We start from the raw sequence: 72,089 nt of genomic DNA on the forward strand, positions 1-72,089 counted from the left end.
CACAGGCAGAAAAATTTTCTGTCTGATGTTGTAGTTAAGTATATCGAAGAGTAATATTCTCCTTGAACAAGATTTAAGTGGCAAGTTTGAATTCAGTTGATATCCTACCTTCCTCCAGGTTTGAGTCCCACTGCCTGCATTTCTACACAAATATGCACACAGCAGTCAATCTGCAAATGCACAATAAATTCACTGAGTCCTGACAACATTTGATTTATAAAGTTCAACTGTATTCTGTGTGCACAGTAAATATCTAATCCCTTCCCATAACTGAAGAGGAAACAACAAATAGGTAAGAGCAGACTGCCTTCCTGAAAGTAATTCATTCAGGCCACAGCTAGTTTTTGGCTGACATCTTTCTTGGCAACATATCAAACTTCAGCAAATGGAGGTAGATGGGTAACACTGGTGGCAGCTGCTAACCCTTTCCATCACTCCTCCGAGTAGCCATGCCCATTGTGCTCCACAGAAGATAATAACCAAAGACGAAACTACAGAGCAATCCAACTGTGTGGGCAGGTTGGATGAAAATGAAATGTAAAGGTGAAGCCCCATGATACAGGTGAAGCTTTTGCCTTTCTTTGGTTTTGCCTTTTTTAGCACTACTGACCAAGAATCATCTTCTGAGTTTATATTCATGCATTAGCTTTAGAGCAGAAACCTGATCCATAATGACAATTTGATAGCAACAAACACCAACAATTTACCATTTGTTATTGCTTAGAAGAGCTCTCCCTTGCTGCTGATCTGGGGAAGGGGGTAATTACTTCAGTACTACTGAAGAGATAAGGTCATTAGCACTATAATTTCTCAGTTCTATGCTATGAAATGCTTCCTATCACTCCAATCAAGCCTTCTTGAAAGGATACAGTCTTTCCCAGGTGGTAGGACAGCGCTGATCCACTTTAATCTGGCTGCATTTACATTGGTAATCCCTACAAACTATGTGGAAGTGTTTTAATGAAGAAAGTACAATTACGGCTCCCCATAGGTCAAAAAGGCCACATATCGGTGTTCAGCATTACTATTTGTTTGATCCTTTTCAAATCCAGTCAACATCATTGAAAAAAAATTATAGATATTTATGCTTTCAACAGTGAAAGGTCAAATTATATTTTTCTGCTTTTCATCTCTCAATATTAATGCATACTCATAAGGAATATATTTTATTTAAAAAAAAAAAAAAGCCTCAGCAGAAATTGAAACTTGCAGAGAAATTACTCTACAGATTCCTCCACCAAACCATATTAAAATAACTATTTTAACCTTTATAGAAACCACAAACCGTCAACAACTTCAGCAACAGTAAGCAAACTCTGTCAAAACAGCGTACATTAATCACTTTCTAAGCCACACATGCATATATATCCTAAGTCATCATTACTGAAAATCCTAGCAGTCCCTGTAAACATAAGAAATTCTTACTTCATTTTCTTGTTCATCCACTGAAAATTAGACCTATCAAATTCCATCCTCAGCAAAATATACCATGATTTAGAAAAATCAGCCATAAATGCTGTGCTGAGCAGAGTTATGAAAGAGATGTGTTAGGGAAATTGTGTCAGGTGAAAAAAGAATTCTACGGTTCGATGCAAAAGATGATCATTCTAAGGGAATATATAAGAAATCACTCTTTTTAGGCCATTTTCTTGTCTTGGTAACAGAAATATTTAACAGTGTATCACACCCTAAATTCAGAGCAGCCCTGCAGAGAAGAGCTTGGGGGTGTTGGTTGATGAAAAACTTTACATGAGCAGGCAGCACACGCTCACAGCCCAGAAAGCCAACCGTATCCTGGGCTGCATCAAAAGGAGTGTGACCAGCAGGTTGAAGGAGGTGATCCTGCCCCTCTACTCTGCTCTCGTGAGACCTCCCTTGGAGTATTGTGTACAGGTCTGGTGTTTTTAACATAGAAAGGACATGGAACAAGTCCAGAGGAGGGCCACGAGGATGATCAGGGGATTGGAGCACCTCCCATATGAGGACAGGCTGAAAAAATTGGGGCTGTTCAGCCTGGGGAAGAGAAGGCTGCGTGGAGACCTCATAGCAACCTTCCAGTATCTGAAGGGGGGGCTACAGGGATGCTGGGGAGGGACTCTTCATTAGGGACTGTAGTGACAGGACAAGGGGTAACAGGTTAAAACTTAAACAGGGGAAGTTTAGATTGGATATAAAGAGGAAATTCTTTCCTGTTAAGATGGTGAGGCACTGGAATGGGTTGCCCAAGGAGGTTGTAAATGCTCCATCCCTGGCAGTGTTCAAGGCCAGGTTGGACAAAGCCTTGGGTGAGATGGTTTAGTGTGAGGTGTCCCTGCCCATGGCAGGGGGGTTGGAACTAGATGATCTTAAGGTCTTTTCCAATCCTAACTATTCTATGTAAATGATACAACCACATACCTGAGAATTTTGCCAGATACAGGTTATGAGCATGGAGCACAGGAACTAGGCTCAGACAGCCTTCAGCATCCAGGGTAAGGCCTGCAAGTTGCAACTAAAAGATTTGTGGATGCCAGATTATTTCAAAAACATTCACTTTAACACTTTCCCATTAAACTGAACATGTAAAAAAAGGGGAGTATAGATGCATATTGTAGGGATTTTCTCTCTCTTTGTTCCTCAGTTCGGAAAAGGTATGAACAATATCAAGAGTGCTGGATGTACTAGTCAAATGTGGGGTGGAATGGCACAAGTATGCAGAGTGCTATTTTGGAATGAGTAACCAAATCTGTAGGTCTTCTACCTCCAGATTTTAAGCACCAGATATCAGCAATGGAGATTCCATTTTTCATAGAAAAGGGTTATTTGATTTAGTCAAGTGCAGGAATCCCTCCAAGACAGCCCAGCCATGACTGTTGCATCTTAAATCTTTTTTAAAGCTTTTAGTATAAGAAAGTAATGCACCATACTTGTTCACAGAAACTGTTGGCAAATCAATTCATTTTTTTCTTGGCACACCTCTGCAATTTCCACTTTAGAATTTTAAGTGTGGCTGGTTTTGTTGGTTTGTTTGGTTTTGTTTGTTTTTTGTTTGGTTGTTTTTGTTTGGTTGTTTTTTTTTTAATCTTTCAGACTCACATGGCATGGACTTTATTTATTCATATTCAGACGTATTTTTCTGCCATATATGACGGATCAGGAAGTGGGTCTGCTTAACATCACTCTATGCCTTCCAACTTGTGGGTGGGTTTGAGATCAGACAGCTTGGCAAAATCAAGTCAGTCATGGCTGCATCAGAAATCTAAAGGAATAAAATGAAGGCCTGTTTGGAAACTGTTTATATACTTAGGAATAACTATATATATGTGTTCAACAAGACAAATCAGCATCCTGATTTTGGGGAGACAAAGTAGATAAGAAAGCATCACTGAAGCAGCTCTAGTATGCGTTCAAACATACATGGTGCATGTACACGCTTGTGATAGAGAAGTAATGGCCATTTATCACCAATTGCCATACAGTTAAAAATTACAAGGTGATGGTAGAAGGACACAGACATACAAAATTCTTTCCTGGGTCACTGCACCGTTTTTTGTATCAGGACACTAGGGAAATTGCAATTACAGTCAGAGTACTGAATTACTCAGAGTACTGAACTGTAGCATGTACTTGGAAGAGAAATTACATACTTAATGTTGACCAAATCACTGAAAAGTAGGATATGATCAGTAATCAATTTAATAACAATCATCTCCCTCTCCAGTAGCACATAACTGAAGTACTGTGCTTGTCAACATCAAGCAGAAAACTTAATGAGGAGGTTCAAACTTGCTTTCTGTGCGATAACACCTATTTTTCAAGTAACATAGGTGTTATAATGGAATTACCAACCATTCTATGATTCTGTGAAATGCATTAGCCATCCCAGAAAGCAATGCAAAACAGCCAATAAAAAGGATTTTTTTTCAATCTGTGTCATCATTTATGCCTAAGTCAGAGACAGGATTTCAGACAGCTAACTCATTAATACAGAGCTCACAAAGATCAATGACAACAGATCAGCAGTATCATATGGTTTATTTAGACTCTTTCTTGGGACACTGGTTTGGTTGTTGGGATCCTTGTACATCAACCTGTTGATTTCTGCACAGCATGTCCATTCTGTGTAAAAAGAATATGAAAACAAGTTTGGCATTAGAATCCTTAATCATATGAAACTCAGAACTAAGGCAAAAGGTAAACAACATCTTTGGAAACAGAAAAAAAAAAAAAAAGAGAAAATTATGCCCAGCTATATCAAGAAACCAATGATGTTGCTTACACGGGGACATTACGCTTTCAGAACAGACTAATGCACACCTCTGGAAAACAGTTTTGCAGGAACAAAGAGTCTAAGATCCGGCGAAGGACGGAGAGCCTTCATTCCTCCTGCCTTTTTGATTTTTAGAAGTTAAATGTCAGGAGTTTCTAATTGTAGTACATCAACAGCATGGCAATGAAAGTAAATACATTCTTTATTTGACTTCTAAGAAAAGGTTTAATAAATCTCAAATTGGCCTGACCACCAGTCCCTAATGATACCTCACAGCAAAACATCTATACAGTTCTAAATGTCATGTAATGGCCAACAGTATTTCAAGAGCTACCTAACAACTGGTCAAACTCTTGTCTGAGCCTAATGAATTCATCACCTGTCCAAATACTAAATGCATGTGTGAATTGGTTTCTGTACTAAGTTTAACGAGAAAACACACTACTCACCCTTATGAGTTATTATGCTTGACACCAGCATCACAAAAAAAAATCATGGGAAAAGGGCTAATTTTTAAGAAACACTCTGACTCTCAAATTAAGGCCACAACAACAGTTTGTAAGTGTCTTTAACAGTGGCAACCTTCATCTCTATACTGTAACTGTAAAGTTCATACCTGGAGTTGTTCCGCATTCAGGAGTTACGTCCCCATTGCTTACATATTGTTACAGAGGAATACCCTTAATGCACATGCACGAACACTCAGAATAGTTAAACTACAACTGCATCTTCTCTTTGCTCTGTTGTCACATGCATCTTTGAAATAACATAGAAACCATGAACAGAGGTCCATACCAACACACTCAAAATATTTCTAACATTTCATTGGTCCACCAGGAAACGGCAGAAGTTCACTATGAAGAGGTGCTCACATGCACTGATAAGTAAGTTTAGGTAACTAAGTGTACTTAGCATGCCAGTGGAAGTGATTAGAAATACAGCAGTATTGATATGTACAGAAAAACATTTGAAAATTAAAACTGTGCTATTTCACTGCAGAGGAATAGCAGGCATCACAGACAGCCAGTGTGACTCAAATGATTACACATAATATTTATATGACTTTTAGAATTTTAAAGAATTACTTTGAAAAGAAAAATAAATGACACAAGTAATTAAAAAATAAGTAAAGAAAAACTGCAGCTGAGTATCATGAAAAATTACTTGACAGTAAGTGCTGCAAAGCAGTACAAAAGCATACCAAGGGAAGTCGTGGAATCTGCATCATTTGAGATATTTAAAAACCAAGCTGGACAAAATGTTGGAAAATATTATGTAGGGAATAGTTCTGAATTTTTAAGGAGACAGACTGGATGACCTAAGAACTCTTTTTCCATCTGTAATGTCTATTATTCCGTAATTGTCTCATGTCCTCAATCCACACATTGAGCAATCTTCACATTGCTCTAGTGCCAAATGGTTTGGTTCCAAAGCTCCCACTCTTTCTTTACTCATCATTTAAGACTAGCAGAGCAAATCCTACTTAGGAATGAAAATGTTCATAGCAAGATCAACAACAAGGAAAAGAAATAATTCTGAGGCCCAACCATGTAATTTCTTTCACACCAGTGGTTCTCAAGCTGTGCTAGTCTGTACCATTCATAAAAGGGTACTATTAGTAGAATGCAAACAGCTTCAAAATGTTATGCAGCTCACCTCAGTGCTTCTGATGAATTGTATTCGTGAAATCAGCATTTGTTAAATCCTGTTGTAAAATATGCACATATCAGAAACTCAAGAAAAATAATTCCATAAAATCTCAACCCAGTTTTCTAAAGCTGTATATTGTGAGAGCTTTTTTCAGCTACAACAATAATCTAAGCAGTATCTAACTATGTCTTACTCTCACCACTCAATTCAATTCTAGGCTGTTTACAAGTCTTATTTAAATACTGTAAGAAGCAGCAGGGAAAAGGGAGTACAGTCATTATCACAGAATTTTCCCCTGAAGTTCTTTTCTATAGCTCCATAAACCACAGTATTACTTAAATTTAGAAAAATCAGAAAAAGCATTCTTTGCTCAGGGACAGCTATTGTGTTTTTATAATGGAGAAAAAACATCAGGTTCCACAATTACAAGTAAATGTTCTTCTGAGCACAAGTTTGATAAAGTTGGAAAAAGACTTTCAGACATTTCTATCCTGCACATGAACCTTTACAACTTTGAAAAAAGGAGCAGAGTTGTCAGATCACAGTCACATCTTCATGAATACCTGAAAGATTCTGGGGTTTGCCTTTTCATTTAGCCAGAGGTGTACTTTAAATGTTTGTGTTTAAGGGCCCTGTTATTCCCATGATTGCTCTATTTTATTGTTCATTAAAAGGAACATGCCATATTAAGAATATCTAAAATATTTACTTGTTTTGAACTACATCTAATTTAATAATTTAAAATCTATAGATTTTGAGCTGATTGCTTTCAATTTCCTAAATATAAAAGCTTTACTTTGAAAAGTTTTCAAAATATTGAATTAAGTACTGTCAAATCAAGTAATGATTTTATTGTCTGTAGAGCAGGTAAAATTTCAAAAATAATATTTTACTCTTTAGAGCAATGTTAACATTTTTTTTTAATTTTTTTTCCACTTTGCTTGCTTTTATATTCACAGAGGGAGAATTAACCTGTTAGCATAGGCCAACTTAGATCCTTTCCTGGCATAGTGCACAGAAGTCTTCATGTGGCACATGTACTTCCAACTTCTTTACACATAATATAATTTATTTCCCTGTATAGCCATGGTCTTTCTTGTATCTGAACTAAATTCCACATTTTTAGAACAGGGATATTTTTATGCATCTCAAAACACTGTTTTCACTGTAAGTATAAGGTAATGTTAAATATTCCTATCATACAGTGCAAAGCACCAAAAAAATTTCTGATCAGTATTGCTCATTTAACTAAATACCTAAAATATTCAACTTAATTACATATATATATCATGTATATCTAACAGAAATTGCTAAAGGTATTTCCTATTTCCATTTGAAAGCTTAAAAAAAAATGTTTTGAAAATATATCTAAAATATGAGACCTGTGAGAAGTGAAAAAATCCAGAACAAGACCTCAAGTTAATATTATTTACAAAAGAGGTACACGATGATGTTATCTTTACTGTCATGTTTGAACTAGAGAGAGAGAGAGAGAGAGACATCAGAACTCCTAAATAAATCTTATGATTGTCCTAAAAACAACATGGGTAGAAAATCTGCATGAAAACAATGAGAAGTTTACGAAACAAAATTGCTATAAAAATATCAAACAAACTAAAACCAAACAAAAATTAAAATCCAAAATGTACTGGCTTAATTTATCTTTTCTATATTACCACTTTTGAAGAGTAAAAGAAAGCAAAGCATTTGACACAGTCTCCCACAGCATCCTCACGGCTAAAATGAGGAAGTGTGGACTGGATGATCAGGTAGTGAGGTGGACTGCGAACTGGCTGAAGGAGAGAAGCCAGAGAGTTGTAGTCTATGGGGCTGAGTCTAGTTGGAGGCCTGTGACTAGTGGAGTGCCTCAAGGGTCAGTACTGGGACCGGTATTATTTAATATATTCATCAATGATTTAGATGAGGGAATTGAGTGTACTATCAGCAAGTTTGCTGATGACACTAAGCTGGGAGGAGTGGCTGATACGCCAGAAGGCTGTGCTGCCATCCAGCGAGACCTGGATAGGCTGGAGAGTTGGGCAGGGAGTAACTTGATGAAATATAACAAGGGAAAGTGTAGAGTCCTGCATCTGGGCAGGAACAACCCCAGGTTCCAGTATAGGTTGGGGAATGACCTGTTAGAAAGCAGTGTAGGGGAGAGGGACCTGGGGGTCCTAGTGGACAACAGGATGACCATGAGCCAACACTGTGCCCTTGTGGCTAAGAAGGCCAATGGCATCCTGGGGTGTATTAGAAGGGCGGTGGTTAGTAGGTCGAGAGAGGTCCTCCTTCCCCTCTACTCTGCCCTGGTGAGACCGCATCTGGAATATTGTGTCCAGTTCTGGGCCCCTCAGTTCAAGAAGGACAGGGAGCTGCTGGAGAGAGTCCAGCGCAGGGCAACAAAGATGATTAAGGGAGTGGAACATCTCCCTTATGAGGAAAGACTGAGGGAGCTGGGTCTCTATAGTTTGGAGAAGAGGAGACTGAGGGGTGACCTTATCAGTGTCTATAAATATATAAAGGGGGAGTGTCACGAGGACGGAGCCAGGCTCTACTCAGTGGCAAACAATGATAGGACAAGGGGTAATGGGTACAAACTGGAACACAAGAGGTTCCACTTAAACTTGAGAAGAAACTTCTTCTCAGTGAGGGTGACGGAACACTGGAACAGGCTGCCCAGGGAGGTTGTGGAGTCTCCTTCCCTGGAGACATTCAAAACCCGCCTGGACGCATTCCTGTGTAACATTATCTAGGTGTTCCTGCTCCAGCAGGGGGATTGGACTAGATGATCTTTCGAGGTCCCTTCCAATCTCTAACATACTGTGATACTGTGATACTGTGAAAATAATTGCGATGTTGCTTTTTAACAGTACTTATTCCCAGTTATTGCATGCTGCTAGTTATGTTCTCTAGAAATCATTCTGACAGAAGCACCATGTAATATGGTAATGATGGCTTGCAAAAGATGAGTAAAACAAGAAAATACATATTTAACTTCTTACAACATATGGCAACATGTAGCGGAAAGTCTGTGGCTCTGCATAAATAAGATTAAGTACTTGTTGACAACTGCTTATTTTTAGCATATTAGGAAGAACAACAAATGTCATTTTAAACATAGAAATTATAATAAATATACTAGTCATGCCTGGTTTTAACACTAAAAAAGAAAAATATCATGCTGTATAGTCCCTTATTCTCCACTCTTGATTTTGTTTCATAGAGACAATCTCTGATGATACCTCATTGTTACATCCTGAATTACAAGTATAAATCACAGAAATAATGTGTCCATATAAGAAGATGAATATACGTATGTTACTTATATAAGTTAACTAATTAAAATTCAAAATATATTTAAAGTTTAAATTAGATTTTTAACTTTGAGTATTTAAGCTATCTGTTCTTTAAAAGGAGGAACCTAAGAAAAGATTTTGGGGTTGTGGCTTTTTTTCAACATTTTTTACAAGTTATATTTTCCAGACTTCAGGTTTAAACAGGTGAACTGTTTGTTTATGTGGTTCACTATCTTCCCAAATCCATCGCCAACATTCTCTCTTCCCCAACATTACAACACCTTAGTGGCAAAAAACATAAACAACTGATAGATGTGCATCTTGTCACTATGTGGAGAAAGTATTAAGCAGCCCTGAAGGCAAGCACTGGATATCACTAAGTAAACTGTGCTAAAACAATTACCAACAAAATTAAAAATAAGTAAAAAGAAATATCTTTTGACATCAGAATATGACTCATTTCACAAATCTAACTTTAAACTTACACAGATCAACACATGCATCAACACTAGCTTTAGTGCAGTTCCAGCTCTCCCCATCCACTGACAAACCTGTGTCCTATAGCTCTAGAAAATGGGTCCAGGGTAGAAACATCAGACATGCCCAAGCTTAGAGCTAAAAACTAACAAACGGTATGACATATGGATAGCATATTCTATCTAGTAATTCATAAGCATGATAAAATTTGTTTCAGATGAAGAACAATTTGCCTGATCATGATATTTCAATTACTTTTTAGGCTCCTGAATTTTTAGCTCTTAATTTTGAAAGTTTCATCTGTGGAAATCGCATTACAATTAAATGTAGAGGTATGCAAACACCAGTCAAGAACTTTGTCGTGGTTTAAACCCTAGCCAGACAGCTTGTTCACTCACTCCCAGTGAGTGGTGCCGGGCTGAGAGCAATCAAGGCCTGCCCCCCCCACCCTGGGGCTCTCCCCTTCCCTGCTCCCGGAGGAACAGGGAGGAGAATCGAAAGTGCAACTCCTACGGGTTGAAACAAGAACAGTCCAGCAACCAATGTACAACACAAATCACCACCGCTACCACCAATGACAACAATGATAAGAGAAAATAACAAGGGAAGAGAATATAATATCACCGGCCAAGAAACGAGTCTGACCCAGAAGCCCGTGTCCTTCGGGTGACGTGCTGTGGTATGGAATACCTCTTTGGCTAGCCTGAGTCAGGTGCCCCGTCTCTGCTTCCTCCTGGCTTCCCCTCCTCCCTGGCAGAGCATGAGCCTCACAAAGTCCTTGGTCAGGGTAAACATCACTTAGCAACAACCGAAAACATCAGTATCATCAGCACTGTTCCCAGGCTGGAAGTCAAAACACAGCACCAGCTACCATGAAGGAGAAAAATGACTGCTACTGCTGAACCCAGGACAAACTTTATATATATATATTTTTTTTTTTAGAGGACTGTTCTAAACCCACCCATTATCCCATATTAACATTTTGCTTTATGCTTATGTATACATGATTGAGAAGCTTCAAGACTTGGCCAACTATCAACTCCCACTGCCTTCAAGAGGAGGAAGTGGCTGTTTGAGAAGATGCTCCTTCTTGCAACTAACAGTTGCTTCCTCTTCAAGGGCTTGGATGGCTGCCTCTAATCTCTACTGCCTTCCTCACTGGTTTCCATTTCAGGAGAATGAAATGCCTACCAAAGAGGACAGGACCATTTCTCTCTTTCTCAGCATAGAAGAATGACACAGGAAGATGAAACTGTTCAATGACGCCAGTACTTAGCACCAATGTTATTAGAGAAAGACATACTAAAGGGGCTGAAGAGATACTGAAGTTCATCTTACATTCATGCTCATCTTACAATAGTGATCAAACCTTTTTCCTCTAAAAAGATAAAACAGGTATGGTTAACAGTTCCAGTACTCTATACATCTTCCACCTGTACACAAGCCAAAATATGAGAGGCAGAGTCATAAGTACTAACGCTGGCAAGATTTTTAGCTGAATATTCTTTTTTTTGTTGACTTGACCAGCAGTAATTAAAACTAATTTGTCTGTCAGAGACAATATAGGCACAAAGGATACTATATGAAGCAGATGAATAAAATCCTTTCAGAAACTAAGGAACTCTAGTGAAAATCAAGAATTCCCTAGGAAAATTTTAATGCAGTTGCTCCAAAATAAATAAAAATGCATTTACATTTGACATTTCTTCTTTACACAAACAGGAGAAATTCCTCAAAAATAAAATCTGTCCAAGAAAACCAACTGCAAATTCAAGGACACACAGATGCCATGCAACGCAGTGTCAATGTTAGAGACAACTGAGCTAGAACTAAATCACCTAGCATATTTACATAGCATATTAGAACACTGTACAGAAACACTAGTTTCATTCCAAATAATAAACAAACTTCATTAGTAGCATGCTGCTCATAGGTTAATTACATTTTTATTGCAAGGTGCAGATACATTTTTAAAATTCCCTCTCACTTTCTATTTTCAATGTGAACATCTTCCATTAGCTGAGTTCCGTACCTTTGGCACATCATTCTGAATAGATGTCTAATGAATTAATGATAAATCTTCTGTCACAGTTTCATTCATGTTCAGGTCTACTGTGTTCTTCCTATACCTTCCTTGCTAATCCCGTACTTTGCTCTTTCTCACATGGGTAAGAGTTCAAATTGTGTATTTATGGAACCTAAGGCTATGAAAAATGTTATGATCATCCATGCTGATGTCATGAATACGGCAGACAACAGAACTGTACAATTCCAAATTAAATGTATAAACTCCTGCCAAAGCAACAGTTTATTACATTAAATAACCTCCAATTCCAATTGAAAAGACTCCAGAATCTAAAGAGTCCAGCATATTCCCATACTATTTGTTCCACTGGCTAACTACCCTGACTACATTAAATCTTATCTAACTCTGCCTAACTTCACCTACCATGCATCAAACTGCTTAGCTTTTTACCAGATGTGAGAACCTGCTATCAGAAATCTCTAGGTTTGCTATAAGTTTTAATTAACTCTTTTCTTAACCAACTTCTATAAATCAGCTTTCTAGTTTCTCTCAGTCATGGTGGGCTGAGGAAGATAATATTAACCCAATTTAGAATGTATTTTGGAGAATTAGTAAACACAAAGCTTACGGAGAAACTTATAGGCAAAAAATATACACTGAACACAGGAGGAGACAGAATAACAAGCAACCATAAAGCTGGAAAAATTATCTTGCCTTAGTTATATAGTCTGCTTTCAAAAACATACCATCAGACTAAGGAACTTCACCACTGGATTTGTTTAAAACATTCAGCTGTTTGAAACAAAACTCTGATAGCAAAACTGAACAGAACTGAAATAGTCTTATTTGCACATGAATTGAAAATAAAAGAAAAATTAAGCCCATTACATTAAGAAGGGATCACCTCATTCAAAATTTTGTTTACCATGAGTTAAAACACTAATGTGCTCTTCATCTTTCAAAATTATTTCACGACATTTTTTTACAAATTTTCATAATAAACGTGCTCATGTAAGTTAATATGTATTGAAATAAAACCAACTAAACAGACTCAAAATGTTTGAAATACTGCCTCAAGGAACTCCTGAGGAAAAGGGCAAGCTTTCTTTCTTTTATTAGAAGTTTAGACTGAACTACAGGTTAAAGGTTCTGTAACATACTAACAACACGGCTTCCTTTAGAGTATAGCTTTTGGAAGCTTACCAAGACAAATTTTAACTCCTTGTACAATTCTAACCCTGTTTGCTACGCAAACATCTTTGCCTCATTCATCTCCTTCCATAAACGCATAACTGCCACAAAGACAGGAAGTAAAATTATTTTTCTAACGCACAGTGAAAATACAGTATTTATAATTTTCTATAGCTCCATCCTTTTGCCCACATGAACAGGATTTCACCTCCTTCGCAAAACAACAACATAAAGTAAACAATGGATTCAATAAATTACCCACAAGTGAGCTAAAAGAATAGCATGTTTGACCAAACCAGTTTTCACATAAAACTGATACTTATATAGTTATGCTTGAAGATCTCTGTAAAAATGCTGAAGCTTTATGATGAGCAACAGAAAGACATACTTTCAAGAAAGGATGGAACCAGGAAATTATTTTACAGAACAAGAAGAAAAAGGCTAAAAATATAAAAGCAAAGTGACCTAAACAGTTGTAACCAATGTAAAAATGAGACACTCCATTCAGAGAGAGCAAGGACATTTCCTGAAGTGTTACATTAGTCAGAATACAGTAGGCCATTTGAGAGAAGTCTGAATGAACAGAAAGCTGGAATTTTAACAAGAAAATTCACGTTGACCAGCTCTTCATATTCCTAGGGACTGTAAACCAGATGTAAGTTTCAAATTTTCTATTTTTTTTTTCCCAGCAAGTCCAGTTAATTGCTTAATTAGGAATTATAACAGCTGTACGGTAAGATAGAAAACTACTAATTAAAAATATAAGACAGACAGGACCTCTAATGTAATTTCTGTGCTGGTCTTTCCTATCTAATAACACTCTTAAAGGAACATTCTTATTAGATGCCTACATAAGACTAAAGTTCACTGAAAATATTCTTCCTTCCATCTCACTCATCCCATGAAACATAATGCAAATATCTTGCCTTCTACAAAAAAAACAAACCAAAGCCACCAAAAACCAAACAGCAGAGGAAATGCCCTCCCTTTATCTCCAAAGTTTTGTAGGGAAACAAAAGGTACACATATGTTACCTGTTTATTTATTCATCTTCTTTTTCTTGGCTACAAATATGCATGTTTTATAGGCTTTAAGTAGCAGGAGCTGCACTAGACCTGCATTGGAGGAGGTCATGAACTGCCATATGCCAGTCAAATTTTGCTACAGCCTTTCCCAAATGAGATAAAAATGGTGGGAAAACCTTCTGTCTACCAAAGAAGCACATAACATTCCTGCTCAGACATATTTAAGGCAGACAAAGGCAGGTGCAGGGGCTGGAAACACACTTGGTGGGGATGGGGCACTCCAACCCAAAAGGCAGCACGGACATGCCCAAGGGGCTGTGACAGTGGGCAAACCACAGCAGGGCAGCAAAACAACCTCAATTGGACTGGGGGAACAGGGGCTCAGATGTTTATGTAAGTGTGTGTCTAATTGCTTGTCATTTTCTTCTTGTCAACACTCAGAACAGCGATCAGAGATTCACATCAGTTCACAATAAATTATCTCAAGTAAATTTCCCCAAATCTAGATTGTTTTACTATTACTACCTTAAATTTTAATCCAGTGACATAGTTCTACCAGTGGCTGAGTTTCCAAAGGTGTTACAGCTGTTGTACCCAGTAAATGAGGAGGGCCAGGAGAAAGAAAGGTTGGAATAATCTCTAGTAATTCCCTGCTGATGGTGGAACAGGGAGACTTTGGATGTTACTTACTTTGACAACAGCCACCAGGCCGTGCAATACATGCACTCTTTTGAGTAAGCACAAGCTTTATTTGGAATAAGCCAGAGCACATGATGCTTTTTGCCTAGGTAACAGAAGCAAAAGGAAACTGAAGGTACTACAAGCATATGTTTTTGTCATGGTTTAAGCCCAGACGGCAACACAGAACCACACAGCCACTTGCTCACTCCTTCTCTTCCTCCCCCCAGTCCCAGAGGGATGGGTAGGAGAATTGGAAGAATGTGACTTCCACGGATGGAGATAAGAACAGCCCAGTAACTAAGGTATAACACAAACCACTACTGCTACCACCAATAATAATAATGATAAGGAAAATAACAAGGGAAGAGAATACAACTGCTCACCACCTGCCAACCGATATCCAGCCCAACTTGAGTAGTGATCTAACCCTTCCAGGTAACTGCCCCCAGTTTATATACCGGACATAACGTGCTGTGGTATGGAATACCTCTGGCTAGTTTGGGTCAGGTGTCCTGTCTCTGCTTCCTCTCGACTTCCTCTCCTCCCTGGCAGAGCACGAGACTCAGAAAGTCCTTGGTCAGAGTAAACATTACTTAGCAACAACTACAAACATCAGTGTTATCAGCACTGTTCCCAGGCTGAAAGTCAAAAACCCAGTAGCACCAGCTAACAAGAAAAAGAACTGCTACTGGTGAACCCAGGACAGTTTTCAAAAGGACATGAGAAAGAAATGTGAAAAATTGCAGTGGGATTCAAAAAGATATCAGAGACCAAATGTATAAGGATATAAGAGGTGCTGCTTAGAATGCCCTAGAGATTGGAGGATACTACTAAGAGATGTCAAAGAAAGAGGAAGGTAACAAAACCCTGCAATTTAAAGAGACAGGATGTCGGTGATGTACAACACAAAAAAAAGTCAAAACAAAACAAACAAAACCAGAAACAAACATGAAAACCCCCGACAGAACTCAAAAGAAAACATACTTCATTATTCTCACTAAGTAAAGTATTGCACTATTCTAACAATAGAGCATTAACATGGAAAATGAGAGATTATCTTCTCAACATGAAGAATTACTCTTTAATTTCATGGTGCTCTAGCCATCAAGGATGGGCAAAGAATGGGGTAGCACTCACTCTCCTGCAGCTGCCACTGTAGGCAGTCAGGAATGTAGGGCACCTGGGACCAAGTATATCACCATGAGAAGCTTGCCTTCACATCCTTGTTCCCAAGAGCACTCAGTTTCTCTGCAAGACCCACTCCTACACTCTTTCAGATTTCACTGTAAAATGACAGAAAGTTATCTTTGATGCCAATTAGGGCAGCTTCCTTAATCATTCACTAATTATTTTTTTATAACAATTTTAATACTACTTATCATTCTGCCCTTACCATTGGCAAGACGGTCCCTATAAAACTGTGCTACATTTGTCACTTCTATTGGAGAGGAAAAAAAAAAAAAAAAGGAAGTATTTTACCAATAGAATATTTTAACAAACTAATTAGTATGAACTTGAAAGCTATTAACTTATTGAAAAAGCTATTAACATGCTTTCATTACGCTATCTGCCAAATTAAATATCTGAGACTCTAGAATCAGGTCTTCATTCTGAGCAGAAATGTCTCTGCTAACGACTTTTTTTTTTTTTAATTGGAAAAAATAAGGTAACTTTACAAATGTGTACGTTTCCCTTGCACCTACTTATAAGTGGTGTTTATTGTACAGCTAATGTTTAAAGACATCACACTGTGCTGAATTCTAAACCACAGCATTTCAACTCTGCAAGTGACAAATCCTTACTTGTCTGGCATGTTCTTATGCTTGTCCCAGACTGCACTTTTTATTTTTGTTATACCAAAGAAAGAAGTACACATATAGATGTCAAGAGAAATGCTGCATACACTTCAAAAGTGAAGTACACAGGAAATGCTTTCTCCTTATTAAAAGTGAGGAAATGTTTTGCTTAAAAGCATAAACCTCATCACAATTTAACAGAAAGTTCATCCCATATGCCTTATTTCAAACCTATCTCAACACTGTGCTTTCATGAACCCTGCAGAAATTCTCGACCATTGGCCAAGTTGTGTATCTCTGCAAACAGTATTTTTCATATGCTCAGCAGAAAGTTCATCTGAAAAGCAAAAGTCTCCTTAAAAAATCATCTCTACTGAGTATTCTCCAAGCTGGAGATGAAGGAGCTAATCCAGCCCTTTGTAATTGCCTCTGTTCCAGGCTGTTACAAAGCCAAAGACACAGACAGCAAGGGAACATTTCCTTCTGTGTCTTTTGTTCCTTCACTAATTGAGAACTGAGACTTCACAGAAGAGAAACATAAAAAGGGAAGAAAAACTAAAGACAATTAAGTAGATTAGACAGACAACAGCTACTGGAACAATGATACAAAGGGTCACAAAAAAAACCCCAAACCAATCAACAAACAAGCCAACAAAAAAAAAAAAGACCAAAACCAAACAAACAAAAAAGAAACAAAAAAACCAAACAAACCCAAAATAAAACAAAAAAAACCTAACCAAACACCAAACCCAACAAACAGCAGGATTGAAACTAAAATGAGACCATTTTTTAGACCTGTATTTGCTCACAAATGGCAAAGAGCAAAGTCAAGACAGAAAGTAAGGTGAAGATATGGGTTAAGCAACATGAGGAAAGATGCCCAGGAAAGAAAAGTTGTATTAAACAAAATGGACACACCAGATGTGGTCAGCTGAGAGGCGGTAGATACAATTCTGTACCAATACATCCTGCTTAGAAACTAGAACTCAGTCTGAGTTTACAATCTCAAGTTTTCAGTGTTCAGTGAAGCACATGCTCTAACAAACTCTAGAATTTGGCCCCCCTGTCGATGATGATCATTAGTACTCTCTCAAATTAAGTAGCAGATTGTTCGTATCATCACAATGAACTACGTGAACATCAATATAATTCCATACCATGAAGGTGGGGTTTTTTTTAGTTGACTTTACTTAAAACCTTAACAGTTTATATTGATAAAACTACAATTTTTCTGAGTGACAATTTTCTAACTGGATAATATTATTTCTGAAATTACTTTTATGCCTTCCTTCATGTCATAAATCACTGGTGGAGAAGCACTGGTATTACACCTAAAACTGACAAGAGTTGAGGTGACACTGCCAATAACAAGATAAATATTTTTTTAAAGATCTTTTTCGTGCTTTGCAGGAAATATCACCACCACTGTTGCAAGCCAATAAATATTCCTGCTGTTGGATAAAACATATACTGAATTTATCCACCAAAAGAAAAATAAAATCTTACTGAGTAAACCTGAGATACCAAGATCTCTCTGATCATACATAACGAAGTGAAAAGAATAATCTATTTAATTCCCTTAGGAAATACAAAGCCATTTAAGAAACATATCCTTCACAATAAGCCAATTAAAAAATAAATGTTAAAGTAATCATTGTATTTGCCATGTTTTTCCAGTCTAGATAATCAAAGAGAGACCTGTTTTGCTAAATGTGGTCCAACTTTTTTATTCAATATTTTTATATTATTTTTCATTGGGAAGATCATGAAAGAACATACCTTCTGTCTCAGTCGCATGCAACATGAAACTGAAGCTTACAGAGAAGTTTAGATTTTAATGTTTATTTTTGAACTAACATCAAATATTATGTAGACATACTATAGTGTCCCAGACCTACACAAAGTAGGGGGTGCTGTGCTTTGAGAATTAGTGTAGTTAGTGTAAATAGTGCTGCAAAGATCTAAAGGATGCCAAGAATTTGAAGTAGAAATCATAAAATGAGAAGGATACTTACCAAATGATCATCTTCCCTAAAGAAAATGAGAGATACCCAAATAAGAACTGTGTACCTTCCTTATCTAGCTATGGTTCTGAAGAAGAATCTTAGGTCTCAGAACAGAAAAATACTGACTGCAAAGCACAGAAAGCAAAGCTGTTGCATTAATAGGTACCATTTTAAACAGTTACTTTTCAGATTAAAACTGTATTTTGGAGTGATACAAAGAACTGCAGAGCTGAAAAGAGGGATTATAAAACAAAAAGGGTAATCTTCAGTTTAAGAAATATTTCTATTGCTCTCCAAGATTTATTTCATCCACCATACAAGATGTGTCAAGAGTTATGCTGATCCTTCACTGGGAGCTAAGCATCCCAATAGTTTTTACATTACCATGCACCACAATAGCAGTCCTTGACACTGCTTATAAGTGTCATACAGAGCCTTCATTAATTGTCGTTATCTTTAAGATATAAAAGAAATCCTCTCTTTTTGAATGTTATTACACAAAAAGTGCACGTGTTACCTATATACAGCAAGTGCAAAAATGTTTTGCACTGTAATAATTTAGAATATATGGGATAGAAATTGTACTATTGTTAAACTGTCAGTCAAAAATCTTGTTATACAAGGATAGAACATCACATCCATCTACAACAGCCTTTTCTGTCAGTCAAATGTGTTGTTCTATACAAATCTAGCATCAAATTGATTTCTAAATTGGCAGAGGCTGTAAAACATTATTCTAATGTGATACCAATGTGATCTAAGTTGATGGTGATATCGGAATACAACACAGGTTTCCTCTCAAATCCAGTTCTCCTTGTGCTTTTAGGCATCTGCATAACATAGATGATTCTGCATATATAAGTACATGAACAGTCAAATGAAATTTAGCTTTCACTACATGCCAAAGAAAGAAATATTTGGCAATAATCTCCAGTAATCTGAAATAAGCCATAATTTGAGAATTTTGTACCAGGGTGATGAAATAATTATGTACCCTACAACCCCCCTAAAATAGTCCTCTTTATCCACCACATACTCTCATTCAGAACCAGATTAGTCCTTTTATCCTAGCTACAAGTAACTGTGGCTTATGAAAACTGAGCTAAAAAGCAGCTGAATTCCTACAGCATTTTTCTGATATTAGCCACAAAATGAAGTGAATGGGACAAAGTATTCACTCATAAAAGAATGCAGTTGGACTCTGTTTCTTGTCCCACTGCAAAGCTGAATAAAAATAACATGGACAGTTGAAATTTAAATTTGATTATTGAAAGAAACCCCACAAACAAACAAAAGACCAACCCAGAACAATAACCAAAACAGTAAGTCAAGACAAGCTCTGGCCCTTTTTAGCACATTCCCATACACACATTGACATCTGCAATTTTTGCATTAACACATTAATTTTTGTACCTGGGTTCAATGCATGTTAGAGAAAGAATATCAAATCAATCTCTTGGAAGACCACTAATAAATTTAACCACCCATTTTCTTCCATCCTTGGAAGTGTGAAAGCACAGTTAATAAAAGTACAGGTTACCAAAAGCAATGTTAGGCTTCCATGTAATATTTTTTTATTTTTTCTTTAGTCATTTCATATAGGAATCATAAATCTAGAGTGATTTATTAGCAGACTTACAATTATTTGGGCATATGCAATGCAGCAGAATTTTTCATGGGTATAATCAGTGATTTTTAATATACTTGGCATACACAACTTTACAGAATACTACCTAATGATTGACAAGATCCTAAAATCCTCAAGAGCTCTGGGGGCAAGTTCAAACAAATTGCTATTGAGATGATATCACCAATCTCTTTTCCACTTGGGGCAAGTTCAAACGAATTGCTATTGAGATGGTATCATCAGTCTGTTTTCCACTTGAAGTGTTTCAGTAACACCTACAGTCAAAGAAAAGGGGGGCAATGACTAAATCATACCAGTTTTCAGAAAACTAAAGCTTGTAACTAAAGCTTGTAACTGTTAATGAAGATATGTGACTATGAAACAGAGAGGCTAAAATGCAAGCTCATGCTTTATTTTACCAATCCAGCTACCTTTATACACAACTGAAGTAAACAGCTGGCAAACCTCAGGATATGAGAGTTAGAAGTAGATTATGTACAGAATTACCAACCAGTAATTTTCAAAATCTGGCTATAACTTGAAAAAGATCCCAATACCTTGTTTTTGTTCTCAGCTTCAACACTTTAACTTCACAGTAAGCCACCTAATTTTAATAAGACTCAGATAAAATGTAACTATTATTTCTGACTCCATTAAAACCTAACTATTATCTCTCAAAATCTCTTATAAGGACTATTTCACTATGTTAAAAGTATGGATACTTGATATAAAAGGAATTTGTAAGGCAATCAAGAGTTTACAGATAAAAATTAAACAGGCAATTAATGCAATTCCAACATTTACTGCAATATTTACTTACGCAGTATGTCAGAGACTAAAAATTAGGCATCTTGCATACCTCTATCTTTTCCACTCTGAGAAAACTCAGCACAGTGTGTTGTATGTATTCAACTGTCCAGGCTTATAACATTCCATGCATCCAAACATTTCATGCTAATTGTTTCTGTTTCTGTGCTTTTTAATTTAAGATAGGGATAAAAACTACTCAATCTCAAGTACCATTTCAAATATTTGAATTGATACTTGAAAGCTGGTCTACAATAAAAAGTGTCAGCAAAGTAACTACACAAATTATAGATCATGTGGTGACCGAGGTTGGAACAGAACTCTGGAGATTGTCTCATCCAACCCCTGATTCAAAGCAGATTGTTAAAGAGTTGTATCCAGTTGAGTTTTAACTATTTCCATGGACAGAAACTCCACAACCAATCTGGATAACCTGCTACAGTATTCAATCACCCTTAAAATATGGCAGATAGAATAAATTACTCTCTGTCAACTATTATACTGTCAAAAATAATATAAACATAGTTATGCTGGAAAAAAGAAAATCTAAATTCTTCTGAAGCAAAACTGAATTGCAGAACTGAATTTATATGACAATTTATATAATATGACTTAATTTGACAAAATAAATAAAAAAATAAAAAAAATGGGAAGGTTACCACATAACATGGTAAAACCTTCTTTTCCTCCAGAATGTAAGTATTAAGATTCATTCTGTTTCTAAGTTTATTTTTTCAAAGAAGACTATATCGTGGTTGATTTTCAAACGTCATGGAATACAGTACACTAATTTTCACAGTGACAATCAAATTTAATAATTATTTTGATTGATAAAAATGTATAATGTCTATAAAGTGTAAACCGCCTAGCGTACAATTCTTCCACAAAAAAAAAAATACCAGAATTTTCAGTACCCGTGCACTGCCTTATGCACCATAAACTATGGAATAGAATCAGTTCTTTCAACAGATGTGCATCTCCACCAGAGCTTCGGCTGGCTGTACCCGGTAGGCACTATGATTTTTTTCTCTTCTTGTGCTGTCATGATTATGCCAGCATACAGCTGGATGTAACAATCTTAACATTTCAAAGTGGAGAACAGATATTAATTTATGTCTACAACACTAAGAAACAAGCAGATATTTTACACACCAAGAAATCAAAGAAAGGTGAAGTGCTTTGTCTAAAGGCACTTGGAAGAAATGAGTAACAAAGCCATAATTAAAATTCAACATCAAGCTTCATGTTAATCCTCTAGACCTAACTGCCTTTTTCAAAGTGCATGATTTGGAACATCAAAAATAAGAACCAATTCAGTGTTTTTTCTCAATACATGCTTTAATGATAAAATAAAATACCACTTTCAGCTTCTTCTTCTGTATTGGCATGGACAATCATCTTTCTCAGGAATCAAACTCATGAAATTGTTCTGGAATTAAAAAAGGACAAACTAAAAAGGAAGATAACTGATAGTTAAAATTTAAATTCCACACTTGATTTGGCCTCTGCCACTGTGTACTGAGGGACTCACAGGAAAACACATATACGTGCCAGGTATGTTAGCATGCCAATTTATACTAGACCAATTTAATTAGTTTGCTTTCAATGCAAAGGTGCAGCACCTCAGCAATTATGAAATCGTTAATACAACAGAGCATAACAGCACCTTTAGAGATCTTGTCTAACCTCTAGGCACACATATAACCCCCATTAAGGCTAATGGGAGTCACATGTGTGCATCCAAGGGAGAAGAGACCCATTAAAACTGATACAACATATCCATTAATCTTCAGGTCACTCTTAAGGTCAAACATTATAAAAATGTTTATGAACAGTACTTGCTAGGTATGCACAGCGGCTACTTCGGGTTTAGGATAGACCTGTGAGCAGTTAAGGCCATGGAAAATGCCTGCTTTAAAAGCATCACCACATTTCAAGTAGTGGTATGGAAATTTGAGAGTGCTTTTCTGTAGTCAGAGAGGACATTTTTCTATCATCTCCTGAAAGAATTAGAAGGATAGAGATGATCAGAAAGGTTAGACACAAATGAAAACCTTGGACAAAGGTATACTCTAGCTTTTAATTTTTCTTCCATCCCCCACTCTTCATATTACAGTCCCTTAGCTGCAGTTTTCAGCTTCAAGAATATTAACTGCAGTGACTAAATTCCTCATCTGTGCAGTCTGCTACAAAGACACTACAAATAAGATTTTGATTATTGAATCATCAGCGAACCACAACAATCCAAGCACTGCTTCCAGGGAGGAAGGGGCATTAAATTTTTCCAAAGAGAAAGGTAGCCCTGCTTTGCAAGTCATTTCATTCTGCATTTCTAAAAACTCCTTTTTTTCACCACTGTAGTATAGTTTAAACAAGCATGCTCTTTTCCATCTTAGAAAAAGTTGAGGCTATCCAGTCTGTAAAAGTGATCTGATCAGCAATGAATTTGTCATCTTTGTTCACACTGAGTCCTGAAGGACAAAGAGCTTTCTCAGCGGCATGGGGTCCAGATGATCTCCTCATAAACACAGCAAAAGGAACAGCAAGAGGAAATGGGTCAGATGAGTACACAAGCAAGGACAAACTTCAGATACTAACTACCCCTATTTGTTTACCGTTTCTTTCAGGTACTGGAATGAATGAGGAAAGGCAGCTTCATCATGAGTTACTCACAAACTATTCTGAAACTCATGTTCAGAAATCCTGTCAAAACTTATTCTGCATGTGAGACTTGTTCAGCACTCCCCAGTTACACTTCCTGTTACAGGGTTTGTAAGTATTCCAAGCATTGACAACTTAGCATCTCAAGCTTTTGTTCAGAGCCCTCATGTGACAGATGGTCAGCTGCATCTGGAGCATCAGGCCAAAACACAGGCAAGAGGCTGGGGAGCAAACTCTAACCTAGGAAGTGTGGCTCCAGAGACAGTCACAACAGTATCAACCTCAGAAAAGAAGCAACACATTGCTTCAGTCTTCAGTTACTGGCCCTCTATTGCCTTTCTCTCTATGCTCATGTCACATAGGTTCTCACTTCCCAAGGTTTTTAAATGCTGATAAAGCTCTTCACAGTGTCCTGCACAAGGAAGTGTTTTTGTTTCTAATTCAAACATGAAATGATAATAAATAACAGAAAATGAATTCCATGATTCAATTAAATTGCACCTCAGCAGAAATAAATTATCATGTGGTTTTGCTTCAAAGCAAAAATCACTGCAAATAACAGAGGTACATGGTAGGCTATCTAAACATTTGAGTGTGACAGTCTCTCCTTGATTAGTGGTCATAACCTTTCCACTACAATGTCTTTCTGTGAATCAGAAGAGCCATCCTAGCTCAAAAGGTAAACTTGTTTTGCTTAAAATGAAGTTTCCATATAAAAGATGTAATCCCCATTTTGTGGAATCAGCTATATGAATTAGACTTATCCACTTCAAACAGCTCTAAAAGAGGAATTACTCATTGTTAACAGTTAGGCACTGTTTTGAAGATGCTTTGCCATTGTGGAAAATTACACATAAATATTCAACAAAACTGTTCTTTCAAGATCATAACATTCACAAAGGGCTCCATCCTGTTTTGTGACACCACAAGTAGTCCAGAGTGGTAGCTAATTTCCTGGGTCTGAGTCACAAAAAAAGTAGCATAAAATCCACCAATACATGCCCATGGAATCCCCCCACTCCACCAGCCTCCTTAGCATAATTAATCTCAGCAAGGTATACTTAGAATTAGGACCCTTAATGTCATATGTAAACCTGTATTCACAAACAAAGAGTAAACATAGTTACTGTTTGGAAATAAATCACTAGCTGAGCATCTTTTATATTTAATTAACAATGTAGATGCCTCTCAATCTGTTCATACAGTAAAATCTTAGAAAGTTACCTTTATTTGCTTCCTAGAACTATAATAACCAGCTTTCCAATGCAACCTTCCTCAACTGCATAATACATTCAAATAATACCTCCTGAGACACCTAAACACTCCCAGACCCGTGAGGGAGAACTTGGCTGTCACTAACGCCAGGCACCAAACGATCAACCACGCCTCAAACAGCGCTGAAGCTGCTGGAGAAATACGGGCCTGCAGTACTTACAGTCTATTCAGTTTCTCCTCTCACAGCCCTACGAACCCTGTCAGGAAACGCTACTGAAACCCCTCACTGCCCTAGGCTATCCTCAACCCCAGGCTGCTCGGCCTCGCCGCCCCGTACCACCCTCGGTGACCGCCCCATCCCGAGTCGGAAGTCCCTCCACCGCCGGACAGCCGGCCGGCCGGGCCGAGCAGAGCAGAAGCCGCTGCTAGCGCTTGCCGAGCTGAAGCACTCGCACTAGCGAAACTGCAGCTCCACTTTTATCGGGACTCCGAACCGCTCTCAGAGACCGAAAAGCACCCAGAAACCACCCGCACCCCACTAAACCCCTCGGCCTGAGCCCGCTCGCCACACTCAGCCCCGAGTCAACGCCCCCTCCTGTCTCTCCCATTGGCTCCTCACCAGCGCCGCTGACTGGCTTTACTGCCCGTCAATCAAAGAGCCCCACGGTTCACCCGGGCACGGACCCGGTGCAGGGAGTTCTTCTGGCGCGTCATCGCTGGCTCCCAGAGTACTTCCTGCAGAGCCGGTCTAGGCGGTTACCTGTGCTAACAGTTGCTTATGCTGCAGCCTCTCTAGGGAGCAGGAGGTGGCTCTATGACCTGGCAAGGTCTGCTGGCGGGATAGTGCCAGTAGGCTGGCGATCGCAGCCGAGGGGCTTTTGGGTGGGTTCTCGAGGCTGCCCGAAGAGGCGCCCTCCGTGCAGGCCTTCACTAGGAGGCTCGAAGCGGGAACTGTCGTACCCGTTACCTCTGCAGAGGCCTGGCGGCCTGGCCCCGGTGGCGGCGCAGGTCAGTCGGTGCACGGGGCGGGAGGAGGTGCGGTTGCTGCTGGCCTGCCCGGCCAGACAGCTGCCGCTGTGCTGCTGGAACTGCGGCCCTCGGCGGAGTCCGGCCAGGCAGCTCCTGCGGACTCGAGTCGGTCTGCTGTGGCGCGGCGGCGTGCCTGCAGGGCCGGCAGGCTGCTCTCCCTGAGTCGGCTCTGGGCGCTGGTACTGGCCCTGCTCACAAACAGTTTTGTTGCGCCCCACGCCTTCCCTGAGCGTCTCGGTTCCTTAAGTCCCTCTGAAGTCCCGCTGAGTGCTTCAGCACGCCAAGAGACTGCAGGACTGCAGCTAGGGCCAGGGGTAAGGTAAGGGAGGATGTCAGCTACACCAGCCAGGTGAAGTGCTTCGCAGACAGGATAGGGCATAATGTGCTAGTAAGTTTTAATCTGAACTGTTACTCTGATGGCAGTTGGGAGAGTGAGCCGTTTACGGGCTTCCAAAGGTTTTTCCTATGACTGGCTGCTGTAGCTGACAGTTTCCTATAGGTACAGCCTGATACAGGTGACAGCACCTCCTGTCTGTTTTCGTTAATCCACTTCTGTGTAGTTTATGAGTGTATCAAACCATTTGCTACAAAACTAATCTAGTTCTAGTCTGAATGGCCAACGTGTTTTGGCAGAGGGGTGAATTCTGCTTATGATATAGTCCATAATGAAAACCACAGCACTGTGTATTGCTATTGATCCCTACATGTATGCATGTATATCTTGTATCATCTTTCATGTATCGGTAAAAGATAAGTATTTGCCTATGTCATATATGAAGTATAGCCATATTGTAGTAAAATCTGATGTCAATATATTTAGCCATTTGTTTGATTTTACTGGAAGTTAGCAGTTTCTTGTGTAATTTATTTTAAGCTATCATGAATATTCAGTTCAGCAACAGTTTTCACTTTAAGACTGACACTATTGTTATTCTTTATGAAGATCTATTTTATCGGTGCTTTCTTCTACAAAACTTCTTTTGCTTCTGTTTCAACTCATCAGCAGTTTGCTTTTCACTTCCTGGATGTCCATCCTCCTTCCAATGTTTTACTATCCTATACACAGCAGTAATGTTTTGAAGTAATTTTTCATCTTTTGGATAAATCAGATATTACTTTTATTACTAAAAATTGTCAGAAGTTGGCCTGTGCAAACATTCTTCAGAAAGGAGCATTATTATTTTTATTTTTAAAAGTGTTAATATTTTAATAGCTTATCGCTTGCAATATATTACCATGATGCTTTTTTTTTTTTCATATTGTTAAGTAGCTGATAGAGTCAGTGAACTGGAAAGTGGAACACATTTAGCACTATTGTTTATGAAGGCTTTGCAGTCATCTTAAGCTTACATCCTCTTTCTTGCCTACCAACCTAGATTGTATTGTGGGAGGTTGAAGGACATTGGCTGTTTGGGCATTTTTATAATTGATAATAAATGAAATAATAAATGACAATGTTTATATATTAACGCCCAACCCCCAATGTTATATGAATATATATTTGCAGATTTTGAAGTAAGAACTGAGTGTGTTTATTGAATGCAGAATTGTGGAATGGTTTGGGTTGGAAGGGAACCTTAAAGCTTATCTAGTTCCAACTCCCCTGCCATAGACAGGGACACCTTCTACTAGACTGGGTTGCTCAAAGCCCCATCCAGTCTGGCCTTGAAAACTGCCAGGGATGAGCAGCCATAACTTCTCTGTGCAACTTGTTCCAATGCCTCACCACCCTCACAGTAAAGAACTTCTTCCTAATAGCTAATATAAATCTGCCATCTTTCAGTTTAAAGCTTGGGGCGAAGGCAGCTGAAATTACTTTGCTTCAAGTTTTGCCTCTGTAAGTCCTTTTAACTTCTAGGCCTGCCTCTGTTCAAACTTCTGTTTGTTTGTTGAGATCAACCTTTTCACCAATTAAGTCAGTTCCCATGGAAGCTTTAGTGAAACTTTTCATGTTGGTATAACTGAGTAAATAATTAAAATTGGGCATTTCTAATACTGATGAACTTATGTGTATTCGAGTCAGGTGATGCTTAAGTCTGTCATAGTTACCCTTGGAACTCTTGGAACAGCAGTACAAGCATATAAAATATCATCCTCTGAATTTGTTTTTAAAAAGTTTAGTTTATAAGGCAATGGACCTTCAGATCTGTTATGAATCCATCCACTGATTAAAAGGCTGGAGTGGTGTGCTTCATGGTATGGTTCATGTTAGTGGATTGTTAAGGACTAAGCTAGATAAATGAAATGTCTGATTTGTTCAAGGAAGGTGTTTAGATTTGGGAGGGAGGTTTAATTCTGTGTGTTTTCCTATTAGATTCCTTTATTATTCCTCACACCCCAAGACTGTAGGTATAATTTTATTTTTTTTTAGAGCAGTAGTGACTCACAGGTTTTGATACTGTGATTCATGGCATGTAGGAAGTAAATGTTCTTGTAATGAAGTAAATAAAACTCAAAACTTCCAGACAGGTATTGATAGTATATAAAGACCTTCATAGAATAGAATGGGAAAGGAATTTCTGTACTGTGATAGTTTTGGACACTGTAACTAATCCGAGGACCTCCATTTATGCTTTGACATCAAATGCTCTGATCCAAGTCAAGAAAGACATTTGATCTTCTCCTCTGTTTAATCTTACATATTCCTTTAAAGTGGCTGTCCTGAAAATTGCTAAAGACTGCTACCCAGAGAATATTTGGGGTGGAAGGAAACAAGTTTACAGCTACATACTGTCAATACAAAAAATATATTGTAACATAAATGACTCAAGATGGAAATAATCAAGGGATAAAGAGCAATGTCTAAGTCCAGTATATATACTGTATATTACGTATACAGTAATGAAGCATATATTTCAAAAGAAAAAAAAACAACACAGAAAACACATTAAATTAGTTTTAAAAAAGAAGGGAGAGTATGGAAATATCTTTTCATATGTTTAAAACAATTGGAAAGTAATTTCAAAGCTTTGAGGTTTAGAGAGTGTGTGGGGAAAGGAAGTAGTTTTAACAGATTTCTGAAGGAACCCTAGCAGCAAATTAAACAGTAGACAAATCACTCAACAATTTGCTGTTATAAGTACCTTATTACTATTAACCTTGTGCTTTATTTCTGTATTGGTTATAATGGCCTACTTTGGGGGGGGGGGGGGGAAGGCAAACTCAGAAATCCCAGAGCACTGTTGCACTTGCAGTTGCTATGTTTATTCAGTAAGAACAGGAATCAAGAAGATCTAACAAAAAGAGAAAAAAAAATTATGTCCAGCTAATGCTAACTGATAAGATTTAGGCATAAATATAACTATTAAATTAGCTTGTAAGTGTGCTCTAACAATAATAAGAAAAATAAGATAATATGAAAAAAATAAGCTTTTGAATTGAAAGGTGACACTGTATTTTATAAGAAATGTTCTTCATATCTTGCCAATAAGCTCATTCTGGATAAGCATCAGTCTAACTAAAGAATAAGGTATATTTGTTATACCTAATATATAGATTATTTTTAATACACGACTTTCTAAAACTTTTTAGATATTTAATGTTTTTTGGGCAGAGGGTTTTTTTTTTTAAGACTTTCTAGGTAATATTTTATTAAAAAAGAAGTTCAGCATGTTGGTTACAGTTTAGCTCACATCTCCTTTAAGCTGTATGGTCCCTGGCAGAAACTAACATAATCTATTTCTGATTTAGTCAGTTACTGATATTAGTACCTGCCTTCTCTGAGAGCCTGGCTTAAGTATTAGAAAGCAAGATCATTGCTTTGGACATCACGAGATCAGACTCTGGCCTCTGCATGGTTCTGCTTGGAAGAGTTCCACAGGATAAGTCTCTTAGGACATTCTCATAGAGAAGCTGATGAAGTATGGCCTGGGTGAGCTAACACTGAGGTCAGTATGAAACTAGCCGGGCCCAGGAGCGGTGATCAGTGGTGCAAAGTCTAGTGATAGGCTAGTAGGTAGCAGTGCACTCCAGGGGTCAGGACTGAGTTGAATGCTGCTTAATATCTTCGTTAATGTCATGGTTTAAGCCCAGATGGCAACCCAGAAACCACGCAGCCCTTCTCTCACTTCCCCGCTTCTTTCCCCAGCTCCCAGAGGGATGGGGAGGAGAATCAAAAGAATGTAACTCCCACGGGTTGAGATAAGAACAGTCCAGTAACTAAGGTATAACACAGATCCCTACTGCTGCCACCAATAATAATGATAAGGGAAATAACAAGGGAAGAGAACCACTTGCTGACTGATACCCAGCCCAACCTGAGCAGTGATCTAGCCCTTCCAGGTAACCGCCCCCAGTTTCTATAGTGGGCATGATGTGCTGTGGTATGAAATACCTCTTTGGTTAGTTTGGGCCAGGTGTCCTGTCTCTGCTTCGTCCCGGCTTCCCCTCCTCCTTGGCAGAGCACGAGACTCAGAAAGTCCTTGGTCAGACTAAACATTACAGAGCAGCAACTAAAAACATTGGTGTTATCCGTGCTGTTCCCAGGCTGAAAGTCAAAAACGCAGCACTGTACCAGCTACTAAAGGAGAAAAAATGACTGCTACTGCTGAATCCAGGACAGTTAATTATCTGGGTGAGGGGGCAGAGTGAAATCTGGGCAAGTTTGCTGATGGGATTAAACTGGGAGGAGTGACTGATAAGTCAGTGTCGTGCTGCCATCCAGAGGGACCTCAACAGGCTGGATAAATAGTCTGTCAGGAGCTTCCTGAAGTTCCAAGAAGGGAAAGTAAAAACTTTTGCACCTGGGGAGGATCAGCCCTGTGCCCTGGTATCTGCTGGGTGGCAGTGGTCTGTAAAGTAGTTGTTGGAGAAACATTGGAGAAAAGGCTTTGGGGGCCCTTGTGGACACCAACTTGAAAATGAGCCAGCAGTGTGTCCTTGTAGCAGAGTAGGCTAACTGTAACCTGCGCTGCATTAGGAGGAATGTTGCCAGCAGGTCAAGGGAGGTTGTTAAGAATCCTCGTGCTTTATCCAGCAGTGCTGAGGCCATGTCTGGAGTACTGTGTTCAGTTCTGTGCTCCACAGTATACATGAGGACTGGAAAGCCTGGCACAGGGCCACAAAGTTGATTAAGGAATTGGAGCGTGACTCCTGTGAGAGAAAGCTGTGAAAGCTGGGACTGTTCAGCCTGGAGAAGCAAAGGCTGAGGGTGGAGGGGTGTCTTATTAATGTATATGAATACCTGCAAGGGGGGTGCAGAGAGGATGGAGCTGGGCTCTTTCCAGTCCTGTGCAAAGAGGATGGAGGTGGGCTCTTTTCGATGCTGCACAGTGACACCACCAGAGGCAATGGGCACATGCTGAAACACAGGAAGCTCTGAACATCAGGAAACAAGTTTTCACTGAGAGGATGACCAAGCACGGGCATGGATTGACCAAAGATGCTGTGGAGTTTCTGTCCTTGGAGATATTCAAAAGCCATCTGGAATGCTTCTGGGCACTTGGCTTCAGATGGCCCTTCTTGAGCAGGGGGGATTGTACTTCAGGAGCTTACAGTAACACACTGATTCCTTTCTACTTGTCTCTGTTATCACATTTATAAGAATAAAAAGGGGGGTTGGGTGACAGTCAGCTCTGGAGTTTTCTCTTTTTTTGTTTTCCTTAGCTTGCAGTAAATACACAAGCAGTATTTGGTAACCTGCCAGTGGACTTCATGCACATACTTTAGGAAATTCAGACAGTGAAGCTGCTCTGTACTACTTCAGAGTGACTTCAAAAAAAGACCCCTTCGCTGGCAAGCTTCAAGAGAAGCATGTTTTTCTCTAAATCACAACCAACTCCATTCTATAAATATTGTGAAGTGTCTGTTGGTCCTTCAGATTGTATAGAGATATATATATCCTCTACGTGTATTAGTTCTATACATATGTTTAGTGTATACTAAGCTGAACAACTTATACAAAATATGAAAAAGATGTGTTTGCGCTTGCATATAACTTGTGCATTAGAAGATGATGATTTTTTCAATTAAAATCAGTCTTTTGCTAGAGTACCCTAATGTAAATTTCTCTAGCAAGGTCTGATTTCCAGATGTTAACTTTCCAGGAGCAACATCTGACTTCACACAATTTTTTAGAGCATACAGAGTGAATTTAAATTTCCAACATGCATGATGCCAAGTTCTGTATGACTAAAAATGGTAATAGACTCAAACTCACTGTATTGCTGCTGCAGTCAATGATGACAGCCCTTACAATTTATTACATCTCTTGGACTAAAGTAGAGGGCTACTTCAGTATGGTGTTTTCAAGCAGGATGCTTATGTTTAGGGGTTCAGGTTTGGGTTTGGTTTGTTTTTGGTTGGTTGGTTTTGTGGGGGAGCAGAAGGTAGTTTTATTTGGTGTTTTTGTTGTGTGGGGTTTTTTTGTTTGTTGGTTGGGGGTCTTTTTTTTGGGGGGGAGTATTATTGTAGGTTTGGGTCTTTTTTTTTTTTTTTTTGAGACCTGATTAGAATATATACATTTTCCTACAGTGAAGGAAGAGAAAGCGTGTGATGCTACAACTCTTCTTAACTAGCTAGTTTGCTCTCAACACCAGCTACTCCACAACACTTCCTCTATTTAAGTAATAAAGTTAAAAGCAGCAGATTTAAAGAACGTGCGTTGTGCTAAAAAGTTGCAGGCTCAGGAGTCGGCTTGTGCTGCTTATGGACAAAGAAGGTAGCAGGTTCTGTCCTGTAGCTTCTCAGACGACCTAAATGGTTCTTGCAGCCATGCATCTGATCTGCATTTACAAGCATTTTCAGTTCATATCCAAACTTTACAAAAAATCTTCAGCAGGAGAACAGGAAGGGTGCTATCTCTTTGTAACATTTTTCTCTCAGAAATACTGGTAGTGGGTTTCGGGGATTAGGAGATGTTTGTTTAGAGGTAGAATGCAGGAAGTTTGGAAGTCAGATTACTTCAGGACTTTTGAAAAAGAAAACTAAATGCAGGTTTTTCAGAGAAAGAGTAAAAATTCTGAGAAAAAAAAAGCCCAACTTTGAGGACAAACCCATCGTGTGGGAAGAGGGAGGAATTATGGCAGTTGTGCAGCTCTGGAATTGAGGTTGACTATGACTGGATCTGAGCACTTCCTCCTTTACCTGCGAAGACCTATGTAATTTTTTGGCCTTCAGAAATAAGCTGAATCACTCCTAATATTAATTGCATTTGTATCAGCTTCCTGGGAACAATCTTTCTAAAAATACTCTCTGCCACTGCTGTTCTCCACTATGCCTATTTTTGCTGATACTGGAAGTGGATTGGAAAAGAAAGGAAATAATTCAAATTTAAATTTTAAGAGGACTTGAAAAATACATTAAATAATAGTATTATTAAAAAATAATATTGTTAATTCTATAAGCAGAGGAGCTGACAAAAGATATCAGAGAAGGGGGCTGGCAAGGGGAAAGGAACTTTTCCTGCAAAAGAAATTAATAAAGGGCCATAACACTGTGGGGCATAACTAAATTATGAAGGGGAATTGATGTTGGAATCGCAGAGGGATTGTAGAAACTGAACAGTCTACAGCTAAGGCTGCCTAGTAAGGAAATTATTATCCCTTTTCTAAACTGTTACTTGTAATACGTGTGTGCAGCTGTGCCAGTGGATTGTAAAATGCTAATGAAGTTATAGGATTGAAGGGAGTGTGGTGAAAGCCTAACAGTCTTTCCTTGTGTGTTTAAAGTTACCATAATTACCAAGTAATAAAACTGTTAAGATTTGGGGACACTGAGCGCATCTAATTTTCCCAGGATCCCTATTAGTCACTGTGTATGCCAAATATTTCAAAGTACAATCATATAAGGCTGCTGCTAGAGGATGTAGGAAGGCAGCTAGGAGGACTAAGGCATCCTTAGAATTAAACCTGGCGAGAAGGGTCAAGGACAGCAAAAAGAGCTTTTTCAAATACATGGCAGACAAAATTAACACCAGAGGCAATGTAGGCCCACTGATGAACGGGATGGGTGCCCTGGTGACAGAAGATACAGAGATGGCAGAGTTACTGAATGCCTTCTTTGTCTCTGTCTACTCTGCTGCAGGCAGTCCTGAAGAGCCCTGTACCCCTGAGACCTTAGATGAAGTCAGGTCAACGGAGCGGTTTGCCTTAGTCGATGAAGAATGGGTTAGAGACCAGTTGAGGAATCTGGACATCCATAAATCCATGGGTCCAGATGGGATGCACCCGCGGGTGCTGAGGGAACTGGCAGAAGTCATTGCTAGACCACTCTCCATCATCTTTACCAAGTCTTGGGAAATGGGAGAGGTGCCTGAGGACTGGAGGAAAGCAAATGTCACTCCGGTCTTCAAAAAGGGCAAGAAGGAGGACCCGGGTAACTACAGACCGGTCAGCCTCACCTCGATCCCTGGGAAAGTGATGGAACACCTTATCCTTGGTGCCATCTTAAGGCATATCAAGGATAAGAGGGTTATGAGGGGCAGTCAACATGGCTTCACCAAGGGGAAATCATGTTTGACCAATCTCTTAGCCTTTTATGAGGAAATAACACGGTGGATGGATGATGGCAGAGCGGTGGATGTGGTCTACCTTGACTTCAGCAAAGCATTTGACACAGTCTCCCATAGCATCCTCACAGCTAAATTGGGGAAGTGTGGACTGGATGATCAGGTAGTGAGGTGGACTGCGAACTGGCTGAAGGAGAGAAGCCAGAGAGTTGCAGTCTATGGGGCTGAGTCTAGTTGGAGGCCTGTATCTAGTGGAGTGCCTCAAGGGTCAGTACTGGGACCGGTATTATTTAATATATTCATCAATGATTTAGACGAGGGAATTGAGTGTACTATCAGCAAGTTTGCTGATGACACTAAGCTGGGAGGAGTGGCTGACACGCCAGAAGGCTGTGCTGCCATCCAGCGAGACCTGGACAGGCTGGAGAGTTGGGCAGGGAATAACTTGATGAAATATAACAAGGGAAAGTGTAGAGTCCTGCATCTGGGCAGGAACAACCCCAGGTTCCAGTATAGGTTAGGAAACGACCTGTTAGAGAGCAGTGTAGGGGAGAGGGACCTGGGGGTCCTAGTGGACGACAGGATGACCATGAGCCAACACTGTGCCCTTGTGGCTAAGAAGGCCAATGGCATCCTGGGGTGTATTAGAAGGGGGGTGGTTAGTAGGTCGAGAGAGGTCCTCCTTCCCCTCTACTCTGCCCTGGTGAGACCGCATCTGGAATATTGTGTCCAGTTCTGGGCCTCTCAGTTCAAGAAGGACAGGGAGCTGCTGGAGAGAGTCCAGCGCAGGGCAACGAAGATGATTAAGGGAGTGGAGCATCTCCCTTATGAGGAAAGACTGAGGGAGCTGGGTCTCTATAGTTTGGAGAAGAGGAGACTGAGGGGTGACCTTATTAGTGTCTATAAATATATAAAGGGGGAATGTCACAAGGATGGAGCCAGGCTCTACTCAATGGCAAACAATGATAGGACAAGGGGTAATGGGTACAAACTGGAACACAAGAGGTTCCACTTAAACTTGAGAAGAAACTTCTTCTCAGTGAGGGTGACGGAACACTGGAACAGGCTGCCCAGGGAGGTTATGGAGTCTCCTTCCCTGGAGACATTCAAAACTCGCCTGGACACATTCCTGTGTAACATTATCTAGGTGTTCCTGCTCCAGCAGGGGGATTGGACTAGATGATCTTTCGAGGTCCCTTCCAATCTCTAGCATACTGTGATACTGTGATATCAAAAAGGTAATAGTGGAGAGGAATCACATAGCATTACTTATTTAAACAAAGTAGCCTCACACTTGCCAGTCTGCATGAGTCCTACATCAGACTTGATCAAAGAATTCTTTTTTTTTCTTTTCAGTTTTTAAAGTTAGCCAAAAGTTTCATTATTTGTATTTACAGTGTTATGGTGATACTATCTTTGCACATTCAGCATGTTGGGTTTGAAGACCATAAGAACAATTCTAGTCAAATGAAGAGCTTGGGTTTCTATCTTTCTATTGACTGGTGATGGATGCAAGAGTGTGATGCTGAGATTCAAAGGAAGCTAGTTTCATGACTTCCTGCTTTCACTGGCCCTGATGCTCCTCGTAATGGTTCTACATGCATCTTACCTGATGTTTTGCTGACCTGTTTGTGTACTAAATCAACAGAAAAGCAAATTTAAACAGGCTTATTTCCTGCCAGTTCAAAATGCAAGAACAGTCCAGTAGAAGGTCAAATGAATTTTGGTGCTAGTCTGTGTGAAAAGGTGGCAATACATAGTTGAAGGAAGATGGTAGGGAATGACATTTATTGTCAGAAATTACATCAGCTCATATTCATATAGAACACAAGCTGAATAAATGAAACGTATGTCAGGTAAAGTACTGTTCTTTACCCTTCCACCAGTTGAGAGTTCTTAATTTTAATTAGATCAAATTATTCATAAGTTTGGCCATATAATACAGGGTCCAAACTTAAAAATCATAGTGAACAGGCTTATCTTTTTATTGATATGGGGCCTTCTTGGCTGTAACATATAGCTACATACAGCCTGTAACAGCGTTGCTTTTACATACGGTTCTCATTTTGGTACAGATGTGGACAGAAGTTAAGAGTTATTTGTGCATTCAGGACAGATTTTAACTTTCTCATCTAATAAGAATTTTTAAGAAAAGGTTAAAAGACATTATGTTGCTGCGGTGCACTATTTGGATCGCCATTGTTAACATTTGCATATTGCTGAATATTCATGACTGTGCAGTTCTTATGCATATATATGTAAACAGAAAGGTGGAATAAAATCTGGGCAGTGTCTCTTGTTTGCAAATGATCAGCTTAAGGTGTTTAATGCAAAATTTCAGAGTTCTGTCATCTGTGGTAAATTGTACCAGAGTACATGGAACAAGCATTGGTTCTGAATCCCTTCTACGTATCTTCCCAATCTTCTTCCGGTAATCTCCACACCAGTCTAGTGATCTGTTCATATGGATCAGACAGGTGGGAGAAGAACAGAAACACAGAGCTGCGAAATGGGAATTTAAGTTAGTTTACTTCTCCCTCCCCCGTTTCCCTTTTGGTAGTGTTGAATGGAAGAAAGATAGGAGCATGGGAAAGATGCATAAAATAGCAGTTGACCCAGTGCTTGATAAATAAGGCTATGAAAGACAGAGTGCCCTTACTACAGTGAAAAACAGATATTACCTATGTCACAAGGTATAAGGCCAACTTTTCAGGTAAAAGTAACCAGCAATTGAAGAGCTAAGGCTTTAATTGTCCACAGGGCCCATAACCATGCATTCATGTCCTGTCTTTGAACTGTTCTGAAACTGAGATGCATACCTATGCCACCATGTGATGTTTCACCTGCTTTACACACAGGATGGCACATCTACTAAGCTTTACATCCTTTTCACTTTTACACATGTAATGCAATATAACTTTGTTATCCATCCATGTATCAATTTCATATCCTCCTCATAACCAAAATCTCTTCAAATGCAGGGGTCTCCCTGGCATCTGCTTATGTGATCATCAACAGTTGAGACCTCCATTTGTAGCATAAAGGATCCTTATCTTTCCCATGCTCTTACACATCCTGGTACTGGTTTAGTCAGAAATATTTTCCCTTCCTTCCAAGGGGCTGTGCCCTCCTAGTTACCCATCACAATTGCAACTCTGTTAAACAGCAGAGTCCTGCACCATTTTGATTCGGCAACAGTAAATGTAAGGCACTTCTCCAGGTACTTAGCTCTAAAGAAAAAGAGTTTACATTGGGTCTTATAGATGTTAGAGCCTATATATATATATATGTTGACTCTTCATCTTAGTGTTTAAGGGATTTTTTTGAACCATGGCTTTTGGAAAGTCTTAAGTTACAATACAGTTTTTGTTTTGCTTTTGTTTTTTTTAAGGTTTGGGATTCTTTTATCATTGATTTAATTAAAAGGAACAGCAGTTGTATTTCATTTAGTACAGCAGAGAATGGGAATTTACAAGCAGAACTGACATCTATAGCACTGAATTTGAAATTTGATGTACTAAGGAGAGGGGTGTCAAAAAGGAAATGAGAGGAAAAAGAGGAATGGGATGTGGGATGAAGAATAATAGTGATTCAATGTAGAAATTGTTACATGTTACATGCTATTCTTCCTATCTGTTCTAATAAATGAAAATTAGGGCCATACTTAAAAGGTTGGTAGAATGACATTATCTGGATTTTACGCTACAAGGAATGCAAATGTACTTTGAGCTTTTGTCGCCTTAAATTTAACATCACAAAATTTTAAAATGTAGCACTTTAAATATTAGTTATGCAGTAATGAATCTGTCAGATCTCATTGTTTGCATTTGATAATCTGTTTTTTAAGAGTGCTGACGGATCACAAATTTTTCTGAAGTCAGTGGTTGCTCTCAGCATTCAGCATATCTTTACCAGTGGCCAGTAATAGTCTTGGTTGCTAGCATTCATCGAGAGAATATATTACACTGATGCATGATTTTCATTTTCTGTCAAATACTGACAGAAATGACTGATGTACATCCTCTAACAGTGCAGCACTTTCCTACTGCTCTTTATTACTGTTGTATCAATTCTGGCTCTTCTGAGCTGGTTTTGATTTTGTAACTTGAAGCCCTAATATTTTGACTCTGGCAGGTAGTTTATGGAAGATAAATCAATGAGCTATCCTTACTTTTTCTTGCTCTCTCCAGGCATTCAGCCGTAGCTAACCTCTTGTATATCATTTTATAAAATCTAATCTTAATGGGTTAAAGTTGGAAAGCAATTGGTGATTTGAATGTGTCTTTGTCTTGTACTAGGTCTTTGGACAATAAATGTAATTATAGCATTTAGGATTCTGGAATTTTTGCTTACTTAGCCTCTGTAGTGAAAATCTTAAATCTGTTGATTCATTACACAGTAATTCGATGTTTTCCTTTGTTTTTAGAAATAGTCCTACCTTCCAGGAATATAAAAAATAAATAATATTTTATGTGATTGCAGTGTATTGCTGGTTTTTCAATTAGTGTTAGTAGTTATTCCAAATCAGTTTATGGTCTTTACAAAATGATAGGTATTTAGCTGAAATATATAGAAATCCAGACAGTAATCTTTTGTAAGGTTATCTGAGGTAAAGATATAATGATAAGTTAATTTTACAGTGATTATGGACAACACAGTCGGGGCTCCCAGTTAGACTTTGATCTCAGGATCTTTTTCTCTAAACTTGATGAGCAAGCAAGGGATGAGAATTAATGTTAAGACATGAGGCTTTGAGCAGCTGGTTTCCATTTTCTGTGGTTTATTATAACAGTTTATGTAAAGAAAAATTTCAAAATTAACTAGATACATACAACTTGATTTTTATCTTTAAAGTTTGTTTTCAAGTTGACATCTGAAATATTCTCTGCTATTGAGAGGAACTGAAAAAAACAGTTAAATGGAACAGACTTTCACAAAAAAACCTCTCCAAAACAAAATGCAAAAAACAACTTGAAAAAAAAACACCTCTCAAAAAAAAAAAAAAGCAAAACAAACAAAACCAAACAAACAAAACCAAAACCCAACCGCTCTTCCGTGTACTTGTGATGGATGAAAAGATACCCTAACTTTATGAACGCAAAAGGAGGAATAGTAGCTTTGAGGGCATGGCTTGCTTGCTTTCTCTCATGCACCCGGCATGGCAACATATATGCAATACCAAAAGCATTGCAACTTTCAGAGAAAAGAGGACGTGTGTGTTAGTGATACCCTCTCCAGAGAGGGTGTGATTCCTAGCATACCCACCACATGCTGCTTCCCCCTGCCTGGACCATAGATATAAATACTGGGACTTGGCAGAATCTAGTCTATTAAAAAGGCTAAAAAAAACAAACAACAACAACAACAAAAAAGGTTGTCTTTAATATATGTCCTGTTGTTTTTTTGTTTTGAGTTAGTTTGTAATGACAAACTAAATAATGAATGCTAAAGAGACTTTATGTATCTCAGTAATTCTTTAGTGGCCTGAAAATCAAGAGTTGTCCAGGCAAAAATAATGCAGCATGATTAGCGATGAATGTAAATGAATAGCATAGGAACGTAAGAATAGAATTAGTGACTCTGAAGAATAAGGTAAGTTTCAATTTACAAAGCACAAAAAAAGAATCAATGAAAGGGTCCAAAAATCTAAGTAAGAGGAGGCATAAAGGGAGAGGTCTATTACCTAGATCTATTACTAAATAAGAAAGGAGAACAAGTAACAGATTTTCAAAGGCTGATTCTTTACTTCATACTTTATAAAAGAGATATATTGTGACCTGCTAGTTTCATAAAATGAATCTTAGGCAGGAAATAAGAGTGGAACCAAAGCACAGAAAAAATAGCCTAAGGAATCTTAATATAAATGTGCTCAAATGGCAAATTCTAATAAAATTCATCCTAGAATGACTGAGGAATTAGGCACTGCTGGTTTTATTTATTTATTTAATGTCCCAGAGGGTGAAAATAGACAGCAAAATGGGTTTGTGTGTGTGTGTGCGCGTGTGTTTCTATCTCTGTTCTTGTGTTAAGAGAATTCTTGAAGATGTCAGTTTCAATTCCAAATACTCAGGAGTAAATAGTTTAGCAATTAATTTGTATCTAAAAATGTGCAGAAGAGAGATTGTAAGACAGTATAGTTTGATGTCACCTGTTCATAAGAAACCTCAGCCTGTTTCTTCTCTTAGAAAGAATGACAAGCTTAGTAAGTAAAAGGAAAACTTTAGTTACAATACAGCTTGATTTTAGTAAAGATTTTACCCGCCATAAGCAAGCTAGGGAAATGTAATATCCATACTGTCTCTATTAAATGCTGATACTATCAGCATCAAGTTGAAAAATTGCTGTTACAGAGTAATTATCTGTAGTGCCCTGTCAAGATGAAAAGGCATTAACGAGTTGGATGATTGAAGAGAACACACACTTAACAAAAGTTACTGATGATGCTAAATTTTTTTGTTTTTTATTCTTTGTTTTGAACAGAAGATCTGAATCTAGAATACTTTTGATGAATTTGGAGAGAAAGTCTGAAATCAATAAGATTAAAGCAATGCAGGCAAGTACAAAGCACTGAGTTTAAGAGGAAAAACTCAAATGCATGAATACAAAACAGGAAATAGTTACTGAGACAGAAAAAATGACAGAAAAAGATCTGAGGATATAGTAGACCTCAAGGTAAATACTATCTATGCTTCTAGAAAAAGTGAAGTGTGAGGTTGGTTTGCTTGGTTTTTTGATTGTTGGTGTTTATTGTTGGTTCAGGGTTTTTTTGTTTGTTTTTTTTTTTTCCCTGGAGGATCATACCAGGCATATTGTAGGGAAGAGGATGTTGTCTGGTTTGGTGAATCAATATGAAGTTGGTCCCCTCGAATGCCTCACTGCTCTTTCCTCTCGAGAAAATGCAAAAAAATTGGAAATTCTTCTCCACTGTTGTTGTTTTTTCATGTGGAATGAAACCCTTCTTTATTTCTAATAAGGATGCTTTAGACTGGATATGAGAAAAAGATTCTTTGCAATTATTAGGGTGATAGTCTGTCCCAGTGTTTTATCTGGAGAAAGTATGGAATTGGCTTTCTTGGTAGTTAAATATCTGTCAAGATATTCTTGAGCCTGCATTCATGCTTAGTTACAATTAGTTAGTCTCTTGTGGTCCATTTCATCTCTCCAGAAGTAGAGTGCTCAAACTGCATGTTTTGGTTCCATGGAAGAGATTATCTAAGAGTTAAGTCATGAACTCGGTGAAGTGAATGGGCATGCTACTTCTTGAATCCTTAATTCAATTTTAAGTTAGATCAGTAAGGAAAAAAGCTCATTTTTTACTTAAAATAATTTGGTTTCCCCAAAAGTGTTTTGACAAATGATGCTTAAAAATATTTTGAAGCTTCTGCATATATCTGTCTGTCTTCTAATGAGAATGCTAGAAAAGTAGGGAATGCAATTGTGGTAGCACTGAGACAGTAGAAACCCCTTGATTACTCAGTAATAGCCCTATGGAAGAAATGACACCCTAGAGGGTGTCATTTGTATATTTCTGCAGGCAAAGTTTACAGACCTGTAAATTTAAATGTAGAATTTTTGTGGGCAGAAAGCATTGACAAATATGTCTGATGTTAATACACTTCATACTAATAGTCCCAGAACAGGTCAATAATAATGCTTATATTGATGGCACCAATGCAGGAGATGTTACTTGGTATTATAGCTAAAATCCATGTTATCCCCTTAATTATAATTACATTAATATCGACAGGCTGTTGACAATACTTACATTACTATTGATAGATTTCTGTCAATAACATGTTTCCAAATAAAATATATTAATTCATAATTTGTATAATGTTCAATAACAGCAGTAACATATACCAGAAGAAATTTCTCTTTGCCTGGTGGTATACAATAATATTTTTTTGCTGCACTGTGTACTGTACCAGTGTTTAGTAAAAAAAAGAAAAACCACACCAAAGTGTAGGTTATTTAAGAAGCATTCTGTGTGGTTTTATTCTGGGAGGCAATTTTTTTGTTTGTTTTTCCTATGTGATACCTTTGATGGTGTAAATTGAGGGTATCAAGGCATATTGATATTGGTGTAAGAAGTTAATCACACAGAGGGGTTTTATGTATATTCACCTAATTTTTGACTGTTCAGTTCTGATCATATGAGCTAAGCCTGGTAGCATCCTTAACTGATCATTCATATTTGCCTCTTTAATGACTGGCTCTACAATTCTGAGCTCTTAAATTTAAAAAATGTAAAGTAGGCCAAATAAGAGACCAAGGAAAGACAAACAGAATTTAATGCAGAAAATGGAGGAAAACCAACATTCTCCTTATAATCTGTGTAGCTCACTAGAATATGGAATGCAAAAATAATATTAAAAACACAAGCTAAATGTTTTGACATTTACAGGTTGTTTAGTTATAACACCTGGGATAATGGAAGTCAGCTAAAAAAGATGGTATGTTGTGTATTGGTAATTGTATGGAACAGTACTAGGAGGGTAACGGAAATTAGTAGAATGGAGTGAAATGAGTAGAAGGGACTGAGGTGTTACCAGAAGTGAAAAAGACACTGGAGGTTTAGGGATTATGAGTGACAGGTTCCCAAGTAGATGGTTATCAGAGGCTGCGGTTCCTAAATGGAGAAGATAAGGGGTAGGAGGGTGAATGGTCACTGGACCTGGAGTTTTTGAAGCAATACAGCAAGATCCAATAGGGATTGAATTGACCTTTTTATCACAAAGTGGAAGAGGTAAGTTACTGGGTTGATACTAGATAATGCTTAGCAAACATGCTTCATGCACTTCAGTCCTTACTACAGAAAAGACAGGAGGGCATACTCCCTTTGTATACCCTTGTATGCTGGATTGTCAGACCAGCATGGGTTGGTGCAGTGAACCCCATTAGCTTTTTTTTGTCCAGAGGAGGTGGCCTTAAACTGCCTTCAGCCGTATTTTCCTTTCTACTGAGGTAGGAGGAGTTTAAAGTAATTGAGTGGAGCTACTGTATGCCCTACCCATGCAGCTAGTCTTTGTTAACTGGAAACTACTATTGTACAGCATACATTAAAAACAAAAGCATGTTTCCTGTTAGCTTTGCATGATATTTTTTCCTTATAGACATGACCAGGTATGGAAAACAGTAGGAATGCTACAAATGATCACAGAATCATTAGGGTTGGTAGGGACCTCTGGAGATTATCTAGTCCAATCCCCTCTGCCAAAGCAGTGCCACCAGAGGAACACATCCAGGAAGGTTTTGAATGTATACAGAGAGAGAGACTCCACAGCCTCCCTGGACAGCCTGGTCCAGTGCCCTGCCACCCTCAATGTAAAGAAGCTCTTCCTTATGTTCAGGTGAAACTTCTTGAGTTTTAGTTTATGGCCATTGTCCTATCACTGGGCGCCGCTGAAGAGTCTGGCACCATCTTGCTGGCACTTGCCTTTGAGATATTTATATTCATAAATGAGATCCCCTCTGTCTTCTCTAGACTACACAGGCCCAGCTCCTGCAATCGCCTTGTAAAAGAGGTGCTCCAGACCCCTGATAATCCTTGCGGCCCTCTGCTGGATCCTCTCCAGTAGCTCCCCTTCTTTTATACCATGTTTTAAAACTTTTGGTGCACTCTGTTTCAGCAAGCAGTTATTGCTTTGAAGGATTTTTATTTTGTTTTGTTCTGTTTTCTTAGCATCATTAGCAACCATTCCTATATATGGTCCTGTACAGCATCTTTCATTCAAAGCAAGTTTGTTTTATAGCAGGTTTTCCTCTTATAAACAGCGATTTGAAGTGCCTTCTTCAGTGCTTTGTTTAGGAGACTGTTGACCCTTGCTTGTCTGTTACACAAAGAATCTGGTTTAGAAAGTGCAAGATGTTGCGTAGTGTCTGAAATATACCACTTGTAAATCACTTTGGGTTTGTTTTTTTTTTTTTATGTGCACAAAAGGAACTAAAAATCAGTTACCCCACAATTTTGCATTACCAAGGTATTAGCTGCATTTTGTTTTTGTAATTTATTGCATTTATTTTCTTAGTCACAAAATTCCAAATACAATAACACTTAAACCAAGCAATTTAAAAAAATATTTGTATTTTTCTCTGTAATGCTTGAATAAGAAGAGCACATAGTTGTTGGAGTTGCTAGTATACATTAATCATCTTGCCAGGAAATTTGTTATACAAGAAGTAACACAATCCCACACCTGTCAAAAAACTAGAAAATATATGCAGGCTTTAGTGATGTACTGTATGATAATTTATGTCTGAATGCTGAATATTTTTTTAATCTCATATGATGATTCTTCTCTAAACTAATCACTGCCTTTAGCAAGTTTTATCATCCCGATCTTATTTTATCCATATTTTTCTGCATGCAATCCTTAAATTTGTTAGCATTTCTAAGATTTTTACTTTCAGCTGCAGCTAGGGAAGTATTCATATAGCAATATTTTCTATCCACCCACTGTTCTCTTACAGATCTTGGTTAGTAAATTCACTTTCCTTATTTCTCCATAAAAAACCTGTATAATGTTATAATTCTTGTTTCTGGCCTTCTATTTTAAGGTTCAATTCAATATTTCAGATATGCCCAGCAAAATACTAGGGTTTTTAATTTATTCAGTGTAATATTAAATCTGTGGAGTTTTTCTAAACATCTGCAAGGTGCTAAACACTTCTCTATAACCAAATATGAATGTTACTGTTTGTGAGAAACAGTCCAATATATCTTCTTTTGCGGTGAAATTTTTTACTGTTAATGTAAAGGTTCGTGAAAGGACCTGTAGCTTATTAGTAGCATGGTAATGTACATCCTGAACAACCTTTTTTGTTACTTATTATTTACTGCTGGTATAGATACATGGATATGTAGGCATGCATAAAACCAAGTTCGTTATTTTTTTTATAAGAATAAAAATAGGAAATTCTCTGTTTACACTAAAATCTATTTGTGTTTATTCCTAGAAAGTTTTTTTGTGAAGAAATGGCATCCATCATTGGCAATGAAAAGAGTGTGAATCCTGTGCTCAGAATAAGTCAACTTGATGCTCTTGAGCTAAACAAAGCCCTGGAACAACTAGTGTGGTCACAGTTTACCAGCTGTTTTCATGGATTTAAACCAGGGGTGTTGGCTCAGTTTGAACCAGAAGTAAAAGCATTTTTATGGCTTGTATTGTGGAGATTCACTATATACTCCAAGAACGCAACTGTGGGACAGGCTATTCTGAATATCCAATACAAGAATAACTTATCTCAGACAGAGAAATACCAGCCTCTGAGCAAACACCAGAAGTTATGGTATCTGATTTTAACTGTTGGTGGAAGATGGTTGGAAGAAAGATGTTATGATTTATTTAGCAATCATCAAATGCAATCTTTCTGCAAAATTAAGAGTTGTATTAACTTTGGAGCTGGACTTCTTAAATTTTGTGGACTTCTAAATTTTCTGATTTTTCTTCAGAAAGGAACATTTGCAACATTAACAGAACGCATTCTAGGAATTAGGTCAGTTTTTTGCAAGCCACAAAGTGTTCGTCAAATAGGATTTGAATACATGAACAGGGAGTTATTATGGCATGGCTTTGCTGAATTTCTGATCTATCTGCTGCCGCTTATAAATGTACAGAAACTGAAACTTAAAATTTCTTCTTGCTGCTCACATATTTCAGGTCTTTCCAGTAGTAAAAAGACATTAACAGCTCACTGCAAAGAATGTTCACTATGTGGGGAATGGCCTACCATGCCTCATACCATAGGATGTTCACATGTTTTTTGTTACTATTGTATTAAAAGCCACTATTTATTTGATATGTATTTTACATGCCCTAAATGTGGCTCAGAGGTACAGAGTCTTCAGCCATTGAAATACAAGGTTGAAATGACAGAATTGCACACCTGATACGATGTTGATTTGGTTTTATACTGTACATGAAATATTATGTTGAAGATATTACTGCAAAAATTCAGAAAGTATTGTAAACAGCTTTTGAGAGTTTGCAATTTGTTGTAACATACGTCTTTACTGGTCTTAGCAGTTTACTGAGTGAAAGTGCCAACTTGCCTCTTTGAAGGAATAAAAAGTAATTTACCAACTCTTCTGCTTTCTCAGACTAGTTGATCCCACTTTGGTACCCTTATGTTGCCAAGTCATTCATCCTTAGATCTAGAGTCTGTTAGCCTGCAACTTTCTAACTTCATGCTGTATACTTCCTTCAAAGATACAGAAGATGCCCAGTAAATTGTAGCAATTTAATGGATTTTTCTCAAGCTTGTTGTAAAAGCTTCTGTCATTAACAGCTTAACTAGTAGATTAATTTGGTGGGCAAGTCATCTTGTCATGCCTAAATAATAATTTTAAATTCAAATTTTAAATTTAAATTTTAATTCAGTGTGAGGTTCCATGGAGAAAAGGAAAAGTGTAAGATGGATTGCCATCTTGGCAGATTAAGAGTTTTCATCGTATTAAAACAACGTAACAGGATGTACCCAGAATTGCTTTCTTATCAATAGACCATAAACCCTAAGTGACCCCTCTGGTAGACATACAGATACTCCATAGTGAACATGTGCCTACAGGTGTTATACCACTTCCTGTACGAATACAGTGCACCTTCTAGACTTCCATGAGGTGACTGAACTACTTTTCTGGCTTAGCCATGATCTTCAGTGACGTATATATGACCATTTTCCTCTACTTTTGTATAAAGCTGAGGCACACAGTCCATCATTCATTAGAATGTGGCAGCTGCCCAAGGTAACCCACAGTCTTCTGACTCAGAGACACTGGAGATAACTGACAGTATGCTGTCTTTGGGACTTGCCACTCTTTTGGTGTTTTATGTGTGTGGTCAAGGTGGATGCCAGACCTCAGTAATGGCTCACTGCTGCACCAAAAAAATATCAATACAGTTATGTGCATATAGACACGTAAAAAAAAAAAAAAAAAGATATTCCTGGTTTTCACTGTTACTATTTGCTTCGTCTGTCAGCTTTGCAATGTTGTTATTATCCCGTTTTAACACTATCAATTTATTCTTTGACCTGGTTCTGTATGAGTTATTTTCTTAAAAATCGCAGTCCTTTTTTTTTAACAGGAAGTCTTGCCCAGAAATGTGTCATTAACAAAAATATACTGCATCCTTTTTCGATTCTTTAACTGTGTAAGTTTTTGAGAATTTGAGTAAATAGCATTATACTAGCTGTGTTCTTGATTGGCTGTCATCAGTAGTCAGTCCCAAAAACAACTGATCCAGTCTTTGATCTACTTTTATGAAATGGTTTATTACATTCTTCAGTGTCTGATTAAAACAACTCACCAGCCTATTTATTTGAAGATCTTAAATTCTAGGTTTTGATCTTTCAAGTGACACACAGTGCTTTCATCTGATGCAATTAAATATAGTTAGCAGGTTTGTAAGTATCTTTGGGCAGCCAAAAACTTCATTAATGCTGCTGCTGTTGTGTGAATTGGGACTTCAGAGCAACTGCTTCCAGATACTGTGCCACAGTGTATTATTTGCCATCGAATGTGTGTATCAGCAGCCTGCCAGATTTATTATTCACAGTTGCAATTCAAACCAGCATGTACAAAGCTGCCTTTATTAGAAGTATCAAAACTGGCAGTTCTGTTGGAGAATGTCTGGAGTTACTTGCTGGTCCTGAAGTGATTCTGTATGAATTGTCCTTCCACATTATTTAATAGCTCTTCCCAAAGAAATGTATTTGCAGCCCTGTCTTTGAGGTGGTCTAATGTCTCTTGAAAAATCCATGAGCATTTCTGCTACCTCTTTAGCTATCCTTATTAAGGCTTGTACACATCCAAAATCCAGTGTTTGTGTTTTATAATCATAGCAGACCTTTGTTTATTGTGGACTCTTCATTCCTTCTGAAGTTACAGGTAAAGTATTGTGTTAAAAAAGCATGGATTTTTCTATATTGGACTCTGTTAGGTGTCATGTTCTTCTAATGTAGGCGTTAACTTCTTTTGTATTGAGAACTGTTTCTTTTTCCGGAATATTTAAAGAATGCTATTTTCCCGTTTCATTCCACCCCTCTCTCTCTCCTGCTGTTTGGTTTATGTAAGCTGTATGAATTTGCTAAGGTTTGTTTTGTCTCTTGCAGTTTCCTGCAGGTGAAAACCTAGTAAAATGTATACTGTTTTTCATCCCTGTTATAGTAGCAGTACGAAACCTGTTCCCAGAAGTTTTGTACCTCTATTGTACAGCTATTTTCTATGCTAAATTGCACTTGACTTCCCTGTTTTTCTTCTGGAATTCAGCTTTTGATGCTTAACTTGTGATGTCTTATTATACCAAAGCTTTGGCCTACTGCTTGTATTGCCTCATCATCAGTGTGTTAGGTTTGTAGCCCATAGAACTGACCAACTTTGTGGTCTATATCTTATGACATAAATAAACAGTTTTCATTACCCTAATATCCTAGATTCTAAAGTGTGGCTATAATTATTTCATTTTCCATGCAAGTAGAGGAAAAGTTTGGGAAAATAGGGGTTCCTTTTGTCAGAAATATTCTTTATTTATTTATCTGCAGTGTGGTGAAACTTTTGCTCAGTTGTAGTCACAACTCACATTGATGAGACCAAGTATATTAAAAATAGTGCTTTCTACCAGGTTAGCTTTGTAACAGTTCAGAGTCAGTGCTCAGCAGCTTCCTTATAGCACTGTAAAATTACATACCTCTGGTCTGTTGTGTCTTGTGATATAAACTGCAGAAAAGTAATCTTTGATTATATCTAAAAGTTAGATGTTTCATAGACTAATCAAATGACAATTTACATGCTAACTGTGTGCTAACTCATAAGCACTATATTTTCAGGTTAAAACTCCGCTGTAACGAAGGACTAAATGGTGATGCTTCTTGCAGTAGAGGGAATAAAATTTATTTTGGAACGTTAATCTCTTCAGTCCTTTTCTTTAAACAAAAGGGGATTAGTGTTCAGCTGCCATGAGAATGTACCTCTGAGCAGCCATATGCATCAGTGAAAAGGATAAATATGTAGAATTTAAGAAATGTAGAGGACCAGAACTTCTATTCTGTCTTGGATAGGAGTTACAGCCCTGTATTAAGGGTTTTATTTGTGCTCTGTTGTGTCTTGTGTGCTATATGAACATGGTCATTGTATCAGAAATCAAGAAATTAAGTCATAACTGAAAAAGACTAATTGTATTAATAGGCATATTAGAAAAGTTTTTATACTTTCATTTGAATGAGAATTACAAGTTGTCACAAGGTATGATTTTGGAGGCATTTAGATGAAAGGAATCGGGTAATGCTGTTTGCTTGCTTCCACAAAACATCACCACTTCATTTATTCTGTATGTTTTAAGAGAGGTCTTGTTTAAGTAATTTTGTGAAAGACTTAAAGGCAGGAGTTTCAATAGTCTGTAAAATAAATGACAGGGGAAGTACCTGATCTCTGTATTACCTGGAAATACTTCTGGTTTTGGTTCGTTTTTTTTTTTACATGAATGTGGGATGTGACAGGCGAGGATGATTTGGGCAAAGTGGTGAAAAGATGTTAAAGGTGAAAGAAATATTTTTCCTAAATACAATCCAATGAATTTCCTTATTTGAGAATGTGTCTACAGTTATTATCTGAGATGTATCATTCTTATGAAAACCAAGTTGACAAATAAAGTATACATTTAAACAGGAGGTTGAGGTGCTGAACTTTTCTTAAGAGACTTCTTTTTTTTTTTTTTTTTTTTTTCTTTTTCACTGGCTAATTATGGTTATTCAGTGGTAAGGTCATTAGGTGCTCTTTAGTATTTATGATACAAATGCAAAGTGGCAAGCTAGTTTATAGTTACAGTTCACTTTAAAAGTTTCTTCAGTTTTAGGTTCCAAAGCAAAGTATCTTTTGAATAATTCTCCTTTTGAGCAGAGTAGTGTCGTGGTTTAAACCCAGTCAGGTAACTTGTTCACTCACTCCCAGTGAGTGGTGCCGAGCTGACAACAATCAAGGTCCGTGTTCGTCTTCCCCCCCCCTCCCTGCACCGGGGCTCTCCCCTTCCCCGCTCCCGGAGGAACAGGGAGGAGGATCGAGAGAGTGCAACTCCTACGGGTTGAGACAAGAACAGTCCAGCAACAAATCACCACCGCTACTATCAGCTAAAACAATGATAAGGGAAAATAACAAGGGAAGAGAATACGATACCACCGGCCAAGAAAACGAGTTCCACCCGGAAGCTCCTGTCCTTCCGGGTAACTCCCAGTTACCCCCCACCCCGGGCATGACGTGCTGTGGTATGGAATACCTCCCCGGCTAGCCCGGGTCAGGCGCCCCGCCTCTGCTTCCTCACAGCCTCCCCTCTTCCCTGGCAGAGCATGAGCCTCACAGAGTCCTTGGTCAGGGTAAACATCACTTAGCAACAACCGACAACATCGGCTTCACCAACGCTGTTCTCAAAACTAGAAGTCAAAACACAGCACTGCACCAGTTAACACAAAGGAAAAAACATGACTGCTACTGCTGAACCCAGGACATTATCCACCCCTTATTCCATACCATTCACGTTGTGCTCAGATCCCACATTTTCAATACACCATCGCTCTCCCACATATATACATCCATATACATACAGACCAAGAGGAAAAAAAAAATCATTTTCTTAGTGCATGGACCAATCCCTATAATGCTGCAGTGCCCTGGGGTGCAGTCCTCAAGGTGTCCCAAGCTGAAGAGAACATTTTTCTCTCCAGTTGCACAAGCTAGTCTGCAATGCAGTAACACAGGGTTCACAGAGGATGTGGTGTTTCCGCCCGGAAAGGCATACTTGTGAATCAGCAAGCACAGGTAGTTCTAGATCTTTAAGGTAGTTTTTAATACGTACAGAATCCTTAGCTGCATGTCTCTGATCCTGAGTCTAGTTAAGAGAACAGGCTGGTGCAAAGTACGGTAAGGTTGGCCAGTATGCTACCATTCATCTCAAAGGAATCAGTCTAGTTTCAGGCAGATATCTCAAAAATATTTCAGGGAGCAAAAGGCTGCCAGTCTAGTAACTGCTTTGCATTCTGCTGTGTTGGAAGAGCTGTAATGGAGAACTAATCTTAGCATGTTGAAGTAGCCTAGGAGACTGGGAAATGGACTCCTTTCTTCTGCCATTTTCTGGATTCGTTGCAACCTTCTGTCTAACTTCTGACTGGACAGCTGCCAAGTTTGATTATCCTGACCACTGCATCCCATCATGTTCCCTAGCTTTTAGACATCCTCCAATAGATGATGTGCTGTCTGGTTTAGAGATCTTACCTAACTAGTCTTTCAGGACACAGTCTGCTGAGGAAGTAGCCCAACCTGGCATCTCCAAATTATCTGTACATTTGGGAAACATAGCTCTGGTGCAATAACTCTTAAGGATCTTCCTCAGAGATACATTTTCTTAATGGAAAAAAACCTCATGGCTTACAGGTTTAGTAGATGCTTTCACGTAAATATGCCTGATTCGCTAACAAGATACCTAGCCTGCCCTCTGTAGTTGGTTCTCATGTTGTTTGGGTCCTAAAGACAGGGTGGAGAAAGGATCAGGTTTCTGTCAAAGAGGCAGGGCAGTCATTGGGGCTAGGTGACTAGAAAGACGCTTAGCCCCAAGCAAAGACAGTAAGTAGTGTTTGTGGCAGTATTGATTCTTTATTGGAATCTGTATTAGCACTAAAGACTTGCAGTGAGTTTTGAAAGTTGCTCTGCCTTAAATCAGGTCTGCTGTCTGTTAAGTGATTGCTCTGAAGAAATTCTCCTGTTATACTCAGTCTTGATGTAAGGTCATGGTTGCGCATGGTGCAGTAAGGTACAATAATGGGCTTGGTATTCAGGATGTTGATAGCCAGTTTGTCACTGTATGGTCACATACTGTCAGATGCATCAAACCACAGCTTAACATCTGCTTGAACATGCTGTGTGAGATTACTTGGGTAGAGATGCATAGCTCATGACAAGGCATAAAAAGCAATGTTCACAATACAGACACAGCTAATTAAGTTTTTCTGAAAATACTTTTGCATTGATGAAAATGTTTCAGTCTGCACTTAAGTAGGTAAGTTTCTTATATGAGTGACTACCATAGCCTGCTATAATAGCCGCAAAATAGCCTGTGTAATTAGCAAAAGCCTATATGATGTGAGCCCAGTATTTGTTGATAACTCTTAACTCCAGTCTCCTTTGATGCAGGCTTCTACAAAAGGTTGTGGATCCCATGGATTGCCCTACATAATAAAGTCACACTGTTTAAAGCATGGTTCAAAGGTAGGCTCAGAGAGCGAATAATTAACATCACTTCAGGATAGTTTTCACAGCAATCTGTGATATCTCTATAACTGCTACACTATCAGTAATAGCAACCCATCCCTAATTTGTTCCATATTAACCCAACAGATCAGAATAGAGCCAGACTAGGGGTGGGGAGTGGTGTTTGACTCAGGAATCGGAGCTCTTACAGAACCGTGTCTTCAGGCTAAACAGCATGAGGGTTTTGAAGAGGGCCTTTGAAGAGGGCCTTTTCCATGCAAAAGCTTTGCACTCACTGCTGTTCATTCAATTTACAAAGGACATAATGGTCCCATGTGGTTAAGTAGTGTTTCTTCTCCAAAAGCAATACTCAAATGGCCAGAGCATGCTGCAAATGCAAGCATGAGATGGGCAATTAGCTGAGTGGCATAGCTCCTATAACATGCATTGTGGAAAACAAGATGACAGTTAAGTTTGGCCAGCTGTCTCTAGGTTTAAGCAAACCTGGCCATTGCAGATGGACTGGCAGCATGCCTTCTCAGTTACATCCTTTTCATAATCCCTGTGATTTATGGCAGCAACAGCAGGCAACTGTAATGGTGGTAGATGTGTGCAAAGACACAAAGGATGCAGGTTGCTCGTTGCACCATTGCTTAGTGCCACAAAACCTTATCTTCATAAAAATACACTTATAAATTGATCCAAGAAGTCTGGTACATTAACAGTACTTGCAGAACCAATATAGATGTCAAGACAAGGAGATAAGAAGTATGAAGAAAATAGCACATGATTTTTTTCATATCCACAGCAAAACAGCTTTTGCTAAAGAAATGCAAAATGCATTAGTCATTAAAAATACATATCTGCACGTTTCCAATCACCTACAGCTATTTCTGGAAGTGTTTGGCAGGATCCAAAAAGAAGTCATATTCAAGCAATGACATCTTTTACTGAAATATCTCAAGATGCCTAAAGAAATGAAAAGAGTGTGGCAATCAAACTCAACTCTTGTTCCCATCACCCAAAGTAAGTATGAAACAATTATTTCAGTTAAATTCTCAAAACTAGCTCCACTAATTAATTTGCAGACATACAACTGTCTTAAGACACATTTGATAATGCGAAATTGTTTTTCACATTCAGATAGTCAATTCTTACCCCTGTGATAGCAGTTTGATTCTTAAAAGAGATGGTTAGTGAAGGGGTATGCAAGGAAAAGCAGGTAGTTAGTTGTCCATGATTACAGAGAGACATTGCCTGCTTTTTTGAGGAATAGCTCACAAGCCTGGTTATCTTCTGCACTATGTTTGAGATCTACTTTTCTGAGGCAGGATACATTTTTTGATAAAAGTATTAATTATAGCTTAAGATATATTACAAAGGTAACTGTGTTAATAGTGTCCCTGATTTTTTTTTTTTTTTTTCCTTGAAAAACCTTAGATGGATGGAAATTTTAATTCTATTATAGAAGTAAAAGCCCCTTTTTGGCATTTTATAAACAGATGATATTCTGCTAGTGACTGACTTTTCAATAATGCTTTGGTCTAAATTCTGAATTCTATTATTTTACATCTACAGCAACTGAAAGTATTTTTTTTATAAACAGCAAACTTCACCTCATAAAAATTTATTACGTAAGGGCATAAACAAGTACTTTTCCTTCCAGTCATTGGCACTAAGTGATTCATCAGTTTTCTGCAGAAAACTGATTTCATTGCAGATGTTCTGCAGACTCCTGAATTGTAGAATCATATCATCCAATCCCAGCACAAGGAATGTAGGAATTTTGTTTTAAAAGGGGAGGAAAAAGGCTGTGCTTAGTCTTTTTAATAGAATTGAATATAATTTGCTGTCTCATCAGTTTTGTGAAATAACCGTGAAGTAATCAGCTTGCCATTCTTTCCTTTCCTCTACAGGCTATCAACTTACCCACAGTGCTGATTCCATAGCAAGTGCATAAGTGAATAACTTGCAGTAGGGAAAAATCTTCCTTTGAGGTTAAACAAAATGTAAGCAGTTACTAATTTTCATTGTCTAACAGGCTTGTCTGATGGTTGTTTTTTTGTTTTGTTTGGGTTTTTAATTTTAAAATTAGTGTTTTTACTTTTATAAGAACCAATAATTAACTACTAATTCAATCAAAAGTTTTATCCCAGTAGGCCAGAAATAAGAGATGGGCCTAAAATCCGCTCTTGGCAAGTGTATGCAATTTTGTTTCATTCCCTTCTGTATAGCATATAAAATCCACCCTACTATACTTCCGTTGCATTAAGTTACATAGATACCAAATTCAGTTCTGATAGCTGAAGGAGGGAAAGCAGACAAAGGAAAGAATGTATTCAGGTGAAAATGAAAAGGGATGGAGAAAGAAGGAGAGAAAGCAGAACTGTAGCCGGCAAGCGGCAGGAGCCAAAAAGAATTATTATTTTCCATTGGGGAGAATGAATTTCTTTGATAACTTCAACATGATGTTGAATTTAGCCCCTAGAGAAGAAGTACCAAATGCACAGATTAAGTCAGCAAGTAAATGTTGGCTTGTACTGCTTTAAGTCTTGCTGTAAGTCTTCTATTCTCAATTTTGTTTTCTCCACTGCTACTATTCTTAACATAGCATGATGAGAGAACATTTCTCCAAATGTGTGTGAATCACTGAACTAAAAACAGGGCAAGATCCAATCTTGTATCTATATCTACAAAAATAGTATAATTTGATGCTGAAAGAATTGGTGAAAGCCCTTTGTTCAAAGACTGAGAAAACAGAAAATGCAGATCCAGCTGACGTTGGTTGACTTGATCAGATTTAGGATTTTATCAGATTTAACAGGCAATGTCTAACTTGAAAAACAAACCTGTCAGGACCTGAGGGTTGGGTTTGGTTTTTTTTCTGTTATGGCCAGTCTACATGACACAGTGTCCATCAGTATTAGTAAACTCATTCTCCATCAGAACAAGAAGATTTTGAAGGCTTGGGCTCAGCTATATATGTAGGTATGTATAGCTGGAAACAACCAGAGAGACTTATTTTCTAAGTAATGTTAACTATATTTCTTATGGTAGGCACCTCCCATGTTTTGCAACCATGCTCACAGATTGTACAAGTGTAATGGATCCATAATAGATAAAAATAGACAGAGGATGCATGCTGCCTTCTTTTACTAGCCTCCACAGAAAATTGACATCAGTGGGAGAGCCATCAACTCCGACTTTGACATCACTAGTTCTGCAGAAGGATCCGTGGGTGCCCCCAGAGTACTCTTTGCTTCTCCAGCTTGCTTCTTTCCAGGACAAAATCCCTGTGTGGTTTCCCTCCTGTGACTACTAGAATAAGCAAAAATGCTCAACTTCCGCTATCCATGTTTCCAAGATAAAATCTGTATTTATCTATATTTGCTAAGAGCAATGCTATACAAAACATCTCCACATGGCCTTTTGAGTTCAAGGATACCGGGGCAAGCCTAGACTTTAAGCATAACTATCTCCTAAACTCTTTATTTCCAACCTTATTTCTGGCTCCAAAACACACAGGACCAGGATATTGACTGTGTGTCAAGAAAAGAAAGCTGAATTTGGCAAACCTCCTAGAGGACAGTGCACTTGAGGTACCTGTACTTGTTCTTTGCAGATTATAAAAACAAAAACTCAAGTCCAAACTGAAGCCTCCTACCCCTTCAGAGAGCTGTGGAATTTATCCTGTGTGTCTGTATTTAACTAAGTTGTAAACAATAGAGGCGACTAACAAATCTAAATTAAAGCATAGACTCAGATACTTAAATTGGTATACCTAGAAAGGATGAACACTGATGTTGTCATTAGTCCAGCTTTCCTTGTGTATCCTTGAAGATGCAGCTAAGGAATAAGTGCCAAGCAATGTGAAGAGATTTGCTCAGTCCTAAGTTTAAATGTGGTGAAGAATGAGAAATTGCGCCTTGATAGCAAGAAAAAATGAATTTCTTCATCTAGAAGTATACACATACATAAATGTATATACAAATACATATGATGCTGTATTAACTGTTATTTTTATGATCTGTTGTAGTATTATAAATTTTCCTGTTCTTCTGAAAGCAGTGTAGCTGTGCCCCAGGGTGCCAGAGATTCTAAGATCAAACACCTAAGGAGAAGAGTTTACACGGTTTTGTAAAAATGAGCTGCAACAAGACATAAAAATATGGTCTGGGAGAAAAAAAAATATAGACATGGACAGAAATAAAAAGAAGAGGAAGTAATTTCAGAGAAAAGCTTAAGGAGGACTTGGAGAAGGCACTTGACAACTGGGGACAAGAAAATTTACCTCATGCAGCCTCATGGATTGAGGAGAATGGCACATAAAATGAAGAAAAGTTGATTCTTACTGAGGTATTGAAAAATCCTATTGAATTAAGTTTTTTCTTTGAGATGCCTTGCTGGAGCTTTCTGTGTGAAAAGCAATCAGCCTGCTAACTGCAGGCTCCACGTGAATATGTGGGAAAAGATTTTTCTTTTTGTGATATAGCTTACACTGACATGTAGAATGGAAGCTTAATACTGTACTTTATCATTAGTCCAAAGAAATTACAGATATCAATTCCTTTAATAAATTAAAGTTATACCACATGGAGAAAAGGATTAAACCACATACAGAATTAGGGCTATCTTCATTCTTTTCTGGTCTTAGACCCATTGAAATAAAAAGGGACAGTTTGAGAAAGTTGCTAGGAGACCATAATCACAAGTGTCAGAATAATACATTTTTATTTAAAATAGGAAATGTTGATTAATGAACATACTTAACAGATAATGAGTAAGGGTATTGAAAGCATCTATGTTCCATCAAATTTCAGGTGAAACATCTAATTTATATGTTGAAAAGTCAATGAGAATTAAAAGTCTTCAAGGTAAAGCCAACCAACAGATGGAGTTAAAACTGAAGGACGCAACGGTTTCATAAGTACTTGATTAGAAGGCCTTAGATACGAAGAAGCAAGAGAATTTTTTTTTTTCCAGCATACAGGTCCAAAAATACTAAAAACAAAGAACAAAAAAGGAAATTATTTAATTACTCAAGTCTCATGTAAGCATATTGTTGAAACTAAGGTAAGATGAACCAATTGCTTTGGAAGCAGTGTATTGAATTAAAAATAAAATACTGGAGAAGATGCTATGTATATAGCACATTAAAATTGGAGAAAACGAAGCAATAAATTTGCCAAAGAAACTTCAGCCTAAATTAAAAGTTAACTTAGTAACCCTCGATCAGAAGGGTCCTAAGATTTATTAAACCAAATCCTCCAGCAGTGTCTACTGTGATAGCCATGTTGATTTAATTCGTGTCATGACAATTTAAACAGGCATTATGCCCTGAAAACATTAGCATGATATTCTGCATGCAAGATTTATGATCCTTATGTTCTGGGAATCAGAAGTCCAAGAATGTTACGTAGCTAGGAATCTGAAACTACAAGATGTTCACTCACTTAAATTTAGATATAATTGGTGATGTATAATACACAGCTCACTGTGGTGACCACCTCAGCTTCATGTACATAGCGTGGATCAAGTTCTTATGATTCATGTCAGGGTCTTGACAAAGAAAAAAAGTCAACAAGACTGTCCATCCAAACCAGGTAGAATAATTGTAATGCTATGAACAAATTGCTTCTTATATGCCAATAGACACATGCAAAAGACAGGAAATGAGATACTGGTCCTGTGTATGGCTGTTGATCTCTCCTTCTACTAGTAACAGCAAAAGGTGATCATAGATACACATCTTGCTAAGTCATCTAGGGAAAAAAAAATCTTACAGGACAGGAATCACAAAATGCTCTTGAATTAATGGTAGTTTGTAATAAACTGATATTTCCATTTTCAATATGGAAACATCATAAATGCATAATACATTTCTGTGGTGGTTTTACTTAATAAATCCAGGCTGGTTTGTATTTTTTTTACCAAGCCATCACTTACTTAATTCTAACTTAAATATTTCTAATAAAGTATTATATGCATAGGTTTATTTCTATGTACAGCACATATTATTTCTCATAAGAAAAGGTAGTTGCATACAATGAGAAAACAGTCATGCCTAAAGCAATTGCAGGAAAAATACATTTTTGGTGATGTGTACCAAGCCAAGTGCAAGGTCCTACACCTGAGTTGGGGCAATGCCAGGCACAGCTGCAGGTTAGACAGAGAAGAGATTCAGAGCAGCCCCTCAGAGAATGCCTTGGGGGTGTTGGTCAATGAGAAAATGAACATGAGCCGGCAGTGTCCACTCGCAGCCCAGAAAGCCAACCATATCCTGGGCTGCATCAAAAGGAGCGTGACCAGCAGGTCAAAGGAGGTGATCCTGCCCCTCTACTCTGCTCTTGTGAGACCTCACCTGGAGTATTGTGTGCAGTTCTGGTGTCCTCAGCATAAAAAGGACATGGAACTGTTGGAACAAGTCCAGAGGAGGGCCATGAGGATGATCAGGGGACTGGAGCACCTCCCATATGAAGACAGGCTGAGAAAGTTGGGGCTGTTCAGCCTGGAGAAGAGAAGGCTGCGTGGAGACCTCATAGCAGCTTTCCAGTATCTGAAGTGGGGCTATAAGGATGCTGGGAAGGGACTATTCATTAGGAACTGTTAACTGAATGGGTTAAAACTTAAACAGGGGAAGTTTAGGTTGGATATAAGGAGGAAGTTCTTTACTGTGAAGGTGGTGAGGCACTGCAATGGGTTGCCCAAGGAAGTTGTGAATGCTCCATCCCTGGCAGTGTTCAAGGCCAGGTTGGATGAAGCCTTGGGTGAGATGGTTTAGTGTGAGGTGTCCCTGCCCATGGCAGGGGGTTTGGAACTAGATGATCTCAAGGTCCTTTCCAACCCTAACTATTCTATGATTCTGTGAAACTTAAACATTCATTACATTTCTAAATGAAACTGCAAAGCAATAATGAAGAGAGAGGAACTGTGAGGCTCATATTGTGCCTATCAGTATTACCAAAAAAATGCTTTATACTAATTAATAAATACAGAAGCACTTTAGTGACTATAATGCACCTTTTTAAAGAAAATTTGTATCCCATAATATATAACATGTCCAACAAGCAATGTGATTGGAAGTGTAGTCCTGTTTGTTCTGTTTTCTTTTCTTTTTTCAAGTCTAGTTTAGCTACACCCTTCTTAAAAATGTATTACATATTTTTAGGTTGGACAAATAGAAGACTTTCTAAAACTGAAGTATTTTCAGAAGTTGTCATATATCAGGATTCTGAAAAGTCCTTCCTAGTGGGGGACCCAAAACAAGACACATGATCCTATGGTCACTTTTGAATATCTTGGCAATCTAATTTTAAAATTTTAATCTAATTTCCTGTGCTTATTTATAGAACAGTGCAAGCTAAACCCTTTGTTGAACTGCAGCCATCCTGTGAGTTTATGTTATCAGTTATAAAAACGTACACTGCCGCAGTTTCACAAGTCCTTAATTACTCATCTCCTCCCACAGAAACAATTAGCAAGTGATACATGATATGTATGTCTTAAAATATAACATGGAATGCAAAGCAAAGTGTCAGGATGTTCAGAAGCTATGCATATTTTGGTGACTCAGAATAATGCGCAACAGTATAAGGAGTTTAGTAAGAGTCCATATTCATTCCCAGTTCCAATTGGTTTTATTTAAATTCTGGGCTGTCCTAAGGTTAAAATAAGCCCTTCTAGTTTTAAGCTTTTAAATTGTAGCTTTAATCCTTTGTCTCCTTTAAATTTGATGGACTATATTCAAAGCAGATGGGTTGTAAATATTCATGATTTATTTATTTATTTATTTTGTTAATGGTACCCAGCGCAAACCAAAGAGGTCAGCAAAACACAATTTTGTAAGTTTCCACTGATTATTGAAACATATTTTCCACATAACCACAAAAACTGTTAAGTTTTGTTTTAATATTTGAACTCAATATTTCCTTGCAGAAAAGCAATCTGGTAGCAAGCATTTTTAAGGAGTCCATCAGACAGCAAGTCATATTGCATTTGGTGCACGAAAGCAAGCATATTGCATATATTTGAGGAAGGAAGATAAGGGAATTTGGATAATTGCAAGCATAGTAATCTTACCTCATGAAGATTTTAGAACAAATGCGGATCAAAGTGTAGTTAATTGTATAAATCAGAAGTGAAATTAAATTCTAGGTAGGGTCAACAAAGGCATGTCATGCCAGAGTAATGCTGTACCTTTCTTGGCTCAACTAACAGTTTTTCTAGGCAAAGAAAATGTAGTAGCTAAAATATATCTGGACATCAAATTTACTACAAAGTAATTCCCATGAGAAATTATTTATTAAGTTAATGAAATAGACTAGCACAAGAATTGTAATATGAGTAAGAATAGAATGCAGGTGATAATGTTAAACTGTAAAATATTTTACTTTTCATACTTGTCCTGGGTTTAGCAGTAGCAGTCAATTTTTCTCCTTCTTGGTAGCTTGATACTATATTGGGATTAGCACAGAAGAGTTCCAGGCTGTCAGAGCAAAATAGAAAACTGAATATTGAAGTAATAAAAGATGGGATGACATACTGCAGTAAGGTTTAGGAGGAATAGCTAAGACTTCGGTGCTTACAGAGTAGAAATAATAGAGGAAGAAGATAAAACTTGGTGCTATTAATCAATCACATAAAATATGTGAACCACCAATGTAAAGGGGCTATCAAAAGGACAAATATTATCTGAGGTTGTGGCAAGTAAGTTATTTGCACTAGAGAAAGGAAAGCAGTATTACTGTTGTAGAAGACATTGGTGAGATCTCACCTGGAGTACTATTTAAAGTTTTTGCTATCTGTTTACCAGAAAGATGTAGAGAGAGAAAAAAAATAAATCAAAATCCAGCAAAATCGTAAAGTAGACCTGAAGTACGTGCCTATAGAAGGTGTGTGTTTAGCTCTATTACATGCAGAATACCTCACTTTCCCGAGCCCATGTGTTGAGCTTATAGCCTTGTATTAGAGAAGTACTTTGAGCTGATACAGTCTATCTCTGATGTAAGTTTGTTCTTTTAAAAAACCTTACCTGAGAAAAAGAATGTAGAACATGTAGGCAGAAAAAGTTGTGCTCACAAAGGTGGTCTGTATTCTGGAAAGCTAATCTTTCTTTTTCCTGCAGTCTTGCAGCAGCCTGTGAAAAAATGTTCTTCCAAGGACTGATTCAGAATACATAAAATTAAACTAGCACTCTGACTGAAATTGATTAAGTTGATATGTCTGTGTAGTGGTTTTTTCTTTTGTCGTATTCAGACAATTGTATGTTTAATGTAAATTACCAGGAGAACTGAAAATTATGGTTCTCAGTGGAAGTTTCCAGTATATTTTACTGCCTAGCTACTTGGGGAATGCTGGGACCAGAGATATAGGCATAGCCAGATTTTTCAGAAGATGAAGTGTGTCAAGTTGTTGTATCAGCCATTTACAGTAAACCCTTAACCTGGCTCCTAGATGGTCTGTATGAAATGTGAGCTGTTGGAATGAGGGGAATGGAATGCCCCAGAAAAAGAGGGAAGATGGACTGGTCTACCACTGTAACCTACATCAAAGTAGAAAATGTGAAGCTGAATGAGAAGTTAAGAGCCATTTGCATTCAAACTATACTAACATGTAACCCCACCTTCTAAAAAACAGGGGTGTATCCAAGTGAAGCTCAACCAGCATTTTAGATTAGACAGTGAAAAACATAAAAGTTCATTATAAAAATTTTTTATGTAATTAATTAGATAAATCATATACTATTGTCTTGAAAATGCATATTTCTTCAGCCATACTATCATTCTTTCTTCCACAAATATTTAGGAAATAACTTGCGTTGCAGGCTTTGTCAGTGAATTTCAGTATAACACAATCTACTGGGCATTAAGAGTCCCAGCAAATAACTGAGATCACTAGCTTGAATTATTTTATTTTAGAGCATGTTTTTATCAGGATATATATCAAAACCAAATAATCCTCAGGCCGAAACTTTTAATACTCTGGAGTTTTTTCTCCCATGAAGCCATGAGAGATTTGCCTTGTTAGCTCCTATTAATACAAGTGGGAGTTGCAAGCCAATCCCCTATGCTTTATTTGAAAAACTTATCTCAAAGCATTGCCCCAAGCAAATTTTTATGATAGCTCAGCACCCCTGGGAACAGGGATTTATAATAGCAACAACTGAAAAAGACCCTAATCTATAGTTCAGTGATGGAAATTAGAGTACTGTTATACGTTTTCAGCTATTATGCCACTGAACTTGAACTCCAAATTGTTTCCTTCTTGAAGAAATATTTGAAGTAGTTTTATTGAAATAACTATTATAATGCTTTAAAGTTTCTAAAGTATTTTAATATTGTCTCAGATTTCAACCTTTCTTTCCATTCCTCCGTCAAATGGCACAATATGTAACAACATACATTCTTAACAGAACTTAAATAAAACCATAGAAAACCACCATGTAAAGCAGCAAACACTCAGGTATGTATACCTTTAAAATAACGTTTTCCTAATATCTATACATATAATCTATTACAGGCAATTTTCACTGTGTTAAAGGAACTGACTTGTTCTTTGTGTAATCATCTCTGTTTTAAAAACTTCCAGAAGGAAATAAGAAACAGTAAGGACTCTTAAGCTAAATGCCATGAGTAATGCTCTGCAAATTATCTTGTCAATAATGCAGCCCAACTTTTAAATACCAGGGCTGATAAAAGCATCTAAATTAGAACTCTGTTTAAGTTTCAGAATTTTTTAAATCTTTTGAGATGGTAAATGTTGCTGGGTTTTCTATAGAGTTTTTGCTAGGTTTGAAAAAATACTAATGAAAAGTTAACAAAATGAAGTTTTGAAAGTTAGCAAAAGGAGTAGGAGGTTGATACTAGGTTTTTTTATGGTTATGTTTTGGGATGATAAGGAAAGAAAAAAATGCATAATGATGAAGTACCTTGGTTTTAGTATGAAGTGAGAAATTTTATTTAGAAAGATTTTGAAGAACCTTGAACAAATGGGTAAATTTTGATCTAGTCTAATTCTCTTTGATCCCGCATAAACTGGTATGGTTTGTAAGCTAAGAAATGTACTTTCATGCAAGTGAATTTCTTTCACTCAAAGTCACAGAATCACAGAGTAGCCGAGGATGGAAAGGACTCCAGAGTTCATCTGTCCAGCCCTCTTGGGGCCCCAAAAGCCAGTTGCCCAGCACCATGTCCAGATGACTTCTGAATTTCTCTTTGGAGATATTCACTCCACAGTCTCTCTGGGCAGCTTGTGCCAGTGCTTGGTCACCTACACTGTGAAAAAGTGTTTCCTGATGTTCAGAGGAAACCTCCTGTGTTTCAGTGTGTATCCATTGCCTCTGGGCATGTCACTGAGAAGATCCCAGCAGTGTCCTTTTTTCACCCTCCCTTCAGGTATTTCTGCACATGGATGAGAACCCCCTGAGCCTTCTCTTCTCCAGGTAGAACAGTCCCAGGTCTGTCAGCCTTTCTTCACCGGAGAGATGCTACAGTTACTCAATGATTTTTGTGGCCCAATAGGCTTCTTACCAGTATGTCCTTGCCCCCTGTACTGGGGAGCCCAGACTGGGCACAATACTACAGACACAGCCTCAACAGTGCTGAGAAGAGGGGAAGGATCTCCTCCCTCCACCTGCTGACAACATTCCTCCTAATGCAGCCCAAGATACTATTAGAATTCTTGGCTGCCAGACACATTATTGTCTCATGCAGGAATCCCAGGTCCTTTTCTGAAAAGCTCTTTCCAGCTGGATGTCCCCCAGCATCTACTAGTGCCTGGGGTTGCTCCTCCCCAGGACTTCAAAGTTCCCCTTCTTGAACTTCATGAGGTTCTCACCAGCCCATTCATCTAGCCTGTGGAGGTCCCTCTGGATGGCCCTCTGGAAGTATCAGCCACTTCTTGCTGGTTTGTGTCACCAGCAAACTTGCTGAGGTTGCACTCTGCCCATTATCAGGTCATTAATGGAGACATTAATGAATATGTTTTGAGTTCTCCTCTTTCATTGTTTCCAAGTATCTATCCCTTATTCTCTCCGTATTTTACTGGCTCTTTTGTGCTTCCCACAACAGAAAATTATTTAGGCATGCTGGCTGGTATGAATACTTAGAAATCAAAGTGAAGTCTAGACTGAGTAAGAGGCAACAGAAAATCTCAAGTGAATATGAAAATCAGTCTAGCTCAATGGAAGAAAAAATATAATGCAAAGACTAAGTTAGCAGCCAGTTCATCAACTACTGTCATCTCATATGTATTCACGTATAATACTCCAAACTGCACTGTCCTAATTGATGTCTCCAAGTAAGATATAGAGAATGGTTGAGACATTTCAGCATTAGATACTGGGACCTTAAGAGCTGAAAGCTGGCATTAGAGTTGCACTTTCTTGCATTAATTAGATACTTACATCACTGAAATGAATGTTGTGTTACAAATAACTTCCTCTCTGAACTACTGGTAGTGGAACATAGGTTTAATATGAAAAAATTTATGAAATTGTGTACTCTCAAAAAATAATTGGGATGAATTCACGACTGATCAAATCTGTTGCAATTACTGTACATTTACAACAAGGATGAATTTGTACCGTTTGTCTGGAATCAAGTTTTAACTGGAAATCAGGAAAGGACAGATCATTCAGGTATAAACTGTTTTGGTCCATTATTTTAAAATGTAAATTTTATGAGAATTTTATGCCTAAAAATATCTGGAATAATTCAACTACATTAATACATTGTTTAATTAATTTCCAGTTGTGGGAATATTGATACAGCTGAACTGCTGTTTCCTGCCAGTTGTTATTGTCCTGAACCCAGGACAAACGTGGCTTACTTATTTGTGCAAGAAGGCTGAATTTTGAACAATGGTAAAAGCCAAGTACTGGTTTTGGGTTTGTTTCAATAAATTACTCCTTGACTTCTTTGTTAAACTATCAGGTGTCAATATGCAAGCCCACTGTCCTCTAATAAATGCCGCATATATTCATCGGAGACATGGATATCTATACATCACAGTTCCCTTCTGTCGTGGTTTAAAACCAGTCAGGCAGCTCGTTCACTCACTCCCCCCCTTCTTGCCCTCCCCCTATGTCGTGGTTTAAACCCAGTCAGGTAATTCGTTCGCTCACTTCCCCCCCTTTCTTGCCCTCCCCCTGCTCTCGGAGGGACGGAGAGGAGAATCGAAAAGAATGCAACTCCCACGGGTTGAGATAAGAACAGTTTAGTAACTAAGGTATAACACAGATCACTGCTGCTACCACCAATGATAATAATGATAAAGGAAATAACAAGGAAAGAGAATACAACACCTCAGCACCAGCTGACCGATAACTCGCCCCCCAAGCCCGACCAAGCTCCGACCGATACCTCCTCCAACCCTGCAGTCTCCCAGCCCTTCCGGCTAACTCCCAGTTACCTCCTGGGCATGACGTGCTGTGGTATGGAATAGCTCTTTGGTCAGTTTGGGTCAGGTGTCCTGTCTCTGCTTCCTCCTGGCTTCCCCTCCTCCCTGGCAGAGCGTGAGGCTCACAAAGTCCTTGGCCAAACCAAAACATCTCTATCAGCTCTGTTCCCGAGCCGAAAGTCAAAACACTGCACTGCACCAGCTACCAAGGAGGAGAAACATGACTGCTACTGCTGAACCCAGGACACCCTACTCCCGGAGGGAAGGAGAGGCAAATCGAAAAGAATGCAACTTCCACGGGCTGAGGTAAGAACAGTTTAGTAACTAAGGTATAACACAAATCACTACTGCTACCACCAATAATAACGATAAAGGAAATAACAAGGGAAGAGAATACAACACCTCAGCACCAGCCAACCGATAACTCGCCCTACCCCACCTGACTGAGCACTGACCGATACCTCCGATATCTCGTCCAACCCCGCAGTGCACTAGCCCTTCCAGGTAACTCTGTTACTTCCTGGGCATACCTCTTTGGTCAGTTTGGGTCAGGTGTCCTGTCTCTGCTTCCTCCTGGCTTCCCCTCCTCCCTGGCAGAGCATGAGGCTCACAAAGTCCTTGGCCAGACCAAACATTTGAGCAGTAACTAAAAACATCGGTGCTATCAGCACCGTTCCCAGGCCAAAAGTCAAAAACACAGTGCTGCACCAGCTACTAAGAAGGAGAAAAAATGACAGCTACTGCTAAATCCAGGACAGCTTCCCTACCTCATATAGTATTAAATTACAAAGCTTAATCATTCTAGCAGGAAACAACAGATTCCATGGCTTACTTTAAATGATAACCATACTTTTTTTCTCTCCTTCTAACATAGTTGGCAGCCAGATGAATGATTCAAAATGTTCTGTCTGCATGAAGATGACCAGTCTCTTTATCTGTAAAGTGTTTTCATCTATACAAAATGTGCCACACACATCCTTTTGTGCTATTTGAATTATTGTATTTGCCTGAAATAGGATATAGCAGTTCCATTTTCTTGGTATCTACACTGAAGTAGTATGCAACATAAATAGTAAAATCCTATTGACCCTGAATATATCTGCAACACTATTTCATATTATGGGCATATTCTGATTTCATTTACACTGGCCTCCACCTAGGGAAGTTGATCACCAAGGGAATAAACTGAGAAAGAAACCTAGATCACTGTAATGAAAATCAATGTTAATATATATATCCCATACTCTCTAGCAATACAAAGAAAGAAGATTGCTATCTATTTTGAATATCTGCATAAAAATATATACAGAATGATCTGTCATGAGTTTTCTGCATTCAAAATAAATATTTCTGAATGGTTTTAAGTTTAGTTCCATTATTTCTTATACCTGTAGAATTCCATCTTATTTATTAAAACCCGAGGGCCCATCATATGATAAGTTGTAATCAATAAAACTTGTGCCAACTGATGTTATTCTGCATGTCAAGTCATATTGCTACAGTTCCGTCTCTAGGATGTTACAAAGTGCTAGCTTGTTTGCAGTGTTCTTTCCTACCTTCTTAGCACTGACTCAGAAATTGTTTCTTATAGCTATAGCAACAGGAAAAAACAAATCATATCCCATCCATTTCTAACAAAAGGCAAAACCAGACCAACAAAAGCAATAGAAAATTCTGCTCTAGTGCACCAACTGTTACTGCATTGCCTCAGATACATTATGCAAACTAAATAAATTACCTTCTGGTAAGAAACTTGCATGGTCACTCAGTTATGTCAGCTTGTTGCCAAATCTTATTAATTTAAGCAAACAAACCATCCAACCAATCAACCTATAAACTATTTTTGACATTGTCAGATCATCTCAAACACTACAGCATTCAGCCAGATTACCTTGGTATGTATATTTTAAGGAATAACCTAGATTTTACTTACAAGAATTTTTTCTCTACATTGAGAAAGTTAGGGGAGAGAGGGCCCTTTCGAAGGAAGAAGACAGATGAACAGAATCAGCGAGGTTAATGTGGTAAATTTTATGTTAGAGATTCACAAGGGACTGATGACGCCAAATTAAGTACTATCCTTAATATGCACTATGGAAGCCAATTCTATGACTCTTCAAGGATCAGCTGTTTAAAGCTGGTTTTGTTAATCTAATATGTATTTACATATATCCAGAGACAGGAAAGAATTTCTGTTGCCATTTGGTTTTTGACAACTGGTCTGCTATTTAGTTCTCATACATTCCTTCATTAATGTCTTCGACATTGCAGGAAAAGAAGACAAGACACCAGGAATGTGGTTTAAGTAGGCCGTGACTTCATAAATAACACATCTGGAAACCATCTGGCAATGACTCGTCCAGTGCAGGTCATACTTCCTTTGTAATCCATACCACGTGGTGGCAAACTGCCATCAGCCCTCCACCCTGCTAAAATGGCCTTAGCATCACTCCTGGGATCCATGGGCCCCTTCCCCCAGAAGAGGACTGAAAATAAAAAAAAAAAAAAAAAAAGGGGCTGTATCTCAACTCGAGCTTAGCCCCAACCTTCTTTACAGTTTTCTGTTCCCTTCTCGCTTCTGCTTACATTTTATCATAAAGTGGACCCTTAATAATTACATTCACTGGACATTTGCTGCAGTGAGGCAACAAGTTTTCTATTCCTGCCAGATTCTCACATTGCCAATAATTGCTCCCATTAGAGCCCCCAGCTTCATATTCCCTTTCAAGTCAGAAATTTGAACAGAACATGGAATTCAATAGAATGCATACTCCAAATGAATAGTGATCTGATTTTTCTTTTCAGCTGATTTATAAATCAGCCAAATTGCTCCTGTGATCACCTAAACTTTCTGGTATGTTGTCCTGAAATCATAGTAATTTTTCTGTAATATGATATTGCTCTACTTATGATTTCTGGTCCTAATCTCAATTCTGCCATTATTTTTTCCCTCCATTGGTTTTATCATGATTTATCTTGATTCATTCATATGGCCTCTCCCTCTTTCTGAATGAATCTTTTGACCTCCTCCTATGCCTCTTGATTTGGGCTAATGCCTACCTGAAAGCTAACGGATCAATTTCCAGAAAAACTAGCTTCCTGATGCAAGCCAAAGACGCAGTATTAGCCAGGCAATATATTTACAGTCAGACACATCATTCTGAAAAATAAGCTGAACATTGGTTTTCCTGAAACTGTCCCCTCCATACTCACGTCTCGTCTCAGATGTTATCAGTCATAACCACAGTCTTCTGGGATCCTATTGCCATGTCTGCTTTAGATACTATAATTTTCATTTGAACCCTGTTTATGATGATAATATCTGTAGACCTATTCATTGACTTAAACATGAAGTTTACTTTTTATGGAGTAACTGCCTTCCATGGGAAGCAACAGTGGCATGATATCAATTGACTTCTAAGCTTGTCACATTCAAATAGTTTGCTAAGAACAACTTACATTATTGTAATACAGATATTGACATCATCACCCTTATTTTTTAAAACAATATTCTCAGAAGCAGTGAAATTGTAAGATGCAAAATCAGCTTTTCTTCATTTTTTCAAATGAAACATCTGGGTTGGGGCAATCCCAGGCACAGCTACAGGTTGGGCAGAGAAGAGATTCAGAGCAGCTCTGCGGAGAAGGACTTGGGGGTGCTGGTCGATGAGAAAATGAACATGAGCCGGCAGTGTCCACTCGCAGCCCAGAAAGCCAACCCTATCCTGGGCTGCATCAAAAGGAGTGTGACCAGCAGGTCAAAGGAGGTGATCCTGCCCCTCTACTCTGCTCTTGTAAGATCTCACCTGGAGTATTGTGTGCAGTTCTGGTGTCCTCAACATAAAAAGGACGTGGAACTGTTGGAACAAGTTTAGAGGAGAACTAAGAGGATGATGAGGGGACTGGAGCACCTCCCGTATGAAGACAGGCAGAGGAAGTTGGGGCTGTTCAGCCTGGAGAAGAGAAGGCTGTGTGGAGACCTCATAGCAGCCTTCCAGTATCTGAAGGGGGCCTATAAGGATGCTGGGGAGGGACTATTCATTAGGGACTGTAGTGGTAGGACAAGGGATAATGGGTTCAAACTTAAACAGGGGAAGTTTAGGTTAGATATAAGGAGGAAGTTCTTTATTGTGAAGGTGGTGAGGCACTGCAATGGGTTGCCCAGGGAAGTTGTGAATGCTCCATCCCTGGCAGTGTTCAAGGCCAGGTTGGATGGAGCCTTGGGTGAGATGGTTTAGTGTGAGGTGTCCCTGCCCATGGCAGGGGGGTAGGGACTTGATGATCTTAAGGTCCTTTCCAAACCTAAATATTCTGTGATTCTATGATTTGTAGATATGTAACCCAAGGTTCTACCCGAGTTGTATTTTGACAGTTTTTGAGAAACTCTGAAACTCTCCCACCCTCAGACTTAGTTAATATGAAGTTCCAATTAAAGTGGTATACTCCTAAAATAATGATGATCCATATTAATGCAAATGAAAACAGTGACAGATTGCCTTATACCCTTAGCAAATAAAAATAAAAAGTGGAAATTTGTAATACTTGAGGACAGATTATCTTTCTCCTCTTAGAGAAGGTGAATAAAATTATTCGTGCTTACACATTTTAGATGCTTTGCATGTCGGCAAAACTTCTATCAGAAATCAAGATACCAGAGGCCAACATTACTTGAGCAGACTCCTTGTTGGCCCCCAGGAAATTTTCTCCCAGGCTATTCTTCCATTTGAAGCTAAGAAAAAAAAAACAAACTTAAAAAATATCAGGGCTTTTCTAAAACTAATTACCCCATATCTTGTTTTGCCTGTAAGAAGAAATTTGGTCTGGTCATTGCTCAAGACATAGTGGATGGGAAAGTATCAATTTCAGAGTGACTTTCTGGAATATTAAAGGTACCCATCATCTTAATGATTTTCACAATACTAACAGCTCTGGTAAGCATTTAATCTAGTCTTCTGCTGAACTAAATAAATACCATGAAATAAAGAGGACAATTCACTCTTTTTCATTTATTGTCAGTATCCCAAACATGCTCTCTGAAAGAACATGAAGACAGCAAACTTCTGCCCTTTTATGTACTCCTGCACTGAAAAGGAGCTCACTACAGTGGCTACTTTCATATGACCTTAAATTTTAGCCAGTCCACCTATGTTGATCCATATGCATTCTATATTCCACTTTTATAACCTGTCTTTTAGTTTGATCTGCCAAAGTTCCCTGGACTTTTCCCTAAAAAGGTGGAATTAGACAGAAATCTACTTAATAAGGTTCTACCTTATCAGTATATGAAGCATAGGGCAGAAGAAAAAGAGTAGGTTAGACTCCTGACCCCTAAGAAACAAGGGGAGACATCACTTCACAAGCTATCAAACAAAATCCTGCTGGTATGACTGACAGATGTTAGCACATCTCTAATCCTTTGGACACACAAAAGCAGATAAAGGCATGACAAGTGTTTCCTTCTTACAGCAGTTTTTTCTTCCAGCACCAGCCAGGTACTGAGAAACCAATCTTGTACAGAGATATACATTCATACATATATGAATAATATTCACAAGGAAAACCACTCGCTGAATTAAGAGGAGGCAAGAAGCTGAAGCCTGTGTTTCACTAGCCAGCTACAGCTCCCCCTCCTGTCTTCTCTACACTTAAGAGGCTGAATGGCCAAAGAGAAGGTAGGCTGAAAATGTATGATATATAAAAGTCAAAGCCTCTGTTGGCCCAGACTGTTTCCTTAGCCTCTGACGATCTGGAATGGGTTCTCCAAATGGACAATGTGGTTGTTGCAATGCAAACTTAAAAAAAAACTCCATAGCATTTTGGTTCAGAAGGCTTCTCTTCTTCCTAGAGCTTTGTATAATCATATCATTCCCTAATTGCTACTGAGAGAATGTTCATTGAGTTGCAAGTTCATGAGAAGAGCAATAATTAACAGGGTATACCAAGTACATCTGCCTTAAGCAAAAGCAATTTGCAATACTGAATTAATGTATTCTTTGTCTATCAGTGATATTTGGTGCCACATTTGCTTCTGTTACTGTTTTGGGTGTGCTTATTTATTATGACTAATTCTGTCTCCCCTGAGTATGTTATTTCCACCGTCTCCTCTTTTTTTTTTTTTCTTCTGAATAAACACAAAAATAAATATGCCAGGAGAATGCCTCTCTGTGATACCCTGCACAAAATCAAAAATCATTGTTATTTACCAGAAATTCATAAAATACATACATCTCTTTTAACAGAAACAACAGTTCCAAGAGATAGAAATTATTTTTTTAAT

At 38.3% G+C, this 72,089-nt stretch overlaps 1 protein-coding gene across 2 annotated transcripts; it reads left to right on the forward strand.

Annotated features, from left to right (window-relative positions):
- The first annotated feature begins 25,580 nt into the window (after positions 1–25,580).
- Positions 25,581–47,301, forward strand: PEX2 (peroxisomal biogenesis factor 2). Of its 2 annotated transcripts, none has more exons than XM_061448252.1 (2): positions 25,581–25,715; positions 45,139–47,301. In XM_061448252.1, exon 2 carries the CDS (start codon positions 45,158–45,160, stop codon positions 46,070–46,072), a length of 915 nt encoding a protein of 304 aa, XP_061304236.1. In that variant the 5' UTR covers positions 25,581–25,715; positions 45,139–45,157; the 3' UTR covers positions 46,073–47,301. The 2 variants fall into 2 exon arrangements, with proteins under 2 accessions (XP_061304236.1, XP_061304237.1); XM_061448253.1 differs by lacking the exon at positions 25,581–25,715 and adding an exon at positions 25,738–26,055 and having other exon boundaries at positions 45,143–47,301.
- Positions 47,302–72,089: the final 24,788 nt, after the last annotated feature.

Source organism: Pezoporus flaviventris, unplaced genomic scaffold (genome assembly GCF_033815535.1).
Source record: "Pezoporus flaviventris isolate CSIRO_AGI_PZ_B2104156 unplaced genomic scaffold, CSIRO_AGI_Pfla_v1 ptg000007l, whole genome shotgun sequence".
NCBI lineage: Eukaryota > Metazoa > Chordata > Aves > Psittaciformes > Psittacidae > Pezoporus > Pezoporus flaviventris.

Bases quoted from the DNA above. Each gene is read 5' to 3' on its own strand.
- PEX2 (XM_061448252.1), top strand. From the start codon at position 45,158: ATGGCATCCATCATTGGCAATGAAAAGAGTGTGAATCCTGTGCTCAGA.